This window comes from Rattus rattus, chromosome 4 (assembly GCF_011064425.1).
Source record: "Rattus rattus isolate New Zealand chromosome 4, Rrattus_CSIRO_v1, whole genome shotgun sequence".
NCBI lineage: Eukaryota > Metazoa > Chordata > Mammalia > Rodentia > Muridae > Rattus > Rattus rattus.
This window is the reverse complement of record NC_046157.1, coordinates 94,142,338-94,214,426: the sequence shown is the minus strand read 5'-3', so window position 1 is coordinate 94,214,426 and position 72,089 is coordinate 94,142,338.

Here is a 72,089-nt window from a genome sequence, read left to right as displayed (position 1 = left end):
ATGGCGAGCCACTCTTGCAGTTAGGACTGCACCCCAATGGCTAGGAATGAACTTATGCTGTAACACACCGTTCTGGGCTATACGTGTGTGTTATTGGGGGAGGAACTGGGCAGAGGAGCATTTGACCTGCCCGTACATTTAAACGGGGTGTAGCCACCTCTGTCTTAGGATCGACCTCTCAGAACCCCAGCCTTATCTGTCATGGGATCACCTTGTCGCCCCAAAAGGCACCATGTCTTAGATTGGTCAAGGGTCAGAGGAAGTTGCCCGTCCCTGAGGATAGCTACATTGGATCATCTTCTCATTCCTCTCACTTGAGCCCAGGGGCGAAAGAGCAAGGGCCAGATGGCATTAATATAAGAGATTGTGGAAATTGAGCCTCTCCCGATAAGTAGTGGGCACCTCATCTGGTTCTCCTCAGCTGCTATGGCCATACCACCAAGGGCCTAGTCAAGCCTCTCCTGTAATAAAATTTAGAATTCCCAATTGTTAGCAACTTCTCCAGAAAGTTCACCACTGTGTTTGCCTAACAATAGATTGGGGGACAGGTAACTCCAGACACTGCAGACACAATGGCTGCAGCAGTAATGGCTGCTACAAAAGCAGCGAAAGTGCCAAGGTCTTTCCCAGGACAGTTCAGGATCGGTCATTCTTCTCTGGAACAAGCAGTAGTGCACAGAGGGTTGGAGCGCAGGCCGCGGTGGGATGGGACACAATGACTGCAGCAACGCCAGAATTTCTGTGATGACAAAAGATGAGTGGGAATCCTCCATATTCCTCCAAGGACACAGGAATGACTCCAGGGACCTGAACCAGGAGAGCTGAATCTTCATGCTCCCAGGATCAGCATGTCTCACCAGCCACTCAGGCAGCTGGCACACTCCTGTAGCATCCTGTAGAAAAAACACAAAGATTCCCTCTTCCCCATATAAAATACCTGGACAGGATCATGCCAATATGTGGACCTTTCTATTTCACCTAGGCAGAAGTATGCCTAGTTGTAGGGTGCCATAAACTCAGAGTGTTCCTTGGCATCCAAATTTTAAAATTGAAATAAAAGGAGCATATTTTAGCATACAGGGATAACTCCCCTTTTTTATTTATTAAAATATTGTTAAAATATTATTTATTAAGATAAGTCCTTGAGGATTAAATTGAGTACACTGAGCACTGAGTATCTATAAATTGACTTTTATACCAAATTATTGTCTCCAGCATTATTGTTTTGGATATATAAAGAATGAGATTTTTTGACTGTTTCTATATAAGGCCTATAATCTGCCTGGTATCATTGTCCTCCCTTGCTAAGGGGTCTAGGCAATCCAGTTTGAGTTCTTAAATGATCTATTAAGGAACAGTACTTAGTGCTCTTAACCATTAAGCCATCTCTCCAGCCCCTCACCAGCTTTATTTACCTAAACCTAAGCATTAATTAGAGATGCCAAATCCTATAGATACTGTCCAGCTTCAGTCTTACTAGAAATCCCTGAGCCGGCAGGGTGAGGCTGGGCGTTGAAAGTAAGCACGTGGAGCTTCCTCTTTTCATGAGGGTGTGTTATCAACTCCATTACCATTTTCAAAGAGCTGGGTCTATGGTTTTGTTTAGTTCTCTGAGCCAGAGCACTGAAAGGACAGTGAGTTGTCAGACATTCACACTGAAATCATCACTCACTGATTTCAAGTAGAAAACTTGTCTCCAATAAAGCATTAAGTAATTGTAATCAATTGTAAACCACAAGCCACACATTGGCTATCAGTATATGAATTGAAAGCTTGATTTTCTTTTTTTAAACAGTGGCTACAGCACGTAATTCAATAATCTGTGCTGAAGCAGGAGAAACTCAAGAGAATAAACAAGTGATACAATCATACATGTAGCCTTTTCATTAGATGAACCACCTATAAATACAGTAAGCTCATTTCCTATGGGTTACATGCACAAATTTATAGGAAGTATAAAAGCATGCAAAGAGTAAAATTACCAACTTTGCCTGAAAAATTTGTATATGTGATAGGCCAAATATCAGTATTTTGTAATAACCAATTTAATTGCTGTTTGGAATAAGATATGTTTTACCAGGTTTCTTTCTTTTTTTTTTTTTAAATACTTTCAAGACTCTAGCCTACAATTCTGTATTAACACAACTGAAGCTTTATCTCCATAAGCCTTGTGTTGCAGGGCAACAAGGTAGAGAGCCATGGGGATGTAGAAAACCAGTTTTGGTACCAAGACTCTTGTTGCTCTCTCTCTCCTTCGTTTTCTAGGCTATCTCTCACCTTTTTAGACTGTCTTCTACAAGTCCAGTCTTATCTACATAAACACAGCATTCCTCTTTTAAGGCTGCGCAAAGTCCTCCTTGTTGTAGGAAGATTAAGTCTAGGCCTCTTCTATTTTGTAAGACTACTTCAGACAATGAGGCAACTGAGTCTTTTAAGTTAGCTAATCCATCTCTTAATTCAGCAATATCCTTATCTATGGCTTCGCTAAGCTGGTTATAGTATTGATGGGAAGTAACGAGGGAAGCGATGCCAGTGCCTGCACCCGCGGCCCCTAGACCTAGGAGAACCGCGAGAGTGATGGCAGTTACTGGTTCTCTTTTTACCTTGTGAGGCATATCCAAGCCCTTTTCCCAGGATTTAAGAAAAGTCTCTGGCTCATGTATGCTGAGTCTGGGAAATAATTGAACCAGCACACAGTAATCTTTAGTCTTTAAAAATTGAGATGTTATAACATATGTGGTTAGACCAGTGGAACATGCTAGATAAGTATACTTGGGGGCTTGTAAATATGTATTTTGATTGTCAACGATTATGGTATGATTACATATTTCTCATAATTGTTTAGGGAGGAGCATGTTCTTCCCGAGGAGGCAGCTTCCTATCCCTGAGACTTCTGTGATAGTGAGTTCTATGGTGTTCCAAGAGAGACCACCAGTGTCATTAGTATATGTGATGTTGCCAAAAGTGGCTATACCCTCATAGAAAGGAGGGTTAGCTGAAAAACACATCTAGCATTCCTCATAAATAGAGGTATTTGTTTCCTGTTCATGATATACCAAGGCAAGAGCTGAGGTGTTAAGAACAGATAAAATCAGGCTTGTGGGGGACATTGGCCCAACAGGTATGGTGGGCTGAAAAGGGGCAGTTGGAGGACTAGGAGGTGTTAAAAGGGGGGCTGAGTCACCACCCCCAAAGGCAAGGAACCCTGGCTATGCAATTGAGGGTTAGGCCCAATGGAGGCCTTATGTTGGGGGTGGTTTTAAATAATCTAATTTTTGAAGGTTACTCCGGGGTCTCTATTGGCAACATACATCCGAGACCCCACTCAAACCCCTATGCCAGTTTTTCTGGGGTGATCTTTTTCCCAGCATCAGTAAAAGTTATTGTAAGAGGGTTGCACCAGCCCTTGGAAGGCTCCAGTGTTCCGCATTCCTGGGTTAGGGGTACTGTTTCACACCCCAGGAGGCACAATAGAATTGATCCCTGTATCCACACTTATAGTTTAGGGAGCGATCTCTGTGGGATCTGGGACAGACATAAAAGTCAGTTTCCCTAATGTTGGTGCGTCGATGGACAGTGTCACAACTGACATATCTTTCATTAAAACTAGACCCATGAGGGGCTTCAATTAGGTAAGTATTTGTTCAAGAGGCCCCAGTAAGAATTTCCTCCTGCAGCTAGTTTACATAAATCTGGACTCCACTTTTAAGATAGCCCTAAGTAATTCTCAACTCTTTTTGTGTCTTACTAAGTCTTTAGCATCAGGATTCCAATCTGGACACTATCTGAACCTACACACAAAGGTCATGACTGCCTTTTAGAACTTTAAACTTATACAGGTTGTGATCCCAGATGCACAGTCCCAAGAAGTATTAGGAGTACTAACATATGCAATGTTACATCATTTGCAATAGAAATCAAGCCTATCCCCACACCTATCCCAAAGGAACCCAGGGCAAACCTGAAATTCTTGTTTCTCAAGCACAGGCAAGTGAGCATTAGAGATTTCCTGTAACAGCCACTAACAAGCATCCCAAGTGGGATGGTGAGAAAACAAGAAGAGAGTCCAGAAAATAGAGGTCTGCTGAAGAGGGCAAAAGCATTTAGTCACATAGAAAGACAATCAAAAGATTAACAGACAAAAAAAAACAAAAGTGCGCACCAAACAAAAAACAAGCGGCCGCCACAAGATTGCCACAAAACTGAGCTGATTCAGATGGGAGCTTCCATGAGCTCAGCAAAGACAGATGAACGGGAGCGGATTCCACATCACTCCTCCTTCCCAACCAGAATCTTCCCATTGTCAAAGTCACAGGTAACACAAAACAAAGACCTAAGACACACAGACAAAGACCACTCTGGAAATACAGACAGCCGGAAAGGCGGGTCTTTTGTCCAATCCATGAGAATCGCCGAATCCTCACCGGCACCCAGACGGGAATCTCCCAGGCGTCCCTGGGGTCCCTTCTTACCTCCTGGGACGTCTCCCAGGGCAGCGCAATCGGTGAGTCCCTGGCACATCTACCACTCACATTTGTGTCTCTCTTGAGACACGATCCTCCCTCTCAGCCTGAGATGGGAGCAGCTGCAAAACCAGAACTCCAGAACTCCAGAACTCGAGAGCAACTACAGACCCAGAGTTTAGCCGGCACAAAACACAAAGACACAAAGACACAGACAACACTACCTCCTGAATCGGAACCGCCTAGGATCCTTTTTCTTACAATAAGACATTTAAACACTTTCCAACCTTATTCCAACTATAGGAATTAATTTCTGCTCCTTCAATAATAAACCAAGGACAAGTTTCTCACACAAAGACAAAAAAAAAAAATTCACTTAAAATTAACCAGGACACTTTTCATCAATAAAACAAAAGAACTTGATTAATCCTTTTTCTTTTTTTTTTTTTTATTATTAACTTGAATATTTCTTATATACATTTCGTGTTTTATTCCCTTTCCCAGTTTCCCGGCAAACATCCCCCCCCCCCCCTTCCTTATGGGTGTTCCTCCCACCCCTCCCCCATTGCTGCCCTCTCCCCAACAGTCTAGTTCACTGGGGTTCAGTCTTAGCAGGACCCAGGGCTTCCCCCCTTCCACTGGTGCTCTTACTAGGATATTCATTTGCAACCTACGAGGTCAGAGTCCAGGGTCAGTCCATGCATAGTCTTTGGGCAGTGGCTTGGTCCCTGGCAGGTCTGGTTGGTTGGCATTGCTGTACATATGGGGTCTCAGCTCCTTCAAGCTCTTCCAGTTCTTTTCTCTGATTGTTCAACAGGGGTCCTGTTCTCAGTTCAGTGGTTTCCTGCTGGCATACGCCTCTGTATTTGCTGTATTCTGGCTGTGTTCTCTCATGAGCGATCTGCATTCACATTTTGATCATCCGTCTTGAGTTTCATTTGTTCTAGGCATCTAGGGTAATTCAAGCATTTGGGCTAATAGCCACTTATCAATGAGTACATACCATGTATGTCTTTCTGTGATTGGGTTAGCTCACTCAGGATGATAGTTTCCAGTTCCAACCATTTGCCTTTAATTTCACAAAGTCATTGTTTTTGATAGCTGAGTAATATTCCATTTGTAGATGTACCACATTTTCTGTATCCATTCCTCTGTTGAAGGGCATCTGGGTTCTTTCCAGCTTCTGGCTATTATAAATAAGGCTGCGATGAACATAGTGGAGCACGTGTCTTTTTTATATGTTGGGGCATCTTTTGGGTATATGCCCAGGAGAGGTATAGCTGGATCCTCAGGCAGTTCAATGTCCAATTTTCTGAGGAACCTCCAGACTGATTTCCAGAATGGTTGCAGCAGTCTGCAACCCCACCAACAATGGAGGAGTGTTTCCTTTCTCCACATCCTCGCCAGCATTTGCTGTCACCTGAGTTTTTGATCTTAGCCATTCTCACTGGTGTGAGGTGAAATCCAGGGTTGTTTTGATTTGCATTTCCTTATGACTAACGATGTTGAACATTTCTTTAGGTGTTTCTCAGCCATTCGGCATTCCTCAGCTGTGAATTCTCTGTTTAGCTCTGAACCCCATTTTTAATAGGGTTATTTGCCTCCTGCTGTCTAACTTCTTCAGTTCTTTGTATATTTTGGATATAAGCCCTCTATCTGTTGTAGGATTGGTAAAGATCTTTTCCCAATCTGTTGGTTGCCATTTTGTCCTAACCACAGTGTCCTTTGCCTTACAGAAGCTTTGCAGTTTTATGAGATCCCATTTGTCGATTCTTGATCTTAGAGCATAAGCCATGGGTGTTTTGTTCAGGAAATTTTTTCCAGTGCCCATGTGTTCCAGATGCTTCCCTAGTTTTTCTTCTATTAGTTTGAGTGTGTCTGGTTTGATGTGGAGGTCCTTGATCCACTTGGACTTAAGCTTTGTACAGGGTGATAAGCATGGATCGATCTGCATTCTTATACATGTTGACCTCCAGTTGAACCAGCACCATTTGCTGAAAATGCTATCTTTTTTCCATTGGATGGTTTTGGCTCCTTTGTCAAAAATCAAGTGCCCATAGGTGTGTGGGTTCATTTCTGGGTCTTCAATTCTGTTCCATTGGTCTATCTGTCTGTCTCTGTACCAATACCATGCAGTTTTTATCACTATTGCTCTGTAATACTGCTTGAGATCTGGGATAGTGATTCCCCCTGAAGTCCTTTTATTGTTGAGGATAGTTTTAGCTATCCTGGGTTTTTTTGTTATTCCAGATGAATTTGCAAATTGTTCTGTCTAACTCTTTGAAGAATTGGATTGGTATTTTGATGGGGATTGCATTGAATCTGTAGATCGCTTTTTTTGGTAGAATGGCCATTTTTTACTATATTAATCCTGCCAATCCATGAGCATGGGAGATCTTTCCATCTTCTGAGATCTTCTTCAATTTCTTTCTTCAGAGTCTTGAAGTTCTTATTGTACAGATCTTTCCTTGCTTGGTTAAAGTCACCCCGAGGTACTTTATATTATTTTGGTCTATTATGAAGGGTGTCGTTTCCCTAATTTCTTTCTCGGCTTGTTTCTCTTTTGTGTAGAGGAAGGCTACTGATTTATTTGAGCTGATTTTATATCCAGCCACTTTGCTGAAGTTGTTTATCAGCTTAAGTAGTTCTCTGGTGGAATTTTTGGGATCACTTAAATATACTATCATATCATCTGCAAATAGTGATATTTTGACTTCTTCCTTCCAATCTGTATCCCTTTCATCTCCTTTTGTTGTCTGATTGCTCTGGTTAGGACTTCGAGAACTATATTGAATAAGTAGGGATAGTGTATACAGCTTTGTTTAGTCCCTGATTTTAGTGGGATTGCTTCTTCAAGTTTCTCTCCATTTAGTTTAATGTTAGCCACTGGTTTGCTGTAGATGGCTTTTACTATGTTTAGGTATGGGCCTTGGATTCCTATTCTTTCCAGGACTTTTATCATGAAGGTGTTGAATTTTGTCAAATGCTTTCTCAGCATCTAATGAAATGATCATGTGGTTTTGTTCTTTCAGTTTGTTTATATAATGGATCACGTTGATGGTTTTTCAGATATTGAACCATCCTGCATGCCTGGGATGAAGCCTCACTTGATCATGGTGGATGATTGTTTTGATGTGCTCTTGGATTCGGGTTTGCCAGAATTTTATTGAGTATTTTTTGCATCGATATTCATAAGGGAAATTGGTCTGAAGTTCTCTTTCTTTGTTGGGTCTTTTTTTGGTTTAGGTATAAGAGTAATTGTGGCTTCTTAGAAGGAATTCGGTAGTGCTCCATCTGTTTCAATTTTGTGGAATAGTTTGGATAATATTGGTACGAGGTCTTCTATGAAGGTCTGATAGAATTCTGCACTAAACCCGTCTGGACCTGGGCTCTTTTTGGTTGGGAGACCTTTAATGACTTCTTCTATTTCCTTAGGAGTTATGGGGTTGTTTAACTGGTTTATCTGTTCCTGATTTAACTTCGGTACCTGGTATCTGTCTAGGAAATTGTCCATTTCCTGCAGATTGTCAAGTTTTGTTGAATATAGGCTTTTATAGTAAGATCTGATGATTTTTTGAATTTCCTCTGAATCTGTAGTTATGTCTCCCTTTTCATTTCTGATTTTGTTAATTTGGACACACTCTCTGTGTCCTCTCGTTAGTCTGGCCAAGGGTTTATCTATCTTGTTGATTTTCTCAAAGAACCAACTTTTGGTTCTGTTGATTCTTTCTATGGTCCTTTTTGTTTCTACTTGGTTGATTTGGCCTGAGTTTGATTATTTCTGCCTTCTACTCCTCCTGGTGTATTTGCTTCTTTTTGTTCTAGAGCTTTTAGGTGTGCTGTCAAGCTGCTGACATATGCTCTTTCCTGTTTCCTTCTGCAGGCACTCAGCGCTATGAGTTTTCTTAATCCTTTTTCTTAACTCTTAATCCTCTCCTGAGTGAGCGCTTGATCTCTCCTATGAAACAAGCCCCTAAATCCATACCTTCCCATGGCAATTAGATCTGACAATTATTCGATTGGTCCCTTACCTCCCTCTCCAGCGACGCACGAGCTTATACGACCTGAAGAGTCCTCGATTCCCGCTGCAGCCTCTTATCTCCATCGTCCTGTAGTCGGCCTTGCTTCGGGTCCCTGTGTTCGGGGGGCGCCACTTGTCACCAGCGGGACCCAGTTATTCAGGGTCCCAAGAGGCTTTCTACCTGTGGGCCAAAATGGGGTGAAGAGAAGAAGGAGACCAAGCAAGATTCTGTTGTCAAGGTCTCGTTTATTGAGAGGAATGTACAGCATTTAAAGCTCTGAGGCAGGAAATGAAGCAGGAACTGAAGCTTAGGGTGGGGGAGTTGGGAAGTGCCCAAGGATATAAGGTGAATCACTACACTGCAAGATATCTTCCTATAACAAAGACGCAACAGTCTTCCTGGGACATGTTCTTTGAAAAGGTCGAACCCTCCTCAGGAATCTGCTCAGGGACATCCGGTGTTTTGCTCAGGCTGAAACATCCTGTCATTGCTCCCAGGGTCTTCCTGGGAGAGGCTCTTAGTTCAACAATCTCATGTCCGTATGGCAGTCGTCTCAAGGTTAAACCTCTGTGGCCATGCAGCCCAGAGTCAAGTAGCCACCTTGAGCTATGCATTCACAAAGCGGCTAGGCCCAAATCCAATACGGCTCACTGCAGGTTTCTATAATTCTGTGATTCTGGGATCCTGAGATCCTGAGATCCTGGGTTTTTCAGAGCCCTGGGAGTCAAGATGCCTCTGGGATTCTGAAATCCTGATGTGACCAAGTTTCTGAGGTCCTGTTGTGTCAGAACTCCTAGGAATTAAGTTTTCTCAGGGTGTTGCAGGAGTGCATGAGGAGCCAGAGCCCTGGCTTTGCTATGGGCACAGGGGCAAGCTAGAAAGATCCTGTGCTTCTTGCTGAGCCTGGGTTTGTGTTTCCTGTTTCCTGTGGGAGTATCAGTTCAGGTAGGTTTTGGTAAAGATGTTGTGGCCTCAACTGTGATCTCGAATGTGTCAGAACTCCAGTGCTCCTGGATGCGTCTTATCTCCTGAGAGTTGACCTTCCCCTGTGATCCTGGTTCCTCTATGATCCTTTAGTCCTGTGATACTGGGTGTTTCAGAGCACCTGGGAGTTCGAGGCTCCGTCTGGGTGTTGAAAGCATGGGAGAAGAGCCAGTACCCAGGTCTGCTGAGGGTAAAGTTTCAAACTGGAAGGAACCTGTGCTACTGGTTGGGTGGGGGTTCCTGTGTCCCTAGATCCTGGGGTTCCCAGATACTTTGGGTGTTGGGATAGTTGTTGTAGCCTCCTCACCTGTGATCCGGGGCGTGTTAGAGCACCTTGGAGTTGGGCTTCCTATGGATATTGTGGGACTGGGTACAGAGTCAGTACCCAAGGTCTCCTCAGGGCACAAATTCAGACAGGAAGGGACCCGTGCCCCTGGCCATTCATGGGTTCCTGCATCCCTGGATCCTGAGGAACCCCAGTTATTCTGGGTGTTGCACAGATGTTGTGGCCTCTCCTGTGATCCTGGGCATTTCAGAGCTCCTGTGAGTCGGGTTCCTTCTGGGTGTTATATGAGGGGGCGGGGGAGCCAGAGCCAAAAGTCTGCTCAGGATTCAGATGGGAAGGGCTATAATTTATTTTTAATTTATTATTGTTACATTATATTCGGTATAAATTAATGTATAAAATATATTATTTACATAATACTATAGATTATTTATATATGTAATTTAATATATAATATACATAAAATATATATAATGTATAATACTATATATTATTTGCATAGTATTATATACATTTTATATATGTGATAAGTGATGTGTGATATATAATTTGTGATAGTGATTTATGACATGTTATATATTACATGATTTATATATGATATATGACTATGTATTTAGTACATCTATGATCTATGATTATCTATGATCTATGAAAAAGATAATATATGATATATTATTTATAAATAATATATATGTATTAGATGTTATATGAAATATATTTGATATATACATTGGAATCTATATACTTAACTAAAACAAATAATGTCTAATATATCTATATTATGTTATATTATTTATGTATTCTAAATAATGATTTATTATGTTATTGATTATATATAATCTTTCATAGAAGAAATATACAGTGTGCTGTGCTCTTTCCATATTCTTCACTTAATCTTGTGGCTGTCCAGTGCAAAGTCTGAAATAATTTTATCTTAAGCATCTATCTATTGTTTCTCTTTAGCGATAAAGAACTATGCAGGTATAGAACATGGGATTCAAAAAGCTATTCAACTGACAGCAAATAGCTTAGTGAGCTAAAGCACTCATCGTGAAAACCTAATGGCCTGAGTTCAGTCTCTGCAATGCATATGTGGTGGTTTGTCTGAGAATGGCTCATATAGTTGTCTATCTTTGGCCCTTTCCCCATGTTAGGGACCCAGTATGCTGAATGAAATGCCCTGGCATATCAGTTTGATTTGTAGTAAAGTAGACAAGGAAGGCAGCTCTTGGTGACTTTGCCTAGCAAAGGAGAAGAAATGAATGATTAGAGGAGGTAAAAGAGAATATAGATGAAGAGGTGGACTGAGAGGGGCTTCTGAGAGTAGGCAGGTTCCAATGGGAGGAGAGAAGGAAGTCTTAGTAAGTAGATAGATGTCCTTGTGGTGGGTGTGTGGTGTGGAGAGTACAGCAGGCTCCAGCATCCAGAGAGAGGAAATTTACCTATAGGCTAGCAGGAAAAGACGGATAGAGTATATGGAAAGAAGAAGAAGCTAAAGACACAGACTCTAGAATTTCAAACTAAATATGGTGGGTAACAGAAGCCAGAAGAAACAAATGATCCATATATACCTTAGGAGAGTCAAATCAAGGCCTTGGTTTAGAGAGGGTGATTCCCTTGGAAAGGATCTCATATAAGCCAATCCCATGGTTTATTCACCAAATAAATGGGGAGAAATGAAATGGAAGTAGGAGAATGTAACCACTCCTAAAATGTAGAGAATATTTTTAGTGTAAGTTTAAGGGAGAAAATAGGCAGAGAGAGGAGTCCAGGCTGAACATGGCAACAGAATATGACAGACCTTGGAAAAGAAAGAATGGTAGGAGCTCTTGACCAAAAGATATAAGGATCAGGCTTAGGGGAAGGGAAGCAGGAGCCCAACCAATAAGAGAGAGAGGTTTAGGGTCAGGAGCTTGTAAGAAGTTCTGGGAGGAACCACAGGTACTGAGTAAGATTTTTCCTGTGTTTGAGACCTCACACAGAGAAGTGTGAAACAATTTAGAAATTAATAGGGTAATCTGTAAGTATCCCCTACTTGAAGACAGTATGGGGACACTGAAAGTGGGATACCCTTTGAGGCTGACTAGGTGAGGAATTACTGGATTTGTGTTAGAAATGAATGCTAGGTGGTTTGACAATATGACCTTTTAGCAAAACTACTACTATAGGTTACCAGGACCTATGACCTCTGAAACTCTTCATGGGACCAGGTATGCATTCCCTTTTATTAAGTGGGCCTCAAATCTGATCAGAAATCAGCAAGATATTCCCATAACAGTCTTAGTAGTCAACCTTGCACTAGTGGATAGATCTTGTCAGAAAGGTAAGTATCGTAACATGAGTCACTATTTTCAATAGAGGTATGTCCTCTGGTAGTTGGATACAAAACTTTTGCATGCAAGAAGCACTGATTAGACTCAGTGTATTATACAAAGATGTAAAAGAAAGGTCAGGAAATTTGGGGAAAAAATGAATTCAGGAGGTTTAAAAAGAGTTGGGGGAGAAGTAAATGGATACATCAAGATGTATAATAATGCACATATATGAAAATTTCAAGGCATAAACTAAAAACATAATAAATAAATTCTCATAGGTAGATAAGAGACCAGTCAGTTATGAATTAAATCCCAACCCTTATGAGCAGATTATTCTACAGTATATAACCTGGCATCTTGAACTGGTTCTTACAAATTCTGGCTTAGCTTTTGTATCTGCTTAGTTATGTAGGAGGTGCACTTCAACATATTATACTCAATATAAGAAATGGAGTTGTTTTCAGAAAATAAGACCAGTCTATGTAACTGGTAGCTATATAACTGGTTAGGAGGTGCACAGACTGTTACTACAAGTGTATTAGCTAATGCCCAAAGTTCTTTTGAAACTTGAGCTGTGCTAATGTCAACCTAATTAACTTTCAGACAATTATTTGGCTTGACCGTTAAACCTCATGCTTACTTGACACTCACTAACAGCTTGCTCAAATGCAATGGATAAATTGGAGCCTACTTATATTGCAAAAGTGCATTTGCATATTGCACCCTGTTCAGGAGCCATGCCCTTCACTTTAATCCACTCATTAATAATCATAAATTTACATGGATTATGTAAACACTGGATAAAATGTCTGCTGGAACTTTCAAGTGCATCTTTCATTGTGGAACATTTTTAAGTCCTAATGTATTATTTTATAAAAATAACTGTGGAGACAATTTCCATATAACATCCATCTTAGGATACAAAAATAACAGTGTAATCTTTTTTGTGCAAATGTAGGGAGTGAATGCGAGTTGGCTCCCCTTCTAACAGACACTAAATCTAAAACATCAACATGCCCCAGTAATCCCTCACCTCATCTCCCTCTCTTGGTAGCCTATCGGCTTTTTCCATGTCTACAGACTCCAATTGGTGGATATTCAAGTCTTTCACTTTCAATGACTGGAAACTTAGGGTACTTCCTTGTCTGCTGTTGAGTCTCTGCCAAATTCAAAGCTTTACTGAAGTCACTTTTAAGACTTTTTCAAATATGTTTACACAGGAACTATGTGTGTCTGCATTTTAGAGAAAATAACCTCTTTGTGAACACAATAAAAACATAGGTACAAATAGGATATAGAATACAAAGTAGAAACATCCATTATTGACAGTGAGAGCAAATAGTGGCCCATGATTATTTCTGGACCACTGATTTGTAGTCAGTGGACATCACTGGTCAACAAAGCCTGGAACAGTAAATACATTAAACCAACATTTTCCAGTAGATCATATTTATCTTTGGGTACACGTCTAACTTTTCTCCTAGTTTCACTGCAGTGCCCAGATTCTAACTATTGTATATGTCTCTATAGTAACACAACCTAGAACTGTCTACTGCCATCTCGTAAATTCCCAGGTGGTAGAGAAAACTCCCTCCTCTACTAACAATAGAAGTATTGCCTGTAACTTCTAGGGGGTGAAATTTAGAGTTACATGTTCTATATCAATAGGTTTTATGAAGTTATGTACAGGTAGATATGAGAGAGAGAGAAAGTGAGAGAGAGAGAAAGAGAAAGAGACAGAGAGAGAGAAAGAGAGAGAGAGAGAGAGAGAGAGAGAGAGAGAGAGAGAGACTATTATAATCAGAAGTAAGTTTTAAAAATTGAACATTATTCGGTTACTTTTATCACGAATGTTAATTTAATCACTGAGTCTGCCTGTTTTGTAATGTTTGATTACTTTACAGTGTTTTCCTTCTCATGTTGCTCATCATAGGCAAGAATCACTTTCATGAGTATTTTGTTTATATCCGTAAGATCCAACATCTTTTGGCTTATTTCCTAATATTTTATACTGTAATTAAGAAAAAAGAAAACACACACACTACATACACATGAACACACACACACACACACACACACACACACACACACACACACAAGCAAACCACAAACATAGGAGTGGCCATTGAGATGGCTTAGAAGATAAGAGACTTGCTGAGCCTGTCTGATCTTGGTTTCATCTCTGGATTCCAAGGTGGGAGGAAGGAAAAAACTTAATTAAGTTGCTCTCTTACCTATATCATATGTGAATACCCTCCCATCACACACACATACACACACACACACACACACACACACACACACACACACACCTCAGAGTGATAAATAAACTTTAATAAAAATGAAAGAAAAAATGAAAATGACTGACTGTATTATCATTATGAATATGTATAAGCTGTAAGAAAATGATATATATTCACATCTGGAGAATATAGATCTTTTCATGCTCATAGAAATTCAAATATACCTGCATTTAGAATTCCTTTCTATTTTTCTTAGCATCTCATAAAACTGATTAAAGTACTGATGGGAATTATTGACATACTGCTACAAGGTGTAGACTAACTCATAAAATAAAGTCTCAGATCCTTTAGGAAATCTTCAAGCCCAATTATGTGAAGGAATATGACAGAGTGTCATGGAAAGAAATCATCATGACCTAAGTAGACAAGGCATCTGTTACTAAAAGGTAGGACTTTTAAAAGTTGACAAAAAAAAGAAGAGTTTTAGAGTTTCCAAAAATTTCTGTTCTTTTGAGCAGTAAATCAATTTGCCTTCAGGGCAGATTTTCTTTTTGTTTTAGAAGAAACTAGTTTTCAAATAAATCTATGAAACTAATTATTCAGTCACTTGGTTGGCTTATCTTTTGAACATTTTTCTGTCACTTTGGAAAAAATGAAACCAAATGCAAATGCCTTGGAATGAGAGGCTAATTAGTCTCTGTAAGTCTGAAGTTGGGAACAGGCAGGGAGAACGGATTTGTTGGGAGACTCGGGAACATTAACTGTCCAGAATTGAATGAAATGATTACTGCCCACATCCAGAGTTTAGCCACCTTTTATGTGAAAAATAAATAAACTAATAATGCAATATAACGTAACTCTTGGATAGTTTTAAAGTGAAAGAAAAACATAGAAGAATAAATTTCTGCCTTATGTGGCTGAAGTCATAAAAAGGAAGAAGAAAAATTAAATGTTTAAAGATGAAAAAGATGAGAAAAACCACAAGGCGTATTGTAATGACGCAGTACAGTGAAAGCCTAAATGACACTAACCCCTTCGTAAAACAAGAAATACAGAGAAAACCTCCAAAGTATATTGAGAAATAAGTGAATGCTTCACTTTAGAAGGAATATTAATGAAACTAATGAGAGGGCCAAATAATAAAATCAGAAAATAATAAAATAAGATTTTTTTCACATAGTCAAACTAACTGTCAACCTTCAATCAAATTCCCTCAAATATCTCTGTAATAATAAAACTAACATTAAGGTGATTCAAGACAGACAAAACTGAGTATTTATTTCGCTGTAGAACTGCATTAAAATATAGAGATTTCAATAAGATAATTTAATGCTATTGTAGACAAAGGCATTTCTAAAACAATTATAAAATTCTAGGTAAATTATCATTAAGAAAATAAAACCATTAAAATGGGTTGTGTTATATAAATCTCAAGAATTACTACATAACAAGAAGATAATGCAATAGAAGCTAGACTCTAAATAAAGTATTCTAATGTCAAAGTACAGACCAGACTGTGCAAAATCCTGAGTTTCTATTTAAAATAATAAAGGATGATTAAGAATCGAAAGTTACAATATTGTATAATTAGAAAAGCATGATTTATGGAAGCAAATCTGAAGCAGATACATCTAAAGTGCCAGTGTTTACGGTAAGGATGGCTCGCTTTGTTGGTGATTGAGGAGAAACCCTTCACTATCGTGGAATGCCAAAAGTAAATGTAAAACTATAGCACAGGAGTAAAAGATACCATCTGCTACTTCAAATATAATTCTAAACATAAAGAAATAGAAGGCGTAGAAGTAAGTTGGTGGAAAAACATGGATTCAGAAATTAACCAAAGTAAAAAAAGCAACCTTATCATGTCAGAACAATTAGTGTATGAAATCCTAGCTTATGGACAAAGTGCTCTTAAAATGGATCTGATATCTGGGACAGCAGCAGCAACAACAACAACAATAGCATCAACATCAAACAATTGTAATTGGTACCGTCTGAAAAAATGAAAATCAGTTTTCTCCAGTGGGGTGGTACCACTTGCCTCAACCAAACTCCATGTCATGCCCCATGCCCAGGATTGACAGATCCATGGTTGTTTGCTTTTTTTTTTTTTTTTTTTTGGTTCTTTTTTCGGAGCTGGGGACCGAACCCAGGGCCTTGTGCTTCCTAGGTAAGCGCTCTACCACTGAGCTAAATCCCCAGCCCCAGATCCATGGTTGTATATGTGTAACTGCCCATTTTTTTTTTTGTTCTTACTGATTTTCTTTTATTCTTTCATTGTCTCTCTTCTTCTTTTCTTTCTTTCATTCTTTCTTTTTTCCTTCCTTCCTTCCTTCCTTCCTTATCTTTTAGCTTTTCTTTTTCACTTGGTGATTTTTATATGTTGCTTTTCTTGTTTGTTTTGAGAGAGAGAAAGAGAGACAGAGAGAGAACGTAATTCAGTGAGTGGGGAAGCGAGGATCTGAGATAAGTAGTGGAAAGGTAAAGAATATGATCAAAACATAAAGTATGAAATTTTTAATACATTTTTTCTTATTTTTATTGGATATTTTATTTATTTACATTTCAACTTTATTTACTTTCCCAGTTTCCCCTCCGGAAACTCCATCCCCCTGCTTCTATAGTGATCAGTAGGAAAACAAGGGTTTGGATGATAATTTTGTATTCTCTCTCAAGAACCTATGGAATAAAGGCAAAATGTGAAGTACAAGGTTTCTATGCTGAAATTACAAGTTATTACAGCAGATTCAAAATGACCACAATCAGAATGTTAATGAGTGCTGTTTTATTAAAGATTCTAAGACTCGTAAATTTAAATAGAAGCCAAACATAGAAGTAAGACAAGTTTAAGAAAGAGAACAATGGGATTTCCTTGACTCCATCTGCATATGTAGCAGAGGATGGCCTTGTCTGACATCAGTGGGAGGAGAGGCCCTTGGTCCTGTGAAGTCTCATTGCCCCAGTGTAGGTGAATGCCAGGGCAGTGAGGTGTCAGTGGGTGGGTGGGGGAGCACACAGAAGCAGGGGGAGGAAGGATGGGGGTCTGAGGAGGGGAAACTGGGAAAGAGGATAACATTTGAAATGTAAATAAAATAGCCAATAAAAAAAAGAAAAAGGAACAATGCTAGGGAATTTAACATCTCCATTCTTCCTATAATATAGGGTGTGAAACCAAAGCTGTGGAGTTGAAAGGAAGCTTCTGTTTTGAGAGCTTGTACCACAGTATAATTACAGAAGAGGAAGGACTCCACTCCCGTTTGCCCTTTGGGCTAAGTTAAACAGATATGTCTAATGTCAGATAAATAATTGGCATGAATGAGTGCATCCCAGTGTACTTTCAAGGAATGGAAATGAGGTCCAACAGAGCCCCACTGAAGGAGTAGGAGCCTTTAATGCAAATAGTGCCAGGAAGTGAGAGACCAATGTGTTATCCACACATGCTAAGTAAATGTTCTCCTTTTTAAAAAGCTGTGCTATATTGTAAGATAAATCTGTGTGAAGTAGGAGATTGTTACATAATCTGAAATTTGTATTCCTCGCAGCAACTGTTATTGGAGTGATTTCTGAGCTTATGTCAAGACTTTGCTGTATGTCAAGATCCTAAGTCACTTTTTTATTGGAGTATCTGAGTATTTCTCTGGATTGAAAAAGAATGAATGCGATATTATAAACAGATATTCTAGCTCTAGACTAGAAAAAAGCAACTAAGGAAACTCTCTCTTCTACTGACAGGCAAGAGCTATAGCTGTATTAGAAGCTGGGGCCTCCAGAAAATATTAATTCTACCAGGAGAAAATAAGACCACTCCTATAATTTTGAATAATTAAAAGCAAGCTTAATTTTATTGGGATGCATCCAAGAGTTGATTGTGTAGCAACTGCCTCTTATGTCTGGTTAAAGACAGCAGCCCTGAATCCATTTCTTGGACATCTTTTAAGGAATAAAATTGTGAAGTAGTTGAAAACCAGGTTTATAGAAAAAAAGACAATGGGGCAATGAAGAAAATACAGAAAAATCTAAAACACAACAGTAAGGACAATAACAAAAAAGAAAGCAAACAAACAAAGAGACAAAAACACCATTTGGTGACCATGTGATTAGGGAGGGTCAGGGAGGGTTAAGGTATTCTCAAAAAGAAGTCAAGGTCATAGGCTGAGGCAGGTCAGGCTTTTCTCCATGAAACAGACATAAAATTAGCAACTCAATTCATATAGTAAATGGAAACTTATTTTTTAACAACTTAGCATAATGGCTCCTGCATTCTAAATGAAGTCAGGAAGATTTCCCATTCCCCCTTGACTTACGTTTTTGTGTCAAATCTTTGATACAGGGATGTCTTAATAATGTGGTAAAGTAGCCATATTTCTAAAATTGGAGGCCATAAAGCCCAATTATGATAAATAATAGAAATAATATTAAATGGTTAATGAAAGGGGAGAATCACCTTAGCCGTGTATTGGTCAGTTAACATCGGAGATATTTTCTTTATTTCTTTATGTAAATGATTAGTTTGGTTGTCAGTAGTATGAGAGAAATCAGGCATTATAAAAAGAGCACATTCCAGTAAATTTCTGACAACCAAGATTATGGTTTTTGTTTGTTTGTTTTGTTTTGTTTTTATTCTTTAATCTTTTTTTACAGTCCAGACTTTATCCGATCCCAGTACACCCTCTCTCTCTGACTGTCCCACATCCCACACATCCCCCCACCCAACTCCCACCTCACTAGACCTCCCCACTCCCTGGGTCCCCAAGTCTTTTGAGAGTTAGGTGTATCTTCTCTGACTCCTGACAGGGCATTCCTCTGCTGTTATGTGTTGGGAGCCTCATATCAGCTAGTGTATGCACCAGATTGGTTGGTCAGTGTCTAAGAGATCTTGGGGGTCCAGGCTAGTTGAGGCTATTGGTCTTCGTATGGGGTTGCCCTCCTCCTCAGGTTCTTCCAGTCTTTCCCTAAGTAAACTACAGGAGTCAGGAGCTTCTTCCCATTGATTTCGTGAAAATATCTGCATCTGACTTTTTCAGCTGCTTATTGGTTCTTTTGGAGGGCAGTCATGATAGGCCCTGGATTGTAAGCACACCATAGCCTCAATAATAGTATCAGATCTTGGAGCCTCCCGCTGAGCTAGACCTCAATTTGGGCCTGTCACTGCACCTCCTTTTCCTCAGTCTCTCGTTTTTTGTTCCTGGAATCCTTTCTGACAAGAACAATCCTTGGTCAAAATTTTTGACTATGGGATGGCAACTCCATCCCTCTACTTGACTCCTTGTTTTTTGTTTTTGTTTTTGTTTTTGTTTTTGTTTTTTTTGGTTTTTTGTTTTTATTTCTTTGGTTGGTGTTTTTTTGTTTGTTTGTTTGGTTGGTTTATTTTTTTGTTGTCTTTTACTGGAGGTTGACTCTGGTACATTCTAGAGGGATCCCCAACCTTCTATCTCCTGAGGTTGCCTGTTTCAATTCTTTCTGCTGGCCCTCCAGGCTTCAGTCCTGTTCCCCTCCACTCCCAATAGCTGATCATGGTCCCTGTCACCTGTTCCACCCAGATCCCTCCCTCCCTACCCCTCCTTTGACTGCTTTCTTCTTCCTCCCAAGTGGGATTGAGGCATCCTTACCTGGGCCCTTTGGCTTGTTAGCCTTCTTGAGTTCTGTGGATTGTATCCTGGGCATTCTCTACTTTTTGGGCTAATATCCACTTATTAGTGAGTGCATATCATGCATATCCTTTTGGGTCCCAGTTATCACACTCAGGATGACACATTCTAGTTCCATCCATTTGTTTGTAAACCTCAGATCTTCAAAGAAGACCTAATACTTATATTTCCCAAACTATTCTATAAAATAGAAACAGAAGGAACACTACCTAGCTCATTCTATGAAGCCACAATCACTCTAATACCTAAACCACACAAGGACCCAATGTCTTAGGATTTTACTGCTGTGAACAGATACCATGGCCAAGGCAACACTCATAAGGACATTTAATTGGAGCTGGCTTACAGGTTCAGAGGTTCAGTCGATTACTATCTAGGCAGGAAGCATAGCAGGGTCAAGGCATGGCATAGTGCAGCAGAGCTGAGAGTTCTACATCTGCATTTGAAGGCAGCCAGTGGAAGACTGACTTCCAGGCAGCTAGGGTGAGGGTCTTAAGCCCACAGCCAGAGTGACACACCTACTCCAACATGGCCACACCTCCTAATAGTTCCATTCCCTGGGCAAAGCATATAGAAACCATCACATTCCACTCCCTGGCCTCCATAGGCTTGTCTAAACATGTAAGTCTATAGTGGCCATACCTAAACATAGCACAATGCAAAAATATATTTAGTCCAACTTCAAGTTGGTACCCGGAGTGAGGTATTGCTGTGATAAGCCTGATCATGCTTTTGCTTGGAAGACTGTAAATTTGAAGGCTTTGGATTTGGAAAGCCATGAAATGCTTTAAGTGGTGCTTAATGGGTCATCCAAGTAGAAACATGGAAGACTTTGTTGCTGAGAGTAATTTGAACCGTGCATACCTGGCTCAAAATGTTTCAGAAGAAAAGAATTTCAGAATGTGACATAGGGACTGTTTTTGTGGTATTTTGGTAGCTGCTTTTTGGCCTTGTTTGAAGAGTCTAACTGAGACTAAGGTAAAGAGATTTATATTAATTGCATTGATAAAGGAAGTCTCAAAAAAAAATTCCAGCAGAGACTTTATTCTCTGATTAAGTCTAATAAAGAGGATTTTAAACAAGCATAGCAAGCCAGTAAGTAACATCCCTCCATGGCCTCTCATCAGTTCCTGCTTCCTGACCTGCTTGAGTTCCAGTTCTAACTTCCTTTAGGGGTGAAGAGCAATGTAGAAGTATAAGCTGAATAAATCCTTTGCTCCCCAAATTGCTTGTTGGGCATGATATTTGTACAGAAATAGAAACCCTGACTAGGACACCCACCAAAAAAAAAAGAACTTCAAACCTATTTTGCTTATGAATATTGATGGAAAAATACTCAATAAAATTCTCACAAACCAAGAACACACCAAGAACACATCAAAATGATCACTCACCATGATCAAGTAGGCTTCATCTCAGGGATGCAAGGTTGGTACAATATATGAGAATTCATTAATGTAATTTACTATATAAACAAACTCAAAGAAAAAAGTCACATGATCATCTCCTTAGATGCTAAGAAAACATTTGACAAAATATAATAAGCCTTCATGTTAACAGTATTGGAGCAATCAGGAATTCAAGGCCCATACCTAAACATAATAAAAAGCAATTTACAGCAAGCCAACAGACAATATCAAAGTAAATGGAGAGATACTTGAAGCAATCCCATTAAAATCAAGGACAAAACATGCATGCCCACTCTCCACATATCTATTCAATATAGTATTTGAATTTTTAGCTAGAGCAATAAGATATCAAAAGGAGAACAAGTGGATACAAATAGGCAAGTCAAGATATCAGTATTTGCAGATGATATGAGATTATACATAATTGACCCCAGAATTCAATCAAAAATTCATCTGATAAACAACTTCAGCAAAGTGGCTGGATATAAAATTAACTCAAATAAATCAATAGCCTTCCTTTATACAAATAATAAATGGGCTGAGAAAGACATTAGGGAAAAAACACCCTTCACAATAGTCACAAATAATATAAAATATTTTGGGGTAACTCTAACCTAATAATTAAAAGATCTGTATGACAAGAACTTCAGGACTCTCAAGAAAGATTATGTTTAATAAACAGGGTATCTATAGTAGTTCAATTTTGTAGAATAATTGTTCTCAATTCTTCCATTTCTTGATTAATTTCAGTTAATATTTTTGCTGTAAAATTAGTAGTTTTTTATTTTAATTAGACATGCTATTTTAGAAACATCTTTAAAATTTAACAACAATTAAGGGCCCAGCCTAATATTACAAACTCTATTTTCTGTTCAGACTCCATTTTATGTTAAGCTTGTCCTCAGGTTGAACTCAGTTACTGAGAAAACTACAACTTGTTCCAGGAAGTAACACACTTCAGCAACAGCCATAACTTTCCTAACAACAGCCACTCCACCCCTAGTAAGAGCCAATTAGCTCCTAAGAGGAAACATCTAATGTTCCAGATATTTTGAAATAGATTATCAAGTTAACTAATAATGTAACTGCTAAATTGGAAAGCCCCCCGCCCCAACACACACACCTTGCTGTAACTGTGATAAAAAGGCCAAGGCCTCACCAACTTAAGATCATATATAACCATCAACCATGGTGTTGAAGAGATTCGAGTCAGAGCACCAGCTTGAATAGATTCATTACTTTTGCATATGAGTTAGATTCCTGGTAGTCTCTGGTGGTCCATGGGAACCTTGTAGTCTGAGCATAACAAAGAAGTTCTGGGACAAGCACCAGGAAGTACCAGCCACTATGGTGGGATCTAATAGATATATGTAATCATTGTAATTCTCAGGGAGAGTCCTTGTAATTCTATTAACTGATTTTAAAGACTTGCTGAGGTGTAATGTATCTTCTTCCACATAAACCCTTATATTCTGCAAGGAATGTGGAATAAGTATTATTTTCACAGATAAAAAGATCATCCTAAGGGCAATTGTTTACCAAAGAGGAAGGTTGGTAGGAAGTGGAATTACAATTAGAAGGAACATTAGTGCAATCAAAACATAGAAAGTGGAGGGAAAAGACATTATGCACGGGAATATCAGGCACAGCTTTTAAAACACTACTTGGGACATGTCACATTTTGTCCCCTGATCCTTGGGAAATTTTCCTATGAAAGCTCTTTCTTTTACTAATATCTTTATGAGCCCAGGGATAGAGGGATCCTCTCTGACATGGAAGACATTTTCTCCGTGGCTTTTTAGGGCTAGATGGATGCAGAGATTATACTCCAATTTATTAGTTACAGATGTGGTTACTGTGGCTATACTAAGTTCAACTGACGGGATTAATGAATCTGTCCATCCCCTTCTTATTCTAGCACAAGTGTAATTCCATTATTAGAACCGTTTAAAGAATAGTTGATTATGGCAAAGTCTACATTATTACATCAGGAGGGGTCACTTATCAGTCCATCCTAAGGATCTTCCATCCATCTGGCTAAAAACTATTTGGTCCCCTTCTTTTGCTTAAGCTGTGGGCCCAGATGGATAAAAGCAATATTTTGCACAGCAAGACAATATCAATATCTTTCCTAGATTAGAGGTGCCTTTTATTCCTTCTGTCTAGATGTATTTAGATTTGGTTTGCATAGGTTAAAAACCAAACAATAAAAATGTTAGCCATATGACAATGAAGGTATAAATTTCAACAGCAAGAACACAGTGTTTAAAGTTATATTAGTCAAACAATAGAAAGTTTGCTTTCTTTTTTTTTTTTTAAAGATTTATTTATTTATTTTATGTACAGCATTCTGCCTGCATATGTGACTTCAGGCCAGAAGAGGGCACCAGATCTCATTACAGATGGTTGTGAGCCACCATGTGGTTGCTGGGATTTGAACTCAGGACCTTCAGAAAAGCAGTCAGTGCTCTTAACCACTGAACCATCTCTCCAGCCCCATTTGTTTTCTTTTTAAATGGTCCTTTTTCAGTCATTTGTTTACCTCCGGGGGTTGGGGTCCTCTTCCATGGGTACCTTGGGTGCCTTATTGAGGTACATGTGGTGATGACAGGCAGGAAGATCCTCAACCTTACCAGCAGCAGTAGGCATCCAGAGAATCATAATGTAAGGTCCTTTCCATATAGGTGCAAGCTGGTCACTTTTTAAGTGGCAGACTAATGGGGGATCTGATGGTCAGTATCTATGGGTCTGAGCATTCTAGACCTGAGGGAAAATCTTATCCAAAATTAATTGTACTCCTTTCAAAGACTCAGAGATTAGACATGGGGCAATCTGTTAACAGCCTAGCCTATACCTGAGCAATCACGGGAAGTGGTTGTCCACAGATTATTTTGTATGGGGTGAACTTTTCTTGGTAGGGGACCTATAAGACCCTGAGGAGGGGGTAAGACAACATCTCGACCTAGTTACCACCAGTCTCATTTGTATATTTAGTTAAAAATCTCTGATGAGCTCTATTTGTCCTATCTACCTTTCCTGAGCTTGGAGGATGATAATTTACAATGAAGTTAAATGCCTTAGAGAGAAATTGAGATAACTTGGCTGTGAAGTCCAGGACATCACTGGACCCCAGAGATATGGGGAAGCCAAAACAGGAGATAATTTCCATTATTAGTTTTGTAGCTATCACATGTGCCATTCCCACTTGGGGTGTAAAAGCCTATGATGAAAAGAGACCAGCAGATCTTTGTAGACACATTGTCCTGGAATGACTTCAGTTAAGTCCAATTACCAAGATTCTCACTATCTTGGCTCTGTTGACCTGGGAGAGGCATGCCATCTTTGCATTTACCTGATATACGTCAGACCGCCATCCAAAATGATGTGAGGTTTTTCCTCTATGACCAGGTAGTCAGGAAATGAGTTCTTAGGTTTTCTTAGGTGACAAGTGGGTAAAGCCATTTGGTATGCAGATTCTTCTCTCAAGTAAGGCCTACTGTGGCTCTCTTGAGCCCCCGAGTCAGAAATGACTTGATCTGTTCTGGTTCATACACAGGAACATCTTCAATGAGGAAGAATTAGTTCTCAGAGGCAACAGATAGTTCCAGATTAGCCTGGGGTTCGAGTTCCCTGAGAACAGCCTCTTGGGCAACTTAATATGTATTGTTATTTCCTTAAGTTTGGGGACTTTTATCATTTTGGTGCCCTGGCCAATTCTGTTTATAGACAGATGGCAGATGGTTTATAAGCTGCTAGGACAATTTCATGTTTATTTTTAATAGTCTTGTTTTCTAAGATGAGTAAGCCCCTCTGTTCATATGTGTTGAATGACATGAGCCATGGCAAAAGTATATTAGCTGACCGTGTAGATGTTCACCATTTTTTTTTCCTTCAGCTCATCTTAAATTCTGTGTCAGAACAATTATTTCTGCTCTCGGGATATATAAGCCCCTGGCAAGGTTTGTGCATAAATGACCCTTTTCTGGCCCATCTCCACCCTTTCTTGAATGAAGCTGCTGCTTTCCATGTAGAGACCCGCATCTTTGTTGGTAAGAGAACATCTGCCAGGGCAGGCTGCATACCTTGGACGATGTCCAGTATCTCCAGGCAGTCATGGATGGGTACCTCGGTGTCATTGTCCAACAGCAGGCTGGCAGGATTGATAGCCAAGGATTTATCAAAGGTCAGACTGCCCTTATCTAAAAGAAAGGCTTGGTCAGAGAGGCGCTAGACATCCACCAGTTGGCCGCATTTCTCAGCAAATTTTCCACACTTATTAGAACGGGTATAGCTAGAGTTTGTTCCAGTGTGTGCTTGTTAGCTCTTGAAAGAGTTGCAGTGGCTGTGATGGGTCTGAAGCAAGGCAATGTGCAGAGGCTACAAAACCTAGTCTTCTTGAGGTGTAAGTTATCATCCTTCTCTAAGGATCCAGTGTCCAAGTCAGAACACATTTGATAGTGCTTTTTACTTCAAGACAACGAGGAGGTATTCCAGGCTGGCTAGCAAGATATTCCTCACTTATAGGTAAATTATAGGTAAAGCTTTAGCAAAGCAAGGCAACCTAGCAGTGTATCCTGAGAATGATATTATTGCCTGAAGCTTGTTCAAGACATCCCATCCCATTAAAGGATAGGGACATTCATGAATAACAATGAAAGAATGAGACACAGTTCTTGTACTAGGTTGTCTGGCCAGTGACACACACACACACACACACACACACACACACACACACACACACACATACATACATATATGTATATATTTTTCCCTTTACCACTGTATTTACACTCTTTAGTTGATAAGGTTCTTAGGAGCTCCCATAATACTGAATTAGTATCTCTTTTGTGTTCACTAGAAATGTTAATAGGTTACTCAACTATTGCTAAACATTACTATAAGCTCTGGGTACCTAGTTTGGCCTTGTTAATCCTCCATAGCTATAATTGCCTTGACTTTGGAGAAGTCTACCTGTTTCCACAGTGGGCTTTCATTTTTCCCACAACCCATTTCTTTGTAGTAGGCACATTGGTCCTTTCATAAAGATCTTTTCTTTTTTTTAATATATAGTTTATGGGCAAAGTTGAAAATGCCTAGGGCTTGTAGTGCAACCAAGGTGGCATATTCCACCTTCTTTATCAAATGACCTTTACTGTCTCTGTTTTCAAACTTCATCCGCACTTTTTCTAATAGCTATGATGTGTTCTTTGCTACAAAGCCACTAAATTTTTGTGTCTTCCTACATATATCAGAGATATGATGGCTTATATATGCATGGATCAGGGAGTGGCACTATTAGGTGGCGTGGCCTTGTCGGAATAGATGTGCCCTTGTTGGAAGAACTATGTCACTATGCAGGTGGGCTTTGAGGTTCTTATGCTCAGTCTTTGCCCAATGTAGAAGAGAGTTTCCTCCTGGCTGCCTTCAGATCATGATGTAGAACTTTTCATTTTTCTAGCACCAAATCTATCTGCATGATACCTCCCATCATGATGAAAATGGACTGAAGCTCTGAGATGATAATCCAGCCTAAACTAAATGTTTGCCTTTATAAGAGTTGCTTTGGTCATGGTATCTCTTCAAGCAATAAAACCCTAACTAAGACAAGGAGTCAACTAAGTAACAAAGGCCAGGTTAATCAGATTTAGATTTGTCAGGCCCCCTGGTTCTATAGGGGTAAATAAATGGACAATGTCCAGGAGCCCCGTTTTTCATCTGCTACCTTAATTGGTGTTGTGAGCTTTGGGGCTACCATCTTATCCCTTCTAAAAGAATCCAGTGCTACTCACTGAATGCCCTCGTACATTTCTCTTTGCTGTAGTCCCATTGATGTGCTTGGCAGAGCACAGTGAATTGTCTAGGCCCTGTAAGCCACTAAAGATGTTTTGGGGTGCGCTTCAGTTGTTTTCATGAGAAACATTCCCTTTCTTCAGTAGTAAGGAGGATATGGAGACTCTGTTGACCATTGTCCTACATGGAAAGATGATTGAAAAAGATAGAATCGATCAAAGAAATAAAGGGTCGGGGTTAGTGCTGAAAGAGGATTCTGATTATTCCAGTTGTGGAGATCTCTAGTGGAAAAAAGGGATAGCAGGTAGCAATGGTCAGAAAAATGACTGTGGGGGAGTAAGGACCAAAGGAATTGCCCTTCCAGAACCAGAATTAGAGGAAGTGTTGGGTATTATTCAGGTGAGGAAGTGAACAGAATAAATATGGTTATATAGAGGGAGGAGGCTTGCTTCCTTCTATGAGGCCAGCAGAAAAGATTTCAGAGGGGGTTTCTGTGTCTCTGCCACAGGCCCTCAAATGCATCCATCTGCCAACAATCACATGGCTTAGTCACTTAGCCTGTTGTGAACCATATTAGAACTTCATCCAGGGAGTGGACTAGAATTGCTTCAGCACAAGGCAAGATGTATCCAATTTGGTCTAGGTGGCTGGGTAAATCAAGGGTGACATTTACCACTGTCCAGGATATTTGAGAATCAAAGTGCCTTGAGAGGACCAGTCAACCCCAAATGTATACCATTTAGTTTCACAGGATGTTCAGAAGTGACCTTGATGATGGGATTACTATAATCCTCCTTGATTATAGGAGAGTAAAATTTGTCAAAATTCTTCAGAACACATCTAGAGGCCTATTAGGCTTGTTTTTTACACATGCTATTCATTATTTTAGTCACGCCAATGTATATCAGTTAACACAGAAGATAGAAAAGACAGAAAAGAGACAGTAGAAATGAAGCCAAAAATAAGATGTTCAAAGTCAAGACTTACAACAACAAGACAAACAGGACAAAAACACAAAAACAAAAACAAAAACACAGATCAAGAATCTCAGACAGACAAGTAACATCTTGCTTTTTTCCTTCAATGGGAGAATATTGGGATCCCATATAACCCATTTTTTGTCCCAGATAGGAATCCCATAAAACATAACCATACAATCACTCACCAGGAGGCCTCTACAGATACTTGATGCTTTTCTCAGCTCCACAGTTCACCCCAATACTCTGCAATTTGAATGTGTCATCTGAGTCTTGGAACATCTCAGAGAATATGCCTCCTCCAGTGGCTCCTTATCCCTGGAATTCTAGAGTGAAGATTTGGCTTTAGAATTTGGGTGGATAGGTGGTCCAGAAAATGTCAATCCTAACCGAACCAAAACAAAAAACAAAACAAAACAACAACAACAAAAAAAACAAGAAAAACAAGACCAAAAACAAAAATAAACAAACAAACAAAAAAACAACCCACTATCACAATTTTGAGCCAAATTTAAAGCAAGCTTGATTTTATTGAGGTACACCCATGAGCTGGCCAACAACTATGCCCTAAGTGAACTTAGGAAGACAAGCTCTAAGTACATTACATGGGCTCCTTTGAAGGACTAAAGTCACAGGTATTGCAAAGCAGGTTCACAGAAGAGAGACAATGAGACAGTAAGGAAATGTTGAAATAATATCCCCCCCCCCAAAAAAAAATCCACCATAGGGTTACCATGTGATTAGGGAGGGTGTTAGGAAGCGTTAGGATATTCTTGAATACAAGACTAGGTCATGAGTTAGGGCAAATCAGCCTCCTAGAACAGAATTAAAATCAGAAACTTAGCTCTTTCAGTTAATGGAAGCTTATTTTTAACAACACAATATAATGGCTCCTGTCTTCAAAATGGAGTCAGGCATGTTCCTTAGTGGTTGGAACTAGGCACACATATGTGCTTCATAATATGAAATGGCAATTTAAATGGTAAAATCCCTGTTAAACTGGGACCATTCCTAATTTGAAGATGTAGGTTTGCATGCCAAAAATAAGACTTACAGAAACAAAATTTATGGGTAATAAAAACTTAATACCCCCTTTCCTTGTATAGCCTTTCTTTCAAGGTTACCTTTCATATTATAATTCCTTCAGACTCCCAAAGACAGATGGGTACTTATGTGTATGCTAAATGCAAAAAGGGCAAAGTAATTGCTTAGGCCATATACATTCTAGGAACAATATATAAACTGAGTAAATTTTATAAATATTTAGGAGTGTATATGAGTGTGTGTGTGTGTGTGTGTGTGTGTGTTTGTCTGTGTGTCTGTGTATGTATATGACAGTTGAAGAAAAGTAGGCCACAATCTTGAGAGAAAGCCAGGAGTGCTACATAAAAATGATTGGAAGGGGGAAAGGAAAGGGTGAAATGAAGTATTTATAATTTCAAAATCAGTAGATCAACAAATTCAAGAAAACTACTTAAAGATTAATTTCTTTAGCATTGGTTTTTATTGTCCAGTTCTGTGTTCTGGTACTCTGATATATATATATATAATTCTGAGACTGAGCTGGCATAATAACAAAGATCATAAGATCATAAATCCTATAAACCTCACCCATTCTTCAGCTGCTGCTGCCAGACATGCTTTGTTAACTAAAACCAGTCACATAACACCTGCCACCTCCTGAGTAAGTTCTGAGCTGTGGAACTCAGGACAGTTTGCACATCAAGTAGTGTCCTCTCCTCCTTGAGAAACATACAGTCTGGTGTTTGATGTTAAACGGTTGTCTTTACTTCTACTTTGGGCTCATTAAAATGGTGCAAGACTTTATTGGGCATTTAAATGAATGGAAGAATGGAAGAGAAGAAATTAAAAGTCCTATAAATCCATCCACACCTTGACAGGATGATCCTGGGTACATAGTTAGGGCCCAGTTGATTTTTACTGAATCTATTAAGTCAACCCACATAAAACCTTGAAAGGCTTTTAACTTTATACTCAGAATTTTAATCGTAGCTGTAAGGATGTATTTAACTATCAGGAAATTTCATTTGCTATTGTTGTAATTATAGTCCAAGGAGACACCAGAAATGCATCCCTTTACCAACACTGAATATCTTTATGTGAAAAAATAAGAAACCATACTCATAGCCACAACAACTAGCATTTTAAAAACACTTTAGTCTCAACCTTTGCATATGTTCTATATGGCCTAGAAGAACACTGTATGCATTTATGGCAAACACTGTATTTAAAACATGGCTCCTCAACATGCCTCATCCTCTTCCTGAAATTAGACTCTATTCCAAGGAAAGTTTAGTGTCCTTTAGTTTTCTTGGAAAGTCTTGGAACACTGTGGCAGCTTTGACATACATAACAAGATTGAAATTTTGTTTTACCTATTGAACTGAGCCATAAAAAATCTGTATCGCCTACACCAGGCTCAATCGTACTGTTTGGAACTTGCACCTTAGGTGTCATATGAAAGTTTAAATCCCAAGGAAACTCAGGAAAATGACTAACTGATGTACCCATTAATGTATCAAAGCAGACTCTGGAGGAGAGCCTTTCCCAGTCTGGCAAATAACTGTTACAGGGTCCTGGTACCTCTCAGCACTTCTCATCCTTGTCCCCTGCCCTAAAACTCTCCAGAGACTGAGCCTTACTTCTTATCCCCCAGCTTCCCTCTCCTAACTAAGCCAGCCATTTTGGCTATAAGCTCTCTTGGTTCTTATGTTCTTGATTTATGGCTTTCTGTTTGCTCCCTTTCTTTTCTGTTCCTCTCTTGTTCCCTGCCCCCTCATGACTTGGTATATGTCTAGTCTCATAGACTGGCAATATCTAGTCTACTACTTTATTTGCTCTGGGCTCTTTCAGATGCCTCTGGCTGTATTCTATAATAAACACCTCCTCAACCACATCTAATCGTGGTCATGTCCTCATTTTCATCGAGTGGGGAGGTCCAAGATGACAGGGAGCCTACATCCAGGTCATTTTTTAAAAATGTGGATTGAAGCTAGACCCAAGTGCACAATTGCTCAATACTGAGATATGCCCTCACTCCCGCTCTTTGTTGTTCAGTCTAGATAAGGCCTCAGCTGAGAGCCTTCTTTAACTAGCAGGTATATATAAAAAGAGAGATTTGAGTGATGTTCCCCAACCCTTTTGCCATGGCAGAAGACACTGAGCAAATCAGAAACGATTTATCCTTACAATGTGGCAAATTTATAAATAAATAAGAGTGGGATTACTTAAGTCATTAAGTCTTGAGGTCATTCATTAGCCAGTGACATTAGACAAGAAAACACCTAGCCAGTCTCATGCTATTCTCATAAGAGTCATTGGAGGTGGGTACTTAAGAGTACATCATTAGTATTCTCATTGTGTACATGAAAAAACTTAGAAATAGTAAAAAAAAAATAGTGTTATGCAACTAGTAAATGACAAATGCCCAACATGTAGAACCAATTTACATAGATACCTGTTTAACTCTTTTGGTGCAGAGTGAAGAAATTACTCTGGCAGAGACTACTGTCCCTTTTCCTTGGTCCATACTACACTGTTAACACAGTCAGTCCTCAACTTGTTTGATGCACAGAATCTTTGATCTCAGACATTCCTATGTTCCAGCTATTACTGTAGCTCATGAACCCTCCTGCGACTGCTACATTTCCTAATAACTCTGAAGATGCTGCCTACATCTTTCTTGCTGAAGCTCCCCTGATGTCTGGGAGGCATTGCTCTTCACTGATAAATATTCCTCAACATTTGCATCCCCTCTACTAACATTTTATCAATGAGGTGGAAATTAACCTTTCACCTTCCAGTATTCCCCAATGATCTAAATGCTGAAATGCTTATCTTGTATATCTAGCTTAATCTACATTCATTCCAAACTCTCTGCACCCTTATTATTTTGTTTGTTAAATCCAATTGTTAGACACAAAATCAAACACATTTTAAGAAAATTTAATTATACAAGTTTAATATTTTGGAATAAAAATTATGACCCATGACCTTTCAAAGTTGACATAGATTTGAAGAATTAAAATAGGATTTGTGAAATAGAAAGGAATTTTAAACACATTGAAACTATAATGTAATCTGAACAAATGATGATTATACTGAAATTTTCTTAATGATGAATGTCAGACAAGAGTGTATGTATATTTATGATTTAAAAGCCCCACAAATCACAGAAAACTTAGCTTAGGAATATCAGAATATGTTATCTAATATAACAAATTCCCTTCAACAATAGCTTTTGCTTTTCAAATTTGACATTGTTTACTTTTTCAGAGCACTTTAATTCCATGTAGACAATGGAAGTTTTGATTGGCTCCCAAGCTATTAATTGGCAATAAGGTTCATGTCATTCAAGTTGTATTTGAATTCTTTCTGACACCGTAAATGGAACGAAAATCAGTCATGCTCCTAGTCTCATTCTCTTTGCAATGTGACTTCATACTGTCTCAGTTCGTGAGACTAAATGTTCTTTGACCTTTAATCTGGATTAAAATGTGACTTGGTTTGTCCAGAACAGAACATGAAGTAGTAATGTGCCATAAAATAAAATTTTATTTTAGTTTCCATTTTTAATGCATTGTAAGCTTTGATATACTGCAGTTTGGTTTCTTTATATATATATATTTCATATGAATATTTAAATTTTATTTTTTATTTATGTGTATACATGTGTGTCTGTGTGTATATAAATGTGTGTGAGTATCCACCGATGCCATATTTATAAGGTCTTTATTTTACTACAGATCTGTTCTGTTTCTTGTTTGAACAACTATATGTTAATATTTGTTTGCTCAGGGAAAGTTTAAGGTACAGCAACTTCTTAGCAGAAATGTTTACCGACCTACAGTCAGTCAAACAGCAATGTAGCCCATGATAGCAGGTAGACAATCCTAGAATCAAACATTTCCTGGTGGTTTAATGAGTGCTTTCAGATTTAAGCACCATCCTACCAATGTTACTGTTCTTTTGTCATCTGAAAGTTGAAATCAAGCATGGATGTTCTCCCTGAATTAAGGGCATAAATTTTTTTACCTTCTATGAGGCCATTAAACTATTCCATTCCATACATCCACCATTCAACAGTAACAGTATATGTTTAAAGCTGTCCTATGTATACTTCATTTCTGTTCTCTCCATATATATATATATATATATATATATATATATATAATCTTCTTTTTATTTAACTGCTTACATTGCTTACATCCTTCCTTTTTATCTCAGGTTCTTAAAAATTATTAACAGGTGCTTAAATTACAGAAAGAAGTTTGTAAACATCTTGTATCTTTAATTTTAGATTCAGTGTCAACTGTCCTTTTGATTTTAGCTTCTCAACAAAAATAATACATTTTAAGGTACTTGATGAGCAGTTTTCAGGTTGCACAGAATGCACAAGGCTACCACAGATTGTTCTCCTGTTAATGTTTCTTTGTGAGCTTTAGCCCTGGATCTCTCCTAGCAAAATGACGTTTATCTCAGACAATCAGGATATTTATTCATAGAAATATTAAGATATGATTTTGACCCTGAAAATATATAGCAATAAAAATGTGTACTCTACCAAATATATCAGTTTAGGGACGAAGAAGGCCATAAATTAGTGCTTGTCTTGCTGTTTACACGTACAGGTATTTCAAACATCTCTTCAAAATGTCCTGAGTTTTACCTAAAGTCAGTCAAGATAGCCACACTTGAGCAAATGTCATTGATTTATTTCTCCTCTGAGTTGGAAGAAGGAATAATTTGTTAGCTGCATTCTTGAGCAAAAATAAAATAAATTGCCTTCCTCTCATTTGTCACCTGTCTTCGATATAACAGAGGGTTAAAAAAAAATCACATACATACAAATATTTACACAGTGCTTTGGCTAAGTTCACCAAAAGCAAACACTTCTTAGAATTTGCTGGCTGTTATCGTTTCTAAGGATTCATTTCTCCCTCCCTACGGCCCTCCCACATTCAATCCATCAATATCAATAATTTGATATTCTAAATCCCCAGTTACTCTAATCTCCAGTATCACTTTATTCTCTTTCATTCACTCATTTTCTATTTTCTAGAAAAATATCTGATAGGTAAGTGATATCTCATTTCCTAATCTAGATTTTTTTATAGAATTTTTATAGAAATATTTTCTAAGATATAGACTAATTTCATGTGTGTGAAGTGCAGGCTGGTGTGGTCCAGGACCATATTTTATCACTTTTTGCCTTATTCCTTATAGACAGTATCTCTTTATGAATCTGTTCCTAGGCTGATGGGCAGCAAAACACAGCAAGCCATGGATAACTACCCATCTGTGGCTACATCTAGTTTTATTTATACATGAGTTCTGAGGATCTAGATTTAAGCCTTCAGTTATTGAACTTGAGTTCTTTCCCACAGTTTCATCCCCCCAAACCCAGCCTGAAATACTTAAGCCATTTTATCAAAACTCGTTTAATGGCTACTAAATACATCAGTAAATTGAAAGCCTATCACAACCATCTCTTGCATCCTTAACCTACTAAAATCACCAAGGGATTTGAGGCACCAAATGTGTAAAGCACATTTACAGTTCCCCTGGATTCTCCTATTCAACATTTCTCCAAGATCTGCTACTTAAAATGTTTCCCTGATGCTCAGTGAAGGCATTATTAGATTGTAAGACGCTCTCTCAGTCAAGCAACCCCTCCCTCAACTTTTTACCTTTTAAATTATTTTGACTATAACTGGGTCCCAGACATTAGTAGGCCCCAAGACAATAGTACAAACTGATTCCATGATGGAAGTACCATTCAGACCAGAAAACAGAACATGTAAATAACACCATGAGACAAACAAAAACAAAGACCTAATCCGTAAAAATTCACAATTTTGAGAAATTCTCTTAAATGTACCAACCTTGCTGTATAGCTTCCGCTTCTGATAAATTGGTCTTGTTAAGTGAAGTTATGTCAACGGGCAATGCGATTTTTATCTTTAAAAACCCACCCCGAAAAGGTCACTGAGATCCCAAACACCCAGTGTTTCATCAACTCAAAAAGACTTTGTATTGGCTTAAGCCCATGTCTGAGCAGTCTTTTCTTGTGGGTACCCCAGGACATTACAAAACACACAAACAAAATTCAAATAAAAAGATCTTTTTTTCAGATATACTTAGACATTCATAAAACTTCTCCATTTCCCTCCCCTTCCCCTTTCCCCTCCCCCTCCCCCCCACACTAAATAAAGCTGTACATGTGTACCATGTCTATCCAGTTGGTTGGCACAGATATCTTCTGTAGTTTTTAAACACTGACACAGACCTACTGACACTACCACGACCTCGTCTCAGCTGAGGAGTAAAGCCTCTCAGCTGTTACATGAGAACAATGAAGAAGAAGCAGATGCTAATGAAACCAGATGATAGGAACCCCAATTTAGAGAATCACAGATGGTACACTGAGGAAAAGGCACTGCGCATTTGCTTTTGGAATAATCATCCACTTAGATCACACTATGTGGGTAGACGATGACTAAGCTATCAATTATCTACTATATGTGTATATTTCTATGATTAAAAAAGTCACTATGGCTCTTAGTTTCTCATGGTTTTATTGAACTTGAGTATAACCATTTATCTATAAAATTTTGTATACATTAAAACAAACACAAATGATCACTTTGCATCTAACAGTTGGGAAGTGTTGGAGGATGGCAGTAGGTCTGGCGTTGTTGATGAGATCTTTAACTCTGAAGCACATGGCTAGAATTCCTCTTCTTCCTCAGGTCTCTTGTAACAATCTTTACTTACTTTTATGTATAGAACACTGTAGAAGTAATCATAAACTGTCACCTGCTAATGTCTACATATTGGGTTACAAGATCCATTTATTGGATGGTTACTTAGGTCCATTTAGAGAAAAATATCCCAGAATGCCTTGTTCTTATTCTCAGAGGACATGTCAGTGAGAATGAGGTGTAGCTTCTATCTAGTACATGTTGTACATTCCTTATGTTCTTATCAGAGTGGACGACTGTATAGAGGACAGGAAAATACAAATATTAATAAGGTGAGTCTTAACGATACATTATTATCTAGGCACAAGTGAATTAAAATCTGATTCTTTGAATAATCTTATTTCATTTTTTTATCTTTATTAACTTGAGTATTTCTTGTTTACATTTCAATTGTTATTACCTATCCCAGTTTCCAGGCCAACATTCCCTAGCCCCTCCCCCTCCACTTCTATATGGGTGTTCCCCTCCCCATCCTCCCCCCATTACCACCCTCCCCCCAACAATCACATTCACTGGGGGTTCAGTCTTGGCAGGACCAAGGGCTTTCCCTTCCACTGGTGCTCTTATTAGGCTTGAATAACCTTATTTCTAAAGCCATAACATGAGAATAAGATAAATGCCAAGGTCTTTTAAAGAACATACTATGTACCAAAGACTATCAAGTAAAGAACACTGCAATTTCTAGTTAAAAGAAAAGAAAGATTTGGCATGAAGAAATACCTTGGGATCATCTGAGTTCAGAATTTATGGGTCCTTTCCCCTTCCTATATAAAAATGACATTTGGGACAACTTTTAAACTGGAGAAGTAATCTGTAGGTTTTTACAAAGTAGAGTCTACATAACTCTGGCCTACAACTGTGTAATTAACTGCAGTTTATACAGAAAAAAAATCCTCTGTGCCCTTCCACATTGATAATAAAAAATTAAATTGCTACATGGACCAGAAATGTTTAAAAGGATTTAAAAATGGGAGCAGAAAGGGAAAGCGGGGATGCACATTGAAGGCCTAGTGAAGCATCTAAAGAGAAGGTGCCCTGAAGGTTATCAGTGTAGCCACAGAGGGTATTTTAGTCTTCTAGAAATTTCTCTCTATAAACAAGCCCAATGAAGATTTGGGCAAGGGAAAAAAAGGGACAGAATTAAATAAAAAGTACAGCTTAATATTTTTAATACACCAACATAACAACTCCAGAAAACATGAGGACAGGTCAATAGGTGTGAAATGTCTACCAAGAACAAACTCAAAAACCCACATTTGTTATCTGAGTAACAATACATATTTTTAAACCTTCCACATTATCACTTTAGAAAGAGAACTCATTTTAGCAATGATCACCAGTATTTAAAAATCAAAGAGCTATAATCAGAAGTCCAACTTCTGCTTAAAGTTCATAAGACTCAGGATAAGGCTTCCTGGGATGTCCCAGGTCACGAAAGCTCATGTTTAGACAGTCATGTTGGTGAGATCTCCAGTCAGCTCTGAAAATGTAAGTATAAATAACAATATAAAAACTGAGCTTTAGACAAGTAATACTTACATATTTAGTAAGTATACACTCACACACACACACACACACACACTCTCTCTCTCTCTCTCTCTCTCTCTCTCTCTCTCTCTCACACACACACACACACACACACACACACACACACACACACACACACAGTTAAAAAAACAAGGATTTAAACTAGGAAGCGATCAAGTAAGCCTGTACGGAAGGATTTAGAGTGAGGAAAGGGAAAAAAAATACAATTTTTGTTGTAATCCAGGCCAGCAAATTACAATCCACCACACTTATAAAGGCAAATAAGTATCCTTTATTATCCGGTACTGAGAAAATATCTCCGAGTACTGTTGGCATTAAAGCTCAAAAGTACAGCATTGAGAAGGAAAAAAAAGGCCTGCAACAATCTTATTGCGAGCTATAGGTCAGAAGAACCTGGTGACCTTTGTTCCAGTTACACATTCAGCAGATAATTTGGTTATGTGTCTGGGCCATGGGCGTTGTCATGGTAAGTTCTGATGGTGTTGCCCAGGTGGACATGACTATTCGAAGATTTAGAGACTGAAAGGCCCCTGAGCCAATACAAATGGGATGAGGATAAAATTGAGGGAAAGTGATATTATCAGTCACTATAATCAGAAGTACATTTAAAAATATTTTATAAATCAAGATAAGTGATCTGTGTCTTTTGTCATGAGGTAACTTAGAGGCTGAAGCATACACACTAAGGAGCAGATGTGTCAAAACTTGAAAGTGAAACCAGCCTGTTTCTAGAGATGATATCTGTTCTTATAATATATGAAGGGTAGGAAGACAACTTAAGTGAAATCAAGAAAGACAATAGCTATGAGGAAAGAGATGTCCTATAGAACCATTGATGCTGTGTTAGGGCAATGGCAGAGAATAATGAAAAATAATTTCATAAAAGAGACTTCTTTTATAGGGCGATATATTCAGATGGATATGTGTACTTAACCAGATTTAAACTTTTACATATATATTTGGAACAATATAAATTGTAAAACAAACCAACAAAATTAATCAAGAGAGAACACAGAAGCTCCATCTTGGAATAGGGTATAATATACTATCCAAGTTCACAAGAATTCTTGTTACCTGGTCAAAGTGATCTCACTGTGAGATATGTAAAAACATCTATGTTTTAAAGATGTTATTGACAGAATACTCTGCCTTTTGTCACCACACTAAATTCCAGTCACACATCTACTTATTTGGTAACACAACCTATTTTGCTATTTGGAGGTGGGAAGTTGTAAGGCAGGATAATCCTCAGATCCAAGCTGCCATCATTATTAGCATATCAGTGGTGCCCACTTGCAAAAAGTCATTCACAGATGAGCTTGCTGACTCGTGGTGTGGTTTTCTCTCATAGAAGGCAGAGCCAGAGGGTCATGGGACCCTTACAAATGTACCCAACTAGTCTTCCTAAAAAGTTGTTTGTGAAGAGTATTTCATGTGAGCATGGAGGGGCACTAGAGTAGATGGATGGGGAAAGACTAGGGGAAGAGGCTCCATGTACTCTACCATTGGGGAGCCATCATTTCCGTTGAATGAACATCTTCCAGGGCAACCAGGGACCAAATTTATTATTTTCTGAGAAAGACCAAAAATAAATAAATGACATTGCCAAAAGATAAAGAAGGAGGATGAGGAGGAAGAGGAAGAGGAAGAGGAGGAAGAGAAACATGTATGGTAAGGAGTGTAGGAAAGATGTTAGTGAGAGTGTTTCACTTAAAAACACTCCCCAAAGTACACAAGAACAGACCCATGGCTCCAGCTGCATATGTAGCTGAGGATGGCCTTGTTCGGCACCAATGGGAGAGGAAGCCCTTGGTGCTGCCAAGGCTGGATCCCCCAGTGTAGGGGAATGTCAGGGCAGGGGTTTGGGAAAGGGTGGGTGGTTGGGGAGGGGGAACACCCTCATAGAAGAAGGGGGAGGGCATGGGATAGGGAGTTTATGGAATGGAAACCAGGAAGGGGATAACATTTGAAATATAAATTTATAAAATCCAATAAAAAAAAAAGGTTTGCCACTTGTCTTAAATATGGCAAGACCTAAGAATTCTGTAGATGCAACAAAGACACATGCTTTACTCTGTTCATAACAGCCTTATTTATAATAGCCAGAAGCTGTAAAGGACCCAGATGTCCTTCAACAGAAGAATGGATACAGAAAATGTGGTACATCTACACAATGGAGTACTACCCAGCTATCAAAAACAATGACTTCATGAAATTCATAGGCAAATGGATTGAACTAGAAAATATCATACTGCATGAGGTAACCCAGTCACAGAAAAACACACATGGTATGCATTCACTGATAAGTGGATATTAACCCAAAGCTTGAACTACCCAAGATAAAATCCACAGACCACATGAAGGTCAAGAAGGAGGATGAACAAAGTGCAGACGTTTCACTCCTTCTTAAAAGGGGTAAGAAAAGTACTCATAGGAGGGGATATGGAGGCAAAGTTTGGAACAGAGACTGAAGGAGCAGCCATACAAACCCTGCCCCACATGTAGCCACCAAAACTAGATAAGAGTGATGAAGCTAAGAAGTGCATGCTGACAGGAACCAATTATAGCTGTCTCCTGTGAGACACAGCCAGAGCATGTCAAATACAGAGGCGAATGCTAGCAGCAAACCATTGAACTGAGAGTAGGACCCCTGTTGGAGAAATTAGAGAAAGAATTGAAAGAGGTGAAGGGACTTGGAACCCCATAAGAACAACAATGCCAACCAACCAGAGCTCCCAGGGACTAAACCACTACCCAAAGTCTATACAAGAACTGACTCATGGTTCCAACTGCATGTGTAGCAGAGGATGGCCTTGGTAGGCACCATGGAAGGAGAAGTCCTTGGTCCTGCCAAGGTTGGACTCCCAGTGTAGGGGAATGTCTGGGGTGAGACATTGTATGGGAAGGGAGGATGGGTAGGGAGGGCAACACCCTTATAGAAGAAGGGGAGGAGGATGGGATAAGGGGCTTATGTCAGGGAAACCAGGAAGGGGAATAACATTTGAAATGTAAATAAAAAAAAACAATAAAAAAAAAAGAACTCTGTAGATGACACACATTAGACAGATAATGGAATGATTAGTTATTTCTCCATGGGAAACAATTATAAAATTCCTGTGCTCAGAAAGAATTTGGCAGCACAAATACCTGAATTGAGAATCCTTGAGTTGAAAGCTTAGGCATGTCCCTGGTGAGGTGCAGAAAGAAAAGTAGGTTTGTGTAGATCTCATGAGCCCTGGAAAAGAACAAGTTCCTAACAAGTTAACGTACAATAACAACCTACAGAATACTCTGAAGGGAATGCCTTGCTTGCTTTTCTTCTTTATGATCACAACGACAGTTTTATATAAAAAAAATTTGAAAACATAATATATCAACCAGTTTTTCCAGCCAAGTACATAATTGCAACACAGATTTGGTCATGTGTTTAGTGCTAACTCAAGGTTGTATGGAGATTACAAAAGTCTTACATAAAAGGAAATAAGAGGAAAACATTCACTGAAAATTGAACACTCTAAATGCAAATGACACTTTAAATTTTTAAGCACATCTCCATTCAGCACACAAATAGTACAGACTGGAGGGAAATAGTTTGAATTTGGAAGTTGTCTATGCTGGTCTCATTCCTTGATAAAGACATTCAACTGGACACAAGGTCTTCTACCACTACAAATGGATTATTTTAGAAAATGATTTGCAGTTACATTAAATCCTCTAAAAGTAAAGTCAAAGTTAAAATAAACAACAAAGAAACTTAAAAGTCCTCTAATCTATTTCTCTGCTCCAAGCACACGGGTGACTACTTTTGTTATTGTCCCTGCTAAGTGAGATTAAGAACATCTACAGTATTTTCCTGGTCAAAGTTCTGTATTTACATAACTTAGTTCTATTTTTACATTACTTGAGACACATTTAGAATATAACTGAAAGCCAAATTTGCCTAGTGAAATAGCTGTTTTAGACAAGTGTGTCTTATTTCTGACATATGCTGTACAAGCAATTGTGTTAGGATGGCATCCATCAGATATAATGGGAAGCTAAAAATGGTACTATCATATTTCATTCCAATAAAGGCATACACAGAGAGCTCTAATATGTAGATTCCAAATGTAAAATATTCCAGCTGATTCTCAAAGTATAGTTTTGCATGAGATAAAATAGCCAAAAATATTCACTTCTCAAAACTAATGCAGTCATCTTGTGTACAATTGCATTTTGGTGGATCTAAATGAATTTCTAGTCAATATCAGTTTACAGCATCTAAATCAACATGACCTTCATTATCATTTATAAAATGTGTTTGCTAATGGCGTCTTTTTGCATCTCATATTCTCTTGATGCATGGGCCAATCCTTGAGCTAATTTTATCCTAGTTTACTGTACATAGGAATCTATCTATCCAAGCCAATAAAAATGACTGTTATTAAATAGATCTAATGGAGAACTTCATCTTACAATTTCACTCAAAATTTAAACTATATTTCTTTTCTCCTGAAAATTAGTAGCAATACAATTTGGAAAGTGTCCTTGATATAAACTTGGGGAATTTTTCTCAATTTACTGAATTATAATGAAAGGAAATGATACCATAAAACTATCTCAGTATTCTCTCATGGACGTTCAAATATCAGTTATCATTTTCTTGTTTGACAATAAAAACATAACAAGATAGTATGGTGTGCTGTTACTTTTAAAGAGCTACTTAAAGCTTTTAAAGTTTAATGCTACTTAACATTGTTCAGAATTTCTAAAAATGAGACCTTCAGTGCCAACTAGAAAGTGGTATTGAAGTGAGACTTGTAAATATCAGAGGATTCTCCATCCGAGGTAGAGTTAATGCTTCTTTAGATGTTGAAATCACAGGTTAACGGTCACAATGATTGGATGTAAGAGGTAAAGATCTGCAGAAAAATGTTCAGGGCAAGAAAATCACAGAGGAGAATTAAAGGTGAGGTCATGGAATAGCATTGATCAGAAAAGACTTGGAGACAGATGTTAATATCCTGTGTCTTCTCTGGGTAAGTGGATCAAGGAGTAGTGAGATTACAATTGTGCCACCTATGCTGAAAATAAACTTCAGGTGAAATGATTAAAACAGAGATATTGGTAATGAAACTCAAGAATGACTCAGCTGCAAAGGATTAAGTTGAATTCTCTGAAGCTGAGAAGAAAGCAGAGGGTAGGAAGCGTCAGGAACACCCACTCAGGTATCTTGGTATAAAAGTACAAACCACTGTGGTTGGAATGATGGGTAGATTTACAGAATCTCCTGTAAGGGGCTATATAAATCAACATCCTGTGACTTAATGGTGCTTATACAAGATATGTAACTGTGGCCTTGGACTACTCAGCTATATGCTTGATGATGCTTGATGGCATACAATGATAGATTATTCCTATAAATTTTATAAGAAATAAGGGGTACAATTTTGGTTGTTCATATATTTGATAAGTAGGAAGTGCACTATACAAACATAAAATTACAGAACCATTATCATTTTTACAAAATGTACTTGAAAGCAATAAAATGAATTTCTTCAAATATGGTACCTGAAAAACAGTTTTTTAAAACTTTAAACATATCATATAATCTGTTTAAATGTGCCTTAAGATATCAAATATAATACTAGATTGTTTTAATATAAAACATTTATAACTGTATCAAATGAGATCATTAAACATATACAGTCTAAAATTAAAGATTAATTTGCATAGGACTGGACTACACTTAGTTAATTATGATTTAATAACATATATCTTTAAGAAGCTTTATCTTGCTGTGAACATATCACCAAAGTGAATATCTGTGTTTTAGGTGAGCCAGTTTCACTAAAAATGAAAATATCTCATTATTCATTATATTGCCACAACTGAAAAGCTGTGTTCTCAAGTTGATATTACACGTACAAGCATTCTTGATTTAAAAAGAAGTAAAAATTTTTCATGAGGGATTACAAATATCTCAGGATTGTTTATACAATACTCCCCAGACTTATAAAATAAGAACCAGTAGAACACAAAAGATCAAAGTTGTGAGTCACATGTGGAATTTACTGAGTTTTTGACTACGTGGTGTTATTCTGAAAAGAAAGTGAATTCTAAACTACTAGAAATGGCTCTGGAAATATTGAAACAGAAGCTTGGGAGATGATAGTTGATTTGGTAGAGTGCTTTGCATTCAAATATGAGGACCTAAGTCTGAACTTTAGCACCCATGAAAAGACTTGGAAATGATGGTGAACTTGATTATTACTGAGTCAGGATGGCAAAAAACAGGCGAGTCTTGGATTTGTGGGTCTGCTAGTCTACCTAAATCCAATGAGAAAGTCTGTCTCAAATACCAAGGTGGGCATCCAAACATGGTAACACACAACTTTAATACTAGGACTCAGAAGGCATAGCAAGCAGACAGAGCTCTACGAATTCAAGTCCAGCACTGTCAACATAGTAGGTTCAAAGCCAAGACTTCACAGGCCCCCATCAGCAAAAAATCCGTGTGAAGAGAACTGAGCAGTGACATGCTACCCAAGGTTGACCTCTAGCTTTCACATGAGTTTGGGTGGAGAGAGAAAGAGAATGGGGAAAGGAAGGAAAGATGAGGAGGAGAATGAGAGAAAGAGAGGAGAGAGAAATATAAAGGAAGAATAGAAGAAGGGAACGAAGAGGGGAGAGGAGACTTAAATGACCATCACATGTGTGTGTGTGAAGTGGGGTTGGAAAGCAGACAGGTCTAGATGGTGTGACTATATTGAGAATAGGGATGGGCATTTCAGGGGACAGGACTGTGTTTTTTTGGAACACAAAAAGGAGGATTCAGAACTCCAGTTCTATTTAAAGGTAAGGAGGATAAAGCTCTAGAGCTGAGAAAAGGTTAGGTAATGGAGAGACTTAGGACCATCTCTTATTTTATACCTTGTAGAATGTCATTCAGGTTTATAAGATTTACAGTAATGGACAAATAAATCAACTCTACTTGATTTAATGGCTCTTTTCTCTAGAGATCTGACTTTAAACTTTGACAACTCAGCCGTGTTATTTATGGCACCTAATAATACAGAAAAGTCTGTTATAAATGCTGAAATTGCTCACTGAATAAGGTATCTGCTACAGCCAAGCAATCAGCTATCCTAGTCAAGGGGAGAACCACCATTGGAGACACTTCCGTCAGGACAGGGCAGTGTGGTTTTGCTTGGTTCAAGATCTCAATCTATATATGCACCGTGAGGCTCAGGAAAATTAACTAGTTTTGGAAGATAGGGACTAGGCTGATGTTGCCTACTGAAGAAAGATGATAACAACCCAGAAATCGTCTCACAATGAGGTGTGAAGTATCACACTATGAGTCTATCTGGAAGGGCCAGTTAAAGGTGCAAGGATCAGGAGGCTGCATCAGAAAAAAATTGAAGAAGAGAGAAGGGGACAAATATATCTCTGAGGCTTCAGCACTAGGCACCCAACTGTATGATTTTATCATTGAAGATATCTCCATTTCTTGGACCAAAAGAATCATAAAACCTTGGGCAGAAATGAAAGAATGAACCTAGTAACACCAGTACCTACTAGGTCATGTAGCCCAGACCAGCTGTAAAAATGTCTTTTGGATTGTATCTACTCTGATAACAACGATTAAAGCCATTCTTTCAAACACATGATGATGGAAATGCATGTTAACTACAAGACATTAATATTTAAATATTAAATAAGTTATCAGTTACTTAGAAGTCTATCTTTTTAAAACTTAAATTTCATACACGACATTTAAATAAGTAGTAAAACATCACAAAGTTGAGTTTTACTGTGGATCATAAGCACATTTTCAAATACAGGGATGGAAATCTATAGGAAATTTCTAAGAACATAGACCTATCACATGGAATTTGCCCTTACAATGACAGTATGCTAAGTATGGCTAAACCTATTCATTTTATCGCTTTGGTGAAAAGTAGAAAATGCCAAAAACAGATATGGAAAATCTCATGGCCCAATTAAGGTGCAGTAGTTGGCCTTATTAATGCACACGGCTATTTTTGTGACCACCCAGATTGAGATGGGGTAATCTGGCCCACTGAAGAGCTGAGCTGTGGTATTGTATGTAGTGTTTGACTGTTCCATGGCTTTATCTCTGCATCAGAGGAAAAGGAGACATTGCAAGACTCCTTGTCTCTAATAATCTTTAATGGATTCGAATCACTCAGAACAAAGACCTTTGATTGCCATTTCTACCTGTGGCTGCTCTCATCCATTTTGATATGAGATAATGATATTCAGATATTCTTTGTTTTCATGAAGTTTAGTATATATTCAAAATATAGAAATTATATATAAATGCATATATAAGGTATTAGGATATTTGATACATATAATACCTAAAACATACCAATTATACCTATTTCTCAAATATCTACTGTTTATGTTGAAAACATTCCACATCCTTCTAATTTTTGGTTTTTCTTAGAAAAAGATTTGTTTTATGTGTATGAAAGACTTACCTGCATGTGCACATGGGAGTCAGAATTGTGTGTCAGATCTCCTGAAACTCATTTTAAGCTGTGTGATGTGGAATTCAATCTAGACCCCTGCAAAGCCGCAAGTGCCGTCAACTGCTGAGCCATCTTGCCAGCCCTTTTAGTCTCTTTTAATTATTAAAAGTGTACAAGTGCTACATAATCACTAACTATATGGTGGCACACCAAAACTTCTAAATATGTTCTATCACCCATAGATCTTTACCCACTACTCTCCATTCTCCCCTGGCTATTCCAACTTTTATATTTATAATGAAGAAGGTCATATAACATTTATATTTCTGTGCCTGTTATATTATTCTTTCCCTTTGACATAGAGGTCTCTAGTTCTGTGCATGTCATTGTAAATGGCAGTAAAGCATTAATGGTTGTGGTAGAATATTATTCTTCCATGTATTTATATCATGCTTTCTCCATTCATTTATTAGTTACATATATTCAGATTGTCTCTTTCTTGGCATTTGTCACTAAAGTCATAGCAAACATGGCAGTGAAGCTGTCTGCTCAGCAGGCTTATTTCATTTTCTTTGAAGTACAGACACTGAGTTCTTGTGTGTAGGAACCCCAGGCCTAGTTCCAAATTTATTTCTTTGAGAAATCCCCGTAACCTCTTATATAATGGTTACACACTGATAAAGACCTCCAACGCTGGGTCCTATCCATCACAGAACTTGCTACAGTCTTGATAAAAGCTCTCTGATCTGAGGTGAGGGGGCAGTTCACAGCAGCTTAGTTTGCATCAGATTTGCTGTTTATAATCTTCATGATGGCTACAATTTATGAATACAACTGATTCGTGTTCTCAAGCACCCTTCTTCTGTCTCTGAGGTGATTATTTTCAGACACCAACTGTAAGTTTCAAAGTTGGTGTAAACGATGTTCTTGCTTGTGGAAGAGATAGAGAATCATTTATAACAGTCTTATGAAATATGGATTATTGTCTTGATACCACCATGAAATTAGTGAATTAGTATTTGGAAACTCATATCCAGTTGGTTTATTCACATGCTGGAAGTAACACTTGTTGGTTATGCTAATGTGTGTGTGTGTGTGTGTGTGTGTGTGTGTACACATGTGCACACAGGCACAATTGTGACACACTGCATGTGTACCTTAGTGTTGGTCCTCCCCTTCCACTTTATTTGACACAAGATCACTTATGTTGTTCCCCCCCCACCCCGTGTATTCCACATTAGCTGTCTCTCACCTTTCTAGTGATTCTCCTGTCTCAAAACCTCATCTGCTTGAAGGGGTGTACTGGGATTATAGATGAGTGCTTCAATTTGTGGGCTTTCTCATGTGATCTCAGGATTTGAACCTAGGTTGTCTGTCCTGCTTAGCAAATAATTTACCCACTGAGAAAGCTCTCTAACTTCCAAGAGTCAATCATTAAAAAACAAAAACCAAATACTTGAGGAATTTACTGTATTATTTCCCTGAAGCTCATGATTCTTCAGTATCATTGCCAAACCTCCAAACCTGCAAAAGTCGAAGCACATTAGCAAGAACATAATTCCGTTCTTTGGATTTTAGACAAGCTATCCACTTTACTGGCTTTTTCTTTTTAAAACTAATGATTAGGAGAGCTATTCTTCTTGTCACCTAAGGGTGGTGAACATTTGGATTTAGACACCTGATCATCATTTTGCTATTATTTCAGGCACTTGAGAACAGGATTGTTACCACCAAAGAGTATGCACCTGGTGGGCAAGTAGTAACTAAGCAGTCCAGCCTCACATGATTTTATAGGACAGAGCTACTTGTTTGTCTTTACAGAACTGTACTGAACATTTTGGCCACTTTATCAGTGTTCATTAAATTCTGTATATATTTCCAGCTTCACTTCAGATAACCCTGTTTGAAAAGCATGACTATATTTCCTCTGGTGACAGGGAAATATATTACAGAAAAATCCTAACTAATCATGTTATAGCCTAAGATGATTAAACAATGTCAGATTACCCTGATGTCAGTATTTGCCAAGAGAAAGAGTCAGCAGTTATTTTGAAATCAGGATTCAGTTTAATCTTCCCAACACTCAAATCCAGTAATTGTACTATAGATAGAATAATACCAAATCAAGCTTAGCAAAAATATAGAAAATTGAATAAATTGTTTGTCCTTATCCTATCAAACAGGAATACTAAAGGATATACTATAAAGAAAGATTCTTTGTGCCTTTTAAATCCTCATTAACCAAAAAAAGATTTAGAAAAAATACTTTTTAAATATAGCATTATTACCCCTTTCACATAGTTTGAATACATGGTTACAGTCTTGTCTTAAAAAGTGAAGCATCTTGTATTCCTTAATGAATATTTATATAAATATCCCTTTCATAAACCATCAAGACAATGTAAAAATTATTTATTGATAGAATATCTTGTATAGATATTTTAAAAAAACTTTTATTTGGAGGCTAGACCAGAAAACTGATTTTACAGAATTCCACTTTTTGCAAAAACGTTGAATTTAACCTATTTCCTTCACTAGAATTGCTTTATTTTGGTATTCTTCAGTTAGTCAATTAAAAGACAGGATAGATATTGAAGTAGCAAATCAGTATTACAGAATAGAGAGTAGAGAGATCTACTTTCCAGTTCAGCAGGATTTAGATACTTAGACTTTCTATCAGGATGGCCATGTTGTCAGACATTGGTGGGAGAGAGGATGCAGGGAGAAACCACTGAGTGTGTTCCACGGCAAGTACCACTCGGTGTGCTGACTGATCTTATGTCAACTTACACACAAACTAGAATTATCTGAAACGAAGAACTCTCAATTGAGAAAATGCCTCTATACGTTCAGGCTATAAGGCATTTTCTTCATTAGTGATTGATGAGGGAGGGCCCAGCTCATTGTGGGTGGGGCTGCCCCTGAGCTGGTAGTCCTAAGATTTATAAGAAAGCTGGCCATAAGCAGCACCCCTCCAGGACCTCTGTATCAGTTCCTGCTTTTAGGTTCCTGTCCTGTTGGAGCTCCTTTCCTGGCTTCCTTCAGAGATGGACTAGAATATGGAAGTATAATTCCAATAATCCTTTTTCTCCCCAGCTTGCTTTTTGTTCTTGGTGTTACACAGCAGGAACTGTAATAGTTGGGGACTTGTTAGACATGTATAGTCATGAACTCCTATTTAAAGAACATCCTTAATTCATAAGGATATTTATATCTGAGAAGTGCTGATATAAGTACAAGTCGTCTCAGAGGCAGAGACAATGTTTACAAGAATTGAATATGAGTTCTGTTATTGTGGTGTGCAACAGTACATGGTGGGGGGGTTCTGTGCTCACTGCAATTTATGCAGAATAACATCAATTATATCAATTTCCCAATCACTTTGCCTAAAATAAGAGGCACACTGAATGGAATTGACAATATTTTGCACTTTACTCACATCTCTAAAGGGTGTATCCAATGGTTGTTTGAGCAAGATTGAGTTACATAAACTAAATTTCTTGGTGGAAGCACAAATACATATTTCATTAGGAATGTGTGTTTTATGAAATTGGGATTCTTATAAATATGTACATATACATATACATATATTTGCATACCCTATATTGTTAAAATAAAAGTATGTATTTATAGATATATTCTATTTTGTTGGGCTATAAATGTATGATGTATTTAAATGTGTTTATGTATGAATATATAGATGCATATATTCACAACCTATACAGTTGAAACAGAATGTGTGTATGTTTCCATTTGTAAGGATTGTGTAATTTCCTATGAATTGGGATATTTCCTTTTCAAAGTAGAAGGCAGGTTCCTAAGACTATGAAATAAACACCTCTCGCCAAACTCAGGAAATAAATGAAATGTCCAAGATTCCTCAGGCCCTCTCCAAGGTTATAAATTGTAGAGAGAGGACTCTAATTGACAAAGATGCCTACAAGCTGTACAGGACACTCCAGATATGTAGCTCTTCCAAGTTGCCATCCAAGCTACTAATGCATCTGCCTTTAAGGCACCATACTTTGATAAGTCACCAAAAGAAGCTCAATGACTCATTAAGCTACACTTGGGTAGAGTCCTTCCTTTGGTTTGTCATTGGCATCAGATCTGGCATGAATAACTATTGGTTCATATCTTCCCTAAATATTCACCTTTGGGAACCATAAGTCACTGAACTTATTTTCTTCTATAATAGCCTTGGTCATGGATTTTATCAATGCAATAGAAAAGTAATGATTACAAGTCATTTTCATAATATATGGTTACAACATACCAGAATAAGTCATATTCAAAACACTCCAAGCCACACCTAAGGGTCAAGGGGCACTGGGGAGAAGTGACAAAAAGATGGTAAGAGCCAGAGAATCAAGGAATTTGTTGTGAGGTTGATTTTCCTACTAAAACCAGAGGAAACACAGAAAGTCTCACTAACATGACTGCCCTCATGTGAACTGAACCTGAAGGACACTGATGGGCATGCCAAAGTGAACAAGGAAAACCCCATGAGGTAAAAACCCTACACACACACACACACACACACACACACACACACACGCACACACACACACACACACAGAAACTATAGGCAGCTGCAGAAAGCTGTGATCTGGAGAGGTAGTCTTCTCAAACCAACTGGTGGAACATTACCAATGATCATCTCTGAAAACCTACATAAAACTAAACTAACATTATATGAATTGGACAAGTTATATTTTAGAAATGTGGACACACACATTATATATCTATATATATATACATATATATATACACATATATATATATAATGAAAGAAAAACGGAGGGGGTATATAAGGCTAGAAGGGGAAGGAAAGGAAATATTGTAATTATAATTTTAAAAAGTAAAATTTAAAAATTATTTAAATTAGTGTATACTCTGCTAGAATTTCTAGATAAAAAAAATAGAGGTACTTTTTATTGACTTCCTGTCAACACCTCCCCTCCGCCCTGGTATATTTATGTAGCCTTGACTGGCCTGGAACTCACTATCCAAACCAGGTTAGCACAGAATTTACAGAAATTCACCTGTATCTGCCTCTCTAGTGCTGGGATTAAAGGCCTCCATTATCATACCCAGCCCTAGGAATATTTTTTCCAATGAAGACATTTATGTAACAAAAGGAATGTATTACTATTTTTTAACTCAAAATCCCCAGATACCATTCGTACACATAAAAATGGAAACATTTCCTAAAATCTATTTTGAGAAACGTTATCTAACATTTATTCTAAGATCATCTTGGAAAGTAATTTGTCACCAGCACTACAATTCTGATATTCTGGGAAAAGCAATGTTTTTCATGTTGCTAGCTAAAAACCTTTTCCATTGATAACATTCTTCCCCTTATGTCTTTTCTTCTGATTCTATGACAATTTTCAGTTTTGCCTTACTCTTTCTGAGAAATCTCCATTATAGAGAAAAACATTTTTGAAACGTCCATAGTTTGTAGTCCAACAAATGGTTCTTGGGTGATGAGTTTGGTGTCTGTCCTGATCCACGGCATGTCTTCTACAATGAGGTTTATATTCCCTGAAGGTAGCTATTTCTACTGGACAGAAAATGGATGGAACTGGAAAATATCATCCTGAGTGAAGTAACCCAATCACAGAAAAACACACATGGTATGCACTCATTGATAAGTGGCTATTAGCCCAAATGCTTGAATTGCCCTAGATGCACAGAACACATGAAACTCCAGAGGGATGACCAAAATGCGAATGCTTCTCTCCTTCTTTAAAATGGGAACAAGAATACCCTTGGCAGGGAATAGGGAGGCAAAGTTTAGAACAGAGGCAGAAGGAACACCCATTCAGAGCCTGCCCCACATGTGGTGCATACATATACAGCCACCCAGTTAGATAAAATGGATGAAGCAAAGAAGTGCAGGCCGACAGGAACCGAATGTAGATCTCTCCTGAGAGACACAGCCAGAATACAGCAAATACATAGGCGAATGCAAGCAGCAAACCACTGAACTGAGAATGGGACCCCCATTGAAGGAATCAGAGAAAGGACTGGAAGAGCTTGAAGGGGCTCGCAACCCCATATGAACAACAATGCCAAGCAACCAGAGCTTCCAGGGACTAAGCCACTACCCAAAGACTATACATGGACTGACCCTGGACTCTGACCTCATAGGTAGCAATGAATATCCTAGTAAGAGCACCAGTGGAAGGGGAAGCCCTTGGTCTTGCTAAGACTGAACCTCCAGCGAACGAATTGTTATGGGAGGATGGTAATGGGGGGAGAATGGGGAGGGGAATACCCATAGAGAAGGGGAGGGAGAAGGGTTAGGGGAATATTGGCCTAGAAACCGGGAAGGGGAATAATAATCGAAATGTGAATAAGAAATACTCAAGTTAATAAAGATGGAAAAAACAAAACAAAACAACAAAAGCAAAAAAAAGAGGTTTCAAATATGTATACAAAGTATTGTGGTCATTTCTGCCCCACCTCACTATTCCACACAAAATTTTCCATAACCTTCACTAAAATATGTCCTTTTCTCAATTTATTAATTTCATGTATTTTTTTATGAGACAGTTTAAAAGTAACTTCCCATAATGGCCACCCACCAGAGCATGAACAACCTACCACAATCCTGAAGAAAAATGTCCCTCCCTTTATTTTAAAACAGAAGTTACTAGACATCCCCAAAGCATTAGTAGTTTGAGCATCTCAGTGCCAGCAACTAAGAGTAAGACTCAAGGGAAGGTGTTCCTGCCTTTCTTAAGTGTCTTAAGGTCCAGATTTACTTCAGATATTTGCTGTGGTTACACTGATCAGTTTGATGTTTGGGTGTGAGTCTCTGCATTTGTTTCAGTCTGTTGCTGAGTGAATTCTCTCAGAGAATAGTTATGCTAGGCCTCTGTCTGCAAGCACAACAGAGCATCATTAACAGTGCAGACATAGGCTCCCGCACATCGGATGGATAGCACGTTGGGCCAGTCATTCAGTTTCTGCTCCTTCTTTGTCCGTGCACTTCTTGTAGGTAGGACAAATTATGGGCCAAAGATTTTTCGGGTGGGTTGGTGTCCTCTTCCCCGAACTGGGAGTTTTCCCTGGCTGTAGGAGATGTCTTATGTAAGAGTTGGGGGAAGGATTGAGGAACCAAGACTGGAGAGGGACTCCATAAGAGTATCGACAGAGTCAACTAACCTATACCCTTGGGAGGCTCCCAGACACTGTACCAGCAACCAAAGAGCATACATGGGTTGGACCTAGGACCCCCACACATACCTAGCAAATATGCAGTAGGTCTTCATGTGAATCCCCCAACACTTGGAGTGGGGACTGTCCCTGACTCTGCTATTGAACTGTGCATCCTATTCCCTTGTCTGACCTCAGTGGGAGAGGATGCACCAAGTCCTGCAGTGACTTGATGTGCCAGGTTGGGTTGGTACATAGGGGACAATTCCCCTTTCTCAGAGAAGAAGGGGAGTGAAGTGGGGGGAGCATCTGTGTGAGGTGGTATTAGAAAGATATGGGGGGCTGTGGTCAAGATCTAAAATTAATAAATTAATTAATGAGGAGAACCACTCTGGTGCAAACTGTCAAGAAATAGAGAATATGCAAAATATGAAAAATTTACTGATATTAACTAAAAATGAAGCATGGAAGATGTGACTCATTGTGGAATAAATGCTTTGTTGATTTAAACAAAATAGTCACCAATCTTACTGTGGTGCGGTGCTTGGGATCATACACCAAGTGAGACCAGGATGAAGGGAAAATCTTCTATGTTACCCAGGCTAGCCTTGAACACATGGTCCAAGCAATTCTATTTCTTCAAACTGCGAAGCAGATCCAGATATAGGTGCTGTGCCATTGCACCTGGCACACAGTTCCCATGTTTTTGTACATTATTTACTGCTCAGAGGCAGTGGAAAGATTTACTGTCTAGCATTTATTAAATAATAAGTACCAATTATAAAAACCAAATACCTGTGCATGGAGATACATGCCAATGTCCCTGTGCTCAGAGAACTAACGTAGTGAGATTTTAATTTTACTGTTGGTGTGGGCTACCCTATCACAACTAATAACTAATAATAATGATGATGACGTTAATGATGGGGATGATAGTTGCAAATATCTCATAACATGATGACAATTGTATCATACAAGTAAAATCTGAAATCACCATTTTTTATACAATTAAATTACAAGTGTATTGTAAAGTTGATGTGAATACATACTTAGAATGAAATTATAAATACTTGCCTGCTAATAAAATGTGAAAACTTCTGTGAACATGATACTATCGAACCTTTCTGCTCACATGGTTTAACGTGTACAAGCTGTAACTATAAACTGTCATATAAAATGCAGGTGAGTCAACTCACATGGCTAAAGACACATATTTGGATGTCATTTCTATACCTGAAAAATACTTTAACTATATGTGTGATTAAACACAAAATACGTGTCCCAAAAATTGCAAACTACATGATACCCACAATGTCCACCTTCTAATTCACACCCCTAATATGACAGGCCAGCTGAGCTAGAAAGACACAGATTTTTTTCCAACTGTTCTCTCTTTTCAACTATTCCAGTAGTAGGAATGATATCCCTCACTATATGATGTCATTAGTTTTCTTCTGTGCATTTGTGAGAAATATTCAGGCTTTCTCAGTGCCCTGAGAGTCATTATATTAGAAAGGTTAAACAAACCCATTTTAAGAAATGCAAATGCATGAAGTTAATAACCTTCAGTGTGGTAATTACTTTTTGAACCCTTTCAAACATGTTGAGTTAGCATCTTGCTACATCCATACTAATAGTCAAAAATAAATAAATAATAATATTAACACAATTTCATAAGCTTGACATTTCTTAGATTCAAAGTATGCCAAGATTTTTCCCTAAGTAACAGGGTCCTCTCCACATTCAAAGCATTGCTGAAGGTGACACAGGGGTCTAGCCTTGTCTAAATGTCAGTACACACTGCTCAACGTTTGACTCTGTTAGCTCATAATGAAGGAACCCTTGACATTGAGGTAGAAGCGGGATCAAATGTATTTTCCTGCTCTTGACAAGCTTCACAAAAGCAGTATCATTTTTAAACAGTCAGAAATGCAGTGTAGAACCATTGCTACACATTCTGGAATTGAGCAAATTTCAAAGAAAGAGTAGAAGTTGTTTTGAACAATATGATTTTTTTTTTCTGAAAATGAGAAGTCTATAAAAAATACCAGCAAAGCAAAATGCAAATTTGAGGGAAACTGTATAGTAGTAATGTGGGCCCTGTGGCATAGTTACATTAGCAAAATATGAAAGCCCAATAATTTGATAAGCAAATATGTAAGGGACTGTTTCAATAGGATAAACATTACACCATATAACATTATGACTTCCCAGATGTCCTACAATGGAAGAATGGATACAGAAAATGTGGTTCTTTTTTTACAATGGAATACTATTCAGCTATTTAGAATGAGGGCATCCTGAGTTTTACAGGCAAGTGGATGGAACTAGAAAATATCATCCAGAGTAAGGTAACACAAACCCAAAAGGATATGAATGGTATTTACTCATTAAATAAGTGGATATTATCCAAAAGTAGAGAATACTTAGGATACAATCCACAGAACCTTAAAAGGCTGGAGAGAGGAGAGGAAGGGGAAAGGGGGAACATGATCAGGTATGGGGGAGGAAGACAGGAGAGAAGCACTGAGGGTCAGCAAAAAGAATGGAAATATGAAACCTTGGTGGGTGGGAAGTGAGGAGACACTCTAGAATGTACCAGAGGTGTGGGAGATGAGTGGCTTTCTGGACTCAGAGGGAGGGACCTTGGATGAAATGCCCAAAAGTGGGGAGAGGGAACTCACAGAGTCTACCTCCAGTAGAAAGACAGGACATCAAGTAGGGGGATGGGGTTGCTATCCCACAGTCAAAAATTCTGACCCGGAATTGTTCCTGTTTAAAAGAGCTGCAGGGACAAAAATGGAGAAGAGACTGCGGGAAAAGAGGTCCAGTGACAGGCCCAAATTGGGATCCATCTCAAGAGGAGACTCCAAGGCCCGACATTATTACTGATGGTATGGTGTGCTTATAGATTGGAGCCTAGCATAGCTGTCCTCTGAGAGGCCCAACAAGTAGCTGACTGAGACAGAGGCAGATACATAAAACACCCAACCATTGAACTGAAGTCAGGAACCTCTGTGGTTTAATTAGTAAAGAGCTGGAAGAAGCTGAGGAGGAGGGCGACCCCATAGGAAGACGAGCAGTCTCACCTAACCTGGACCTCTGAGACCTCTCAGGTATTGAGCAACCAACCAGGCAGTACACATGAGCTGGTCTGAGGCCCCGACACATACACAGCAGAGGACTGCCGGATCTGGCCTCAGTGGGAGAAGAATTGCTTAACCCTTGAGAGACTTGAGACCCTGGGGAGTGGGGAGGCCTGGAGGTGTGACATCCTCTTGGAGACAAGGGGAGGAGGAATGGGATGAGGGTCTGTGGGAGAGTGGACCAGGAGGAGGGCAATGACTGGACTGTAAAAAAACAGAAGTAATCAAATCAAAACTAAACAAAACAACAACAAAACCAAAAAACCATTACGACCTGCTTGTCTCTACCTGTTTTGTAAAATCATTGCTAGCATGGTGTGAAACAGTTCTTAAATGCTTCTTGTTACAAAACTGTATACAATACTCTTTATATTATATATACAGACACACAAATTATAATATATATCAACATGAGCGCACGTATTGAATAACCAGCAGGTGTGCTGTTCTCTTCTTATCAGCATTCCTCAGCTGTATGCAGTTCTTAGTGAGGCCTTGTGAACTTTCCCATTTCAACATCTGACGTTGCCCTTTTCACCTCAGGTTTAGTTTGGTATCCATGTTGGTGAGTCTTAATGGATATAACTTTCAATATCTCTAGGAGATACAATCTACAGCATACCCTTGCTACACACACACACACACACACACACACACACACACACACACACACACACTCACAAAATATATAAATATATACACAAATATACATACAGCCTGATACATATACATGTGTGTGTGTGTGTGTGTGTGTGTGTTGCTATTCATACACATACCCAGTCTGCTTCTTCCTGCCATTGATCTTGCCTCTTCTTTCCCAGATTTTGTATATCCAGGAACCTAGTACACACACGTGTATGTGTGTGTGTGTGTGTGTGTGTGTGTGTGTGTGTGTGTATTACTATTATTAAGGAAAATGATGCCATGAATTCAAAAGAGAACAAGGAGGGATAGGAGGGATATATATATATATATATATATATATATATATATACACACACACATTATATGTAATTTTAGAAGGAGAACAAAGGAAAGAACAAATGACTTAATTCTAGTATAACCTCAAAAATCAAAATTTATTTTAATAAATATAAAGAATGTTTGAAAATACTGTATAAACTATAAGACAACTGGAATACACATTTGTTTACTTAAAAATGAATTCCTATGCTAGTACTTATTACACAGAATGTCCTTGAGAGAATATAGTCAAGTCAGTGTCATTTTCTGTGCTTGAAATTCTCATGCTCATTCTCTCCTTAATTGCTCTGATCTTTAATGAGACACCTGCGCATTGAACCTCACGTGGACTTTAAGTTTAGCCATTGTTGAATCAAAATACAGAGCTGCAGTTTGAGTAAATATAATAAAATATCTGAAAACACAGAATTAAATGGAGGACTAGCAAATAAATTCTGATGCACAGAAAAGCCTCTGAAGCTAGAGTTGCTAATGCTGATCTGTGGGAGCATTTAATCCAGTCATTAGAGGCAGGGATGGATGGGGATGCGTGTAGAGAAGGAGATAAATGATAAATATCATAGTTGGGGCTTAATGAAAAGTTGGTTTAAGAAAGAAAGAGAACAACTGGCAAAACTCAGAGAAATCAACAATGAAAGCAACGCAAAATGTAGGTCACTCTAAGGTAGCAGCAATTAACTATGATATTACAAAAACAGCTAGGTATCGGAGGGGTTTGGCCGAATGGAGGTTCTTCTTCTTCCCCCCCCTCACTGAAAGGCAATTTTGACTTCAGAGTAATATAAGCCTGTGATATGAGGAGATTAATGATGGTCGAGGTTATAACATTTGCTAGGTGTCCGCATATACAAAATCTGGGAAAGAAGAGGCAAGAACAATAGCAGGAAGAAGCAGACTGGGTAGGCGTGTGAATAGCAAGACAATGCTCAGAGATACGATGACCAGAGACTTCAAAGATGGCATCTGAAGGATACAACAAGCTCAGGATATGGCAAGATTGAAAACAAGCTTGCTGATCCTATCCTTTTACTTAGCTGAGGAAGAAAGCAGATCTGAGTCTACGTACTTGGCATGTATAAGCTCTCAAAGATGCAGCTGCTGGGAGCTGGGGGAAATACAAGTAGGATAAAGGAGTCATGGTTGACATTTTCATTGTGACTTGATGTCACTTTGATATAGGAGACAGAGGAGCTGAGAAGAGTCATGTGTTTGCCTATAATTCAGAAACTCTGTGAGAAGGATATGAATAATGATAGGCACAATTTGCTGAGAGCTTGCTTTTATCGGGAACTGAACTAAGCACCTTAACTTACTTCTTATAGAAAATATCTTTATACTAGGAGATACACTGAGGCTTGGAGAAATTAGGTCACCAAGGGTTGCGAGGTCCGCAAAGCTGGAGCCATATCAGTCATACTGTGTTAGATTCTAAAGCCAATTTCTTACGCAGAGCTCCACGGGGTTCTCAGATTGAGTACACAGTATTCACAGAATTAAGATAACCACCAAGGCTGGGAACGTTGCAGGTTCTACTTACATATACTGATATGGAGGTCAGGATAGTTCATTCTGCTAAATAAAGGACTGATGGGGCAGATTGGTGCTTTGAAATTCTAAAGCTAAAGCTTTTAATGAAGTTCCCCTAGGGACTGCAGTTCCCGAGGTGGGAAAGTGTAGAGAGCAGGTGTCCTTAGATGAAATGGGACCTAAAAGAACAAATGAAGAGTGAAGAAAACTAAAGATCAATATGGGGAACAGAAAACCACTTGTTGAATGAATATGTAAACGATACTCGCAAAAAGATAGTCTCTTCTGTTAACTGATAATTTCACAGACACACACACACACACACACACACACACACACATACACACACACACAGGAGACGAGGGTGGGAGGGAGACAGACAGCCAGGCAGAGACAGAAACACACACACAGAGATATGCACAGAATCAAGATGCAGAAATTTTTCATTATTTGATGAGACAATAGTGAGTAACATTTAGCACACACCATTTCCTAAGTCTCATTTCTGAATGACATTTAATTCTCAGATAATTCTGCAGGGGAGAACTTGTTAACTTTATTTTATGAAGAGGAAATTGAGATTTTTGTCTCTCTGAATAACTTTCTCCTGGCCGGTTCTAGTCAGAGGGTTTTAAACCAGAGCACATAACAGCAATATTCTTCCATATGGACTACTGTAGAATTGCATTCTCAGTAATCATCAATACAAAATAATATTAAAGTACGAATTCTAAATGTGTTGATATGTATCAGGGGTTGATGAGAAATAAGGGCTGAATAGCAAAGTAATTTAAGTATATTGAATTGTAAGCTAATAAAGATGTCACATACATACATATATCCAAATAAATCATTGTCAGGCCTAAGTCATCATCACCAGTCATGGAATTTTGGCAAAGTTTAGGTGCCAATCATAGATGCAATGATAGGACTTCTAACTCATTTGACTTATTAAATTATAATGTGATTACATTTCTCCCTTTATATTTCTCCCTTCAAGCCCTCCGACATATCTTTCACAATCTATGGCCTGTTTTTATCACTAATTGGTATTGTGTGCATATATATATATATATATATATATATATATATATATTCCTAAATAATCTGCTCGGTCTGTATGTTACTTGTTTGTTTTCAAGGCTGAGTATTTGGCACTGGACAACCAATTAGCGTAATCTTCCATGAAAAAAAATGCTACTTCTTTCACTTCTAGTTTTTCTTGGTTACCTGTAGTTTTATGTGTAGGGTTAAGGCTTCCTCACTTCCTTGTTCACTTTGGCATGTGCTCTGGTGTCATCTATGTTCAGCTCTCATTTGAGCAGTCATGTTGGCGAGAATTTATGAGCACAGCTTCTGATGTTAGTAGAAGATGCAATCTTGTAGAAAGTTTCCTGATCCTCTGACTATTACAGTCTTTCTGCCACCTCTTCTGCAATGTTTCCTAGGTCTTAGATATGGAAGGTTTTTTAGACCTATTCATTGGGACTGGGTTTCACAATTGTGCATTTTTATGGTTTGTGGTTTTCTGTAACAGTCATTGTCTGCTTCAAAGAGGAGTTTTCTTGCCTCATAGAGATATCTGATAAACCCTGGAGAAAGGTCTAATATTATAATACTTGGAAGTGGACACAGAAACAAACTACTCAGTAAATATTTATCTTTATACCCATAGATTAGAGTGTCTCTCAATGTATATGACAGGAACTCCCTTTTGGAAGTAGATGCTGATTAATGTAGAGACCGACAACTGGCCACTATGCACAAAATAAGAGATAGTACGTGGAGTTCTCATCTCAACATGGGGCATCTGTATTATGTCTGTCCTTCTAAGGCTCGGAGATCATTATGGAAGAGGAGGCAGAAAGGTTGTGCGAACCAGAGTTAGTGAACTAATGGAGCAAAGCAGTATCTGTTGATCATGACAAGGTCATTGCACACATCAACTCCTACAAGGCTTGCACGAAATCTAGCCAGCAGAACGCGAAATATAAATGGGAGAGAAACTCAGGAAGTGTTACTCATATATGAGGAAGTATTTCCTGCTTGGGGAGGGAGAGTCAGTTTTCTCTAGGAATGCCAACAGTGAAATATTATTCATTCTCCAGTAGACAGCCATAAACCCATGAACATACAGGCAGCACTAAGTGGCCTCAGTGGTGTTAAAAACAGAGCACATGGAATCAAGAGTGAATTGTCTTAGAAACAATAGTAAAAGAGTTGAAAGGGGAAAGAGGGGGGTGAATTATATCAAAGCACTTTGCATGCAAGTTTGGAATTCTCAGGAAAAAAATTAGTAAAGAAACTCTTATGTGGGAGAAGACATACCTCCCAGCAAGAATGCAGAATAGATGTTTAGTTCCTATACATTAGACAGCATACTACTCTCCATAAGTGACCTATTTGGAGAGGGATACCCTCCACTTTCACTTTTGCTTTCCAGCATCTGGTGGACATACTTGGATTGTTGATCTACTCTGTCCTAAAGGAAGGAGCCTTTCCAAACACAAACTGAATTCTAAGCCTTCCTTCTTAGACTCACTCCCCCAGTGATGCTTTATAATTCATTTAATATGACAGTACAACTTCAAACAGTGGTCACAGAACCTCACTTTTTATTCCCTTTCATCTTCTACCTCCATAAAAAATACCCCAAACTTGCTATTATATAAGTTCAGCTAACACTTTCAACCCATCAGACTTTAAAATTGGTCTTCATATCTGAAATCCTTTTTCTTGTTGCTTTTTTTCTCCAATGCTTGTTTCATTTAGGAAGTGGAATTGGGCAATAATTTATGATAAAGTACCCTGGGACACGTGGCCAATGGCATGACTGCCCGAGGCTCTTAGGAGCTGAGGCAATAGTTTACGCTGTAGTTGAATATGTAAAAGAAGAAGCATAATCACTACATAGAATATATTGCTGTAGATTTTGTGAAATTCTCTGGTCTCATCAAAGTTAAATGTATCTATGTATGTAATGTCTGGGGGAAAATAATTCATAAATATAGGTTAAGACTTCTCCTAAAGCTTTTCTAGTAAGAGTTTCATTTTAAAAGCAATTGCTTTGATGTGACCCAGTGGTTTAAAATTAACTATCCTATTTGAAAATTAGTGTTTTTTTTACATTCATTAAGTATGCATTTTAAAGGTTTTTTTTACAACATAAACTTAACAATTACTGTGAACAGAACAAACTAGCTTTTTGAAGCCCAAATGTTTAAACATCTTTTATTGAGAATGTGACAACATATGATCTGAATGTACAGAATACAATCTGTCGGACTAGTTTGACATCATAGACATAAAGCATTTACATTTTGGGAGGAAATGTACTTTTGTATCCAAATGTGGTTTGAATAATTACATTGAAAGGAATGATCTAAAGCAGGATTTATGAGTTCTTTAAGGATATCTTGTTAATGTTGTAAGAGATTATTTAAGTTATAAATTACATTTGAGACCTATGGTCTCCAACTGTAGCAAACCACAGCCTATTCTATCATTATGGCTTCTAAAAGAACATATATAATTCTGGGAACAAAATAGTATAGAAGAAGTTGTAGCAGGTCATCTTCTTAAACTAATGAGATTTATTATATTTTGTTCTCTGTTTAATTTAATTTTATAGTGTTAATGTAACTATATTTTAGTAAATATACATCTTACAAAAGATGAAATGCCACCCATTGTGTTCTAGGATGGTGAGGCTGTGCTTTCACCATTGACTTACAGATAAAAGTTCCTTTAGAAGAATTTCTTGGTGTCCAAGAAAAATGAACACTGTAATTTCCATTTTATCCATAATTTACCAGTAATCATTTGAGGAGAGAGAGTTTGGTCATGCTGTAACCCATGAGGTCTCAAGGTCCTGATTATTGTCAAACTGGGAAGTGGGGGAGGATTGCTTCTTCTAAATACAGGGATACCTTAAAAAGAGTAACATTGATAAACGTTACAAATAAACTTTTGACTTGTTGATTTATTTTCTTACCTTCTCCCCAACAAAGCAAAAGATAAGAGAGCTAAAAATTGTTTCCCAATGATACCTTTGAATATGTAATGATGTGAATGAATGATATCTTTTCATTGATAAGCTATTATTATAATTTTACCTACAGCTGGGACCTCCAAATTATCAATGTATTTCTTTTTGATAACAATACAAGATATTATCAGGTATAGATTTGTCTTTATTTCTAGTCTTCTCAAAGGGATACTTCAGCAGAGCAGCATTGTCAGTTTAAGAAGTAGTCTATTTAGCAAAGCCAAGCCATAGAATACTCCAAAGAAGGGGAGAAGAAGAATCAGAAGAGGAGGAGAAGAGGAAGAATGGGAAGAGAAAAAGAGATAGGAAGAGAAAAGTAGAGAAAAGCATGAGGAAGGAAATTCAGAGAGCAGGATTGAGAGATTGGAGTGGTCTACCAATAGGCAAAGGAGAGACAACACATTGCATGTTAAATATTTAATGAAAAATAATGATGTCGATGACATTTTCATGAGAGTAAATAACACATTTCTCCTCCTCAAATCATGATGGACAGCATCTCCCTATTACTTCCCATTATTTTCCAAGGAAACTATGTGTTTCTATTTCACAAATACATTGGTAACAGAATTCCTCAAGTGGACAATATTATGGGATTAATATAAACAACCTATTAAAAAAGTTTATGACTTACATCTATAAATATATAAAATACAGTCATCTAGATGCGAATTAATTTTAGAATCAAAAAGTAGTGTTTACAAATATTCAAGATGAATCTGTCATCATTTGTATTCTGAGTACTTCACTGCAGAACTCTCTTGATCAACGTGGTGGCCATGGCCAGCAATGACATAATAATATTTGTTAGAAGGAATCTTTGTAACGTGAGAAAGGTTGTATTGAACTTAAATCTGAAGTGACAAATTCTAAAATTACTTATCTAAGTAATTTTAATACTCATAAGTACAAAACTTGTTTCACATTAATACGGGATGATGAAAGGTTTTTGTTTTTTTTTTAATTTAGTTTAAAGATATTCTTGGGAACTGAACTGGTCACACAGCGTCCTGTACCCAAATCCCATGGAGGAGAGAGCTGGACTCACAGAAGTGTGGACACTCCTGAGAACTCAGAGGATACTACTCTCTACCCACATTCTGGACCCAAGAGGTAATTGCCTAGTGCCATCTGTGCCCACTGGGCACAGAACCTAGGAGCAGTCAGGGGCAGGACCCTTCTGGTTTCTGCCTGCACCTAGAGCTTAAGTCAATCAGCAGGAATGCCTACACACCTGAGAGCAGAGTGCTCTGTTCCATGATCTAGCTGAAATAAATCAGGTCTATAGGAGTGCTGACACACAGGCCTACAGGAGGGTCAAGCCACTGTCAGAGAGAGGAAGACAAGCTAACACCAGACACAACCTCATGGCTAGAAGCAAGGGCAGAAACCTAAGCAACAGAAACAAAAACTACTTGGCATCATGACAGTCCAGTTCTCCCACCAAAGCAAACACAGGATATCCAAAACACACTGGAAAAGCAAGATTTAGATATAAAATCACATTTTATGATGATGATGGAGGACTTTAAGAAGGACATAAATAACTCCCTTAAAGAAATGCAGGACAACACAAGTTAACAAGGAAGCCCTTAAAGAGGAAACATAAAAATCCCTGAATTACAGGAAAACACAACCAAACAGGTAAAGGAATTGGATAATACCGTCCAGGATTTAAAAATGGAAATAGAAACATTAAAAAAAGCACAAAGGGAGACAACCCTGGTGATAGACAACTTGGGTAGAGATCAGGAGTCATAGATGCAAGCATCACCAACAGAATACAAGAGATAGAAGAGAGAATCTCAGGGGCAGAAGATACCATAGAAAACATCAACACAGCCGTCAAAGATAATGTAAAACACAAAAAGCTCCTAGACCAAAACATCCAGCAAATTCAGGACACAATGAGCAGGTCAAACCTTAGGATAATAGGTATAGAAGAGAGTGAAGACTCCCAACGTAAAGGGCCAGTAAATATCTTCAACAAAATTATAGAAGAAAACTTCCCTAACCTAAAGAAAGAGATGCCCATAAACATACAAGAAGCCTACAAAACTACAAATAGATTGGACCAGAAGAGAAATTCCTCCCATCACATAATAGTCAAGACACCAAATGAACAAAACATAGAAAGAATATTAAAAGCAGTAAGGGGAAAAGGTCAAGTGACATATAAAGGCAGACCTATAAGAATTACACCAGACTTCTCACCTGAGACTATGAAAGCCAGAAGATTCTGGACGGATGTCATACAGACCCTAAGAGAACACAAATGCAGCCCAGGCTACTATATCCAGCAAAACTCTCAATTAACATAGATGAGAAGCCAAGGTATTCCATGACAAAACCAAATTTACACAATATCTTTCTACAAATCCAGCCCAACAAAGGATAATAGAGGGAAAACTCCAACACAAGGAGGGAAATTATCCTATAGAAAAAGCAAGAAATTAATTTCCTTGCAATGAAACCAAAAGAAGAGAGACACACAAACATAATTCCACCCATAATTATAAAATAACAGGAAGTAACAATCACTATTCCTTAGTATTCCTCAATGTCAATAGGCTCAATTCCCCAATAAAAAGACATAGACTAACAGACTGAATATGTAAAGAGGACCCAGCATTTTGTCATTTTGACAAAGACAGACACTACCTCAGAGTAAACGGCTGGAAAACAACTTTCCTAACTAGATAAGATTGATGAAGCTAAGAAGTGCATGTTGAGAGGAACTGGATATAGATGTCTCCTGAGAGACACAGCCAGAGTATGTCAAATACAGGTGAATGCTAGAAGGAAACAACTGAGCTGAGAACAGGACCCTGGTTGGAGGAATTAGAGAAAGGACTGAAAGAGCTGAAGGGGCTTGTAACCCCATAAGAACAGCAATGCCAACCAACCAGAGCTCCCAGGGACTTAACCAGTACCCAAACACTATACATGAACTGACCCATGGCTCCAACTGCATATGTAACAGAGGAAGGCCATATTGGGTACCAATGGAAGTAGAAACCCTTGATCCTGTCAAGGTTGGACCCCCAGTGTAGGTGAATGTCAGGGGTCTGGAAGGGGGTGGGTGTCGAGGGGAACACCCTTCTAGAAGAAGGGCAGGGGTGTGCGATAGGGGTATTATGTCTGGGAGACTAGGAAGGGAATAATATTTGAAATGTAAATAAAAATATATCAAATAAAAAATTATGAGACAAAAAAAGAAAAAAAAAGAAAGAAAATAACACTGTTTTAGTGTGCTGCTTCTGAGATTTACACAGTAAAAAACAGATATTTTTGGTAAAATCCATAGAAGATTACAAACTTCTTTCTTTCTCTTCAATTATACTTGTTAATAAAGGAAAGAAAAAATTTTTTAATATTAATCAGACTGGTCAAAAGCAATCTTTGAGATTGGAGTGCAAAAATACCTTTCAAAAATTCTCGCATGTATGCTAAAAGGAATTACACACAGATCCAGGGAGAGAAAAGGTGGCCATCTATCCCATTTGTCTTAGGCCACGTATTGCACTTAGAACGGTCTCATGCAGGAGCAGTAGGTGGAATTGCTAGTTTGATTAGGCAGGTCTGGAATTGTTCCCCATGGCCTTTGAAGCCTTGTGTGTTCAACAAGTTAAACAAGAATGCCTCTTTCTACATTGCATGTTGCAGTAAAATTAAAATAAAGTTTTTCTTTTTATCCCATACAAGTCCCAGCACCATAGTGCCACATGGCATCTGTTGGATATTTTCATCTCAGTCAACAAACTATCTCACACGCTAAGCTCCATCCCATATCATGCTGCAGATGGCTACTCTCTGAGCCCAGCAACAATCTCTGTACCATCTAGTTCCCTGTCACCACCATGTCAAACACACACATCTTACTTCCGTGGTGGCTCAGTGTCTCTACCTCCACAAACTCTCTTAAATTCAATTAAATCACCACACGAAAGAACATACAACACAATAATCTCTGACCCAAATGATGTGATATAATTTGCTCATCTAGACATACACAGCCCTGTACACATTTATCCCTTAAGAATAATCATAGAATAACCTGTAGATGTGCGGAGAGAAATCTTAACATCAGCTGCCATATTCCCTTGGCTGTTTCCTCTCTCCCCTTGCTCCAGTCTCTCCTCTTCCTCTAAAACTTTTATCCTGCCCATCCATCCTTCTTGTCCAATGAAAGGCCTTGTTCTATCCTGTACCTACCTTCACCTCCATAATGACATCCTTCTACACTCATATGCTTTGGTTTCATTTAGCTCCCTTTCACAGCACCCTGTACTTTGGAGGACAGTCAAAAAAATGCCATTTGTGCTCTACAAGTTCCTGGATTATAAAATGAAATTAAACAAGTCATATCATTAAATAAGAAAGAACATAAAATACTGCAATATACATATTAAAATGCAACAGATTCTGGTTCAGCAAGATTCGAAATGTCAACATGTAAAAGCGTATGCCTTTGGATTAAAAAATATAATGTGTTGTTCCTTGTTAATTCGGAGACAGTAGCATTTCTCTAGCGGTGACAAAGACAAAGAGCTAGCATGTAAAAGAAAGTAAGTAATGAGTTTATGTTTTAAGATACTAACTGCGTAAATGAACAGAAGCTAGCAAAATTAGAAATTATGAACCTGGGTAACTTCTCGATGCTCTTCACTGACTTCTTGATCATATTGCCTACATTTAATGGATATCTGCCTTCTAGGACTCCCAGATGATCATGTGAATATTAATACTTCTGAATGCAGGTGTGGAACTCACAATGAAATGCATTGCTCAAACAGAGAAGCAACAGCCTGTGACAGATTCCCAAATGATTTTGCTTCGTGACCTGGAAGTTAACTCAGAATGTGTAAGTTTAGCATTTCCAAGAGTTAATTGAGTAATATGATTAAGTACCATAAATATTGATGAGCTAATAAGTCCGCTTTGTGTCTTCTGAATAATGCTAAAAAATTTCAGTTTGTAGATTTTGAGAGTTCAATTTTTAGGATCTTTGAAGTGTGTGTGTGTGTGTGTGTGTGTGTGTGTGTGTGTGTGTGTGTGTGTGTACAAAAAGGCTAAAAAGGCACATTGAATCTTCTGGTGCTGAAGTTGTGAGCTGCCTGATATGGATAGAGAAGACATAATTTTAATCCTCTTGGAAATGCAATGGTAGTCTAATCATTGAAGAATCACTCCAGCATTCTTGGAGCCTCTGAAAGAGGTTTTGATTTAATATTAGCCTGTACTTTAGTGAATTATTCATATGTATATAGAAGTATGCATTTTCAAGGTATAGCTTATACAAGTACATATACACATTTATTCATTAATGTATTTTAAATAACTGGGTTTAAAGATGTGATAATATAAAATTAAACATTTTATATTATTTAGAATATTATTTAGAATAAAAAAACTGAAATTATTATGATTTATACTTCGAGAAAGTTTTAGAGATTACACAAAACGTATCTCATATATGGAAGGTATTGTTAGGTTGGAATTAATTGGTATTACAATATTTTAACCCATTGAGAGAATTTCTAAAACTTTAAAAAGAAAAGTACAGTCTAGAAGAATGTACCAGGGAAGGATATATCTGATCAAAATGTATGTGGAATAGACTAAAAGGTCACTGCAATACTTTTTAATCAGAAAGATATCAAATAATCTCAAATTTAAAAAGAAACGGCCACAGGACTGTATGTATGCTTCACCAAAGAAGAAACAAAGTGGGGAATAAGCAAATGACAGAATGTCTGAGGTCACAGCATCAGTTTAGCATCACTCGGGACTGCAGATTACACGTGGAATGATTCCACTATAGCTTTATAAGAATGAGGGGAAAAAACCCTGATAGCATCAAATTCTGATAAGGAAGCAACACAGTGGAAATTCACATAAATTGTTTCAGGGAAGGTGAAATGATGTGCTCACGTCAAATAAGTCTTTGATATTCTTAAGGATAGACATAAATGCCTATTGCTGCATGCAGATTTTGCATATTTGCTACAAGGAAATGAAGACCTACATTCTATCAACAAACGTTTACAGCACCTTGAATAGCAGTTTCCAGACTTGGAAACACTTCAAATACCTCACTTTGAGTAAAAGCATAAACAGGAGTGAGTCTGCTCGGGAGATTGCTTAGTGTGTACAGCGCTTGCCAGAGCCCATCTGGTGATCTGACTTCACTTTCTGAACTCTTCATTAAGCCAGAGGTGGTAAAGTGAGTTTATAAACCCAGTGGTCAATGGAAGGGGGGGTGTGGAGACAGAAGAATCCACACTAGCTTCTGGACCAGCAAACCTGACATCTGTACTGGATAAAAAGTGATCCTATCTCAAAAAGAGGGGAAGGCAAGGACCAATACCCAAAGTTGAGACCTCTGACATCTACCTATAGGGTGGGGCATGTGCATGTCTATAGTGATATACATAATAATTCACATACACACAAAAACTTTTAGAAGGGGATATATTTATATGATGTAATGCTACAAAGCAAACAGGATGAACTATGGGTAAAACTATAAGGCTATGCTTAGGTGATAGACCTAAAAAGATAAAATTACAATATAGGATGGTGGTTTTCAGTGAAAGAGACCATGGAAGCCCATGATTCCAGAAGCATGAAACAGGAAAATTGGAAGATTATAAATATTACATATCCTGACAGTGATAGTAGTTTCAAAAAGGTATATACATTGTAAAAACTCTATAATTTTACAACAAAAGCATATGTTTAATTAATTGATTATTTGATTATTCCAAGTTGGTCTCTTAACTTCTCATGAAGATGACCTTAAATTTTGGATCCCCTCCTCCTCAATTTTCTATATGCAGTGCTCAAGTTCAAGCACAGGACTCTGTGCACGCTACTGAGGCATAGTACCAACTGAGGTAAGTTCCAGTTCACAGTCAGGATATATTTGGGCATTTCACAAGATCAAAAATTCACAGACTTACTCTCCCATTGATTATAGCACTGCACACAGTGGCCAAGAGAAAAAGCAATGTTCATAAACACTTGGATATATAAAGTGTAGTGTATACACAAAATGGAATACTAGTCACCCTTCAGAGAGAAAGAAGTCCTGCTATAAGAAAGGGTCAAATCAGATGACATTGTTGAAATCATGCTAAACTGAAGTAACTGGGTCACAAAGGTGATTCTGCAGGATTATATGAGGAACCTAGAAAAGCTGAGTCCAGCAAAGGCGCTGGGAATGTGCTGGAGAGGCAGAGGATGGGAGCTGCTCTTAGCGCACACAGTCTTTAATCACACAAACGAAGCAGCACCAGAGATCCACTGTGAACCATGGTGCCTAGCGATACTTAGATTGCACTGCACTCTTGAAAATTTCCCGAGACATATCTTGTTTGAGTAAATAGGTTATTTTGAGAAACTGATATTGTTTTGCTCACTCTGATTTCTGAAGCTATCAAGCAGCAAGAGCTCCTGTTCTTTGGGAAACTTTGGGAGACCAGATTATTAAATATTTTTCTTATATAAAATAATATATACATATAATATATACATATGTTGTTTATTTCTTCCTAATAACTACGGTCTTGCATACAATTGAAATAAAAATGCCGGATGAAAATAAAATCAATGAATCTTTTTATGTAAAGAAGGTTTTTGTTGTTCGGTTTTGTTTTGTTCCATTTTTTTTTTGTTGTTGTTTTTGTTTTTTGCTTTTGCTTTTTACGTGGTCCCCTCGACTGGTGAAAGGAAAATAGATCAGAATGCCTAAATTGAAAAAGTCATTAATAATATGCTTTCTCCATCAATCATATTCAGTTAGAAATCAGTGACATGACATCAGGAAGTAATCCATGTTTCAAAACTACTTAAACTATTTCTTTCATCACCAATATTGAACTCAGTTGGCATAGTTAAAAAATGTTGCCGACATAAACCAACTGAAATTGTGCTAAGCACTGAACAAATGCTCGTACACATTTGCATCATTCATTTTCTAATTTTTTTCTTTTTTCTTTTTTCTTTTTTCTTTTTTTCGGAGCTGGGGACCGAACCCAGGGCCTTGTGCTTGCTAGGCAAGTGCTCTACCACTGAACTAAATCCCCAACCCCCTCATTTTCTAAATGTGAATGTGTAAGTCTGCCTCTCAAAGGTGATTTCCCTTCCTCCAAGGGGAGTAAGGCGAGATTTTAAATGTGCCTGTTTCCGGTTCCCAGTTTACTCTACAGAGTATGGCGCTTTGTCGGTAAGACAAAAAGGGAGGGTGTTTATGTGTGACTTGGGAAATTTTGTCTTTATTCAGCCATGTGGCACCGCTCCTTTCCTGAGGATGTGAGTAGAAAACAAAACACACACAACACTCCACCTGCACGCCAGATTACAACACAGCGGGGCTGAAAACGCGGACTGTCTCACTTCTCCGGAAGTGCCATTGGATTTTGAAAGGGCCCAGATGAGTTCTGACTCCAGGTGTGTTCTTAACCTGGAAAAGAGAAGGTACAAAGAAGCATCTTGCATGACAGTGCCTCAGACGTGAAACACAGCTGGAACTCCAGTAAGGGAGGAGAGGCCCTCGGTCCTGGGAAGGTTCGATGCCCCAGAATAGGGGAATGCCAGGGCAGTGAGGTGGTAGTGGGTGAGTGGGTGGGGGAGCACCCTCATAGAAGCAGGGGGAGGAGGGATGGGATTGGAGGATTGTGGAGGGGAAACCAGGAAAGATGATAACATTTGAAATGTAAATAAATAAATATGCAATAAAAAAAGGAGCTTCAAGCACTTAAGAGATTTGAGGACACACTCTACTTGGAAGCATTTAAAGAATAAAACCAGTGACATCCCTTCCGCTTTCTGTCTGCACCCGGGCCCAGATCCCGCCAGGAGAGAGCTGGTCTCCCAGGAGTGCTGACACACCTGAGAGCACAGGTAGAACTACCACTTTTGCTCCAAAGGACGTGCCTGGAGCCTTTGAGATTCAGGAACCGAGGAGCAGTCTGGGACAGGATCCTTCCGGTTTGGTTTCTGTGTGCACCTGGAGCTGACCCTGTACCATAGCTCTCTGTGCCCTGATCCCGCCAGGAGAGAGCTGGTCTCCCAGGAGTGCTGACACACAGGGTTACAGGAGGGTCAAGCCACTGTCAGAGAGAGCAAGACCAGCTATCATCTGAGATAATCAGAAGGCAAGAGGCAAGTGCAAGAACCTAAGCAACAGAAACCAAGCTCACTTGCCATCATCAGAACCCAGTTCTCCCACCACAGCAAGTCCTGGATACACCAACACACT